General features: G+C 36.9%; 3 protein-coding genes and 1 pseudogene across 5 annotated transcripts in view; 1 reads left to right on the top strand and 3 right to left on the bottom strand.

Moving 5' to 3' along the window:
• The window catches only part of LOC113707686 (urease accessory protein G-like), a 7,790-nt gene extending 555 nt beyond the window's left edge, over nucleotides 1–7,235 (bottom strand). Inside the window, exons 1-6 of one of the 3 annotated variants that reach the window (XM_072064964.1) lie at nucleotides 7,066–7,235; nucleotides 6,779–6,967; nucleotides 5,756–5,816; nucleotides 4,342–4,543; nucleotides 3,914–4,035; nucleotides 3,691–3,767 (exon numbers count right to left, since the gene is read on the bottom strand). In XM_072064964.1, the coding sequence (XP_071921065.1) occupies nucleotides 3,691–3,767; nucleotides 3,914–4,035; nucleotides 4,342–4,543; nucleotides 5,756–5,816; nucleotides 6,779–6,967; nucleotides 7,066–7,148 (734 nt within the window). In that variant the 5' untranslated portion in view covers nucleotides 7,149–7,235. Of the gene's footprint in view, nucleotides 1–3,690; nucleotides 3,796–3,913; nucleotides 4,036–4,341; nucleotides 4,544–5,755; nucleotides 5,817–6,778; nucleotides 6,968–7,065 lie in introns of all 3 variants that reach the window. The other 2 variants (XM_072064965.1, XM_072064963.1) reach the window with 2 other exon arrangements.
• Nucleotides 7,236–36,226: 28,991 nt separating this feature from the next.
• Nucleotides 36,227–40,977, bottom strand: LOC140014106 (uncharacterized; annotated as a pseudogene).
• A 594-nt stretch (nucleotides 40,978–41,571) lies between these two features.
• LOC113720149 (probably inactive leucine-rich repeat receptor-like protein kinase At5g48380) lies at nucleotides 41,572–44,063 on the top strand. Its single transcript, XM_027245110.2, has 2 exons — nucleotides 41,572–41,642; nucleotides 43,133–44,063. The coding sequence occupies exons 1-2, from the start codon at nucleotides 41,572–41,574 to the stop codon at nucleotides 44,061–44,063; spliced, it is 1,002 nt and encodes a 333-aa protein (XP_027100911.2).
• A 522-nt stretch (nucleotides 44,064–44,585) lies between these two features.
• Nucleotides 44,586–46,947, bottom strand: LOC113720148 (cytochrome b561 domain-containing protein At4g18260). The gene is made up of 4 exons (XM_027245108.2): nucleotides 46,638–46,947; nucleotides 46,219–46,383; nucleotides 45,410–45,558; nucleotides 44,586–45,285 (listed from the first exon to the last, which is right to left on the bottom strand). Exons 1-4 carry the CDS (start codon nucleotides 46,761–46,763, stop codon nucleotides 44,901–44,903), a joined length of 825 nt encoding a protein of 274 aa, XP_027100909.1. The 5' UTR covers nucleotides 46,764–46,947; the 3' UTR covers nucleotides 44,586–44,900.
• Nucleotides 46,948–72,089: the final 25,142 nt, after the last annotated feature.

Raw genomic sequence — 72,089 nt, 5'->3', positions numbered from 1 at the left:
TTGCTAAGAAAAATCATAGATGAACGACATTCTCTAACGTGCCATAGGATACAGTAATAAGATACGTAGCTAACATACATCCCCACTAGTTGCATAGGGCAATCTGACATACAAACCATTGAACATGGCGTAAGCTTATACAAGATAACCAGACTAGCTTTGAAACAAAGACTGCACTGGACCTTAGTGCTATAAGTACGTTAAGTTGTTTACACACCAATTCAACATAAATTTAATGAACCCAAATGATTTCCAACTCCAGTGCATGTTGTGTAGTAAAAGAACTCCTCTTTAAATTATACAATGTCAAACAAATGAAAAGCTCACAGATGCAATGTAGGCAAGCTGCATTATTGCAAGTAAAAGTATCACTCATTTCATTGATTCCAATAAGATTCTGTTGGTCAACCAAAAGTAAGAAGTTTCAGATAGGTGAAAGTGAAGATGAGGATCAACCAAGACACAGTGAAGGGCAAGACACAGACCAAGGAGTGCTTGCACAAGGATAAAGGTGGCATTCCAAATTTGACAGACAAATGTCAAGGATAATTACCAGAGCCATTGATAATCCAGAAGGAAAAATTAGAATACCAAAACACACAGATATGGCAAATTGTCAAACATTGCCAAATACTTTTACAAGCAACAGTCTCGTTGAAAGAGGGAAAACATGGACAAGCTATTTTGGAAAAGAATAAAGCTATACTTAAAACGGGGAAAAAAAAACTAGTTACATCAACACGACACTAAATAAATTTTCTAATTTACCCCTAATTAATTTCTCCTCTTGCTCGCGATGTGCTGTGTGAATTCCCCAAATCCATGGCTGCGTTGTCCCTCTCTCCGGTCTCCTCCTGCCCTTGTTTTTAATTTCTCCTCGTAATCTTCCTTCTCCTCACTTTTTCTTTGCTTCCTGCCTATTTACACAACCCAATCTAAGTTATTTTCCCTCTTGGCCTGCTCCACTTCCTAATCTCTTCCCTTACCAACTAGTGGACTTGTGATAGTGTTTTGTGAAGCTTTGTGTTGTTGATGGTGGTGGTTGTGGCAGAGATGGTGGTGGAGTGATGGCGGTGGTGATGGTATCCCTGAGTTGCATAGTTAATGAAGTTGGTAGAAGTGAAGTGATAATGGTGGTAGTTGTAGTGGGATTGGGGGTGTTAGCGGTGAGTAATGATAGTGTTGGCACTAGTTGTTGATCATTGTGTCTAGTGTGGTGATTGATGGGTAGAAAGAAAATCAAACAATAGGGATATGGACATAAAAATAGAACCATGTAAGTGGCTTATGCATGTCTTCTATAAAAGTCACTCAGTGTAGGTGTACTGTTTAGAGAATTCTATCAAGGACTGTAGAGAAGCCCTATACACTAAGCTATGCAAATAACGACTAAGAGAACAACAGCTCTCAAAGCTTTCCAGTTCATTTAGTGAACCAACACAGTTGATTCATGTTAAGAATACAGGTACGGCCAACAAATCTGAATGTGACTCAGGGTTCCACCAATAACGCATTGACAGGTTGAGTGCAATTGTCCTGTTGCAGATGCATATAATTTACTAAATTAGATATGTAAGCAGTGGTTTCCGGGGCATTTAACTGCTACTCATGACCACAAATCTTATTAATCATTATTGTTGGGAGTTTCAGTAAATATACAAGTACCATTTTAAGGAGTCAGAGCTAAGGATTTCCTATTTTTAGAGTTTAAGGAAATATAGCAGCCCAGGGCATTGATATTTCACTCCGCTAGTTGTTACTGCACAACCCTCCACAGATTTTTTGGCCCTCTATCCAAGGGAGCTTAATGTCCCTCGTTTATCCCGTGACTTGCCTTGCTTTCCAATTTTTCAAAAGTATGCTTTTAGAATTAATAAATAAATCTCTGGGACTCTTTAATGCAATCAATTAATAGTTTCAACTCCTGCTTTTTGATTACAGTATACCTCCAAATTGTGCTTCCACGCAGATTAAACTTTTTTTCCTCCAAACTTAACTGTTGTTCGATAACTAAATCAGGCATTAAAGATGCAACAAAAGACAATTTATGCAAATGAGCATACATCTCACCATATCCCACAATACCAATGGTGCAAGAAGATCCAGCAAATATAAGATGGTGATTCATGAACATGTTTCCTTAAACCAAAGAGAATATGGAGAAGATCAAATTCCTTAGAATGTGACTTCCCAGAACAGTTTTAGCACAAAAGAGATCAATCAACAATAGATAAACAGACTGGCCCCATACAATAAACCAACAAGATTTGACATGAAGATTTATCGAGTTTGAAGGTCTTTGCCTACTTTTCATCACAGCAACAAAATTTCACAAAAATAAAGTAAATTCCAGCCCTATTGAGATCATTCCTCTCAAATTAAAAACGTTTGGTCTTACGTGCAGCAAAATAAGCATTTTCTCCACAAGCAAAAACACTTTTTTCATTTTTCTTGTTCGTTGAATCCATAAATGTGCTTCAACACATTATTGCTTGTCAAACCATATATTCCAGTAAAGAATGAACGAACTGATAAATAGAGGAATCAAAGTCCTAATGAATATCTATTGGTGAGCAAGAAGTGCAACAGGGTAGTTTTGAAATAAAAAACAGAGGCAAATCATGGGGACAAGGAGGAGTGGAATTACGGTGCAAAGGAAGACAAAAAGGGTCGAGGAGAGTTCCACTAAAAAATAGTCGAATGCCAAAGTTGGCTCCTGAGGGTTTATACTTTTTATAGACATATTTGAAACTTCCAGAGGAATCCTTTGGTGAACTTCACATTTCACAGTTTTTACTTTTCACAATAAAAATGCAACCATTGACTTCAGGATCATGCTTTCGACTTCAGAAACTAATAATGGTCATCAAACTCCATATGAATCTTAGTTAGGAAAACAACTTCTGGGCAAAATAATAACCCTGAGGTCCACGTTAATAGGCAATCTTGTTTCAGATTACAATAATTCCCCATTGTTAGATGTCATTTATGATACATTTAACCCCCTCTGCTATTTAAATCAAACAATAACCCCGTGAAAAGTACTGAAAATCATTGAAAGATGTTTGTGCTTAGATATGTGTACAGAAAGAGTAAATAGAGGACTTAAATAATGGAAAACCACAGTTGAGAACATACATAATGTCAGCAAGGAAAAATCAGTGAGAACTTAATGAAATGAACATTTGAGGGAAGAACTAAAGTTGACATGACAGACTTACATCCAGCCCCCTGATGGGTTTATACTAGTAAGAATTCTTTATAACACTTGTCAAAGATAAAATTTTTAGCTCTCTAAAATGTCATTACTATCCGTTTTAAAAATTAGGTACAGATTTACATGAATGTCAAAAAAACTCTAGTCTTAAACCATCTAGGTACAGAGAAGATGCAAATGAAATATCGACCGAGCATAATGTATGGATTAATATGCGACTGTCTATTTAAGATTTTGAATTTCTTATTGGTTATACTACTTACAAGAAAAAACAAGTTCAGCAGAGAGAATATTAATCTTATAACATTGCTTCCTCCTAGTATTGCAGAAACAAGAAAAAACAGAAAGCTTTTGTACCAAAAGGTCAGATACAGCACAAATATTTCTGCCTTGTGATTACAATTTTTTATTAAAGGAGAGTTACTAGACAGTAGGATGCACAAAGCATGCGACTGAAAGTATTGCAAACAAACCTGAGCAAAGACAAATGGCCCACCATCCCGCATCTGCAGCGCGTCACGTTCCATGACAGATAAATCAGCTCCAACTGCTGATGCAAGGTCAGTTTTGTTTATTACCTAATACCAGTGATAACAAAGTAAAAAGAATTTAAGGACTCTGTACAAGGAGTGACATACAAAATTACAACAACGTCAGCGAGAGAAAGCTGCTAATATAGCAACCTCAATTACGTACAAGAAGGTCGGCCTGTGTAATGCCTGGACCTCCTTTTCGAGGTATTTTATCACCACCAGATACATCAATAATATAAATAATATAGTCAGCCAGTTCTCTGCTGAAGTTGGCAGCCAGATTGTCTGCACCATAAAGATAAAAGAAAATTGGCAAAGCATGATTAATGCCGCTTCAAAAAAAAAATTAAAGCTGACAGTTTAAGATTACTGGATTCTATGGCAAGATGCTCTATATTTGACTTGTTGATAGAACTGTTATCTGTTGGTTACGCAACAGAGAAATAGCCAACCTACTAAACTCAGCAAAAATTGAATTAGAAAATTTCTTCCAACAGACTTTCTGGTCATTATGTTTCAAGTGACTTCCCAGATTATATGACATATATAAAATTAAAAACCTCTATCGTAGATATTTGGTATACCAATTACCTCCACCAGATTCACAAAGAAGAATGTCTGCTTTGAACAAGTTAGAAAGCTCCTCAAGAGGACCAAGATTAATGCTGATATCTTCCCGAATTGCAGCATGCGGGCAGCCTCCTGTTTCTACCGCACGAATCCTATCTTCAGGAAGTGCTCCATGCTTTATCAGAAACTCCCCATCCTCTTTCGTGAATATGTCATTAGTAACCTAAAAGTGTCATAGCCATATTTCATTTTTTTCCCAGTGCAGTTCAAGAAAGTGAGGATGAGAGAAGATCATTTGCATTAATTTTCACATACAGTTGAAAGGGTGCCACATTGCATCAAAGCAAAACAGGAAGCAGAAACTCTAATTGCCCAAGCAATAGGAGGGAGAAAAAAGCAAACTCGAGAAATAGCCTAAACAAATTGGTCATAAGCATCCTCACAAAAATAGAACCTGACAAAGGTTTTCAGCTTTTTGGAAACACCAAATCTGAGTCAAATACATAATATGAATCTTCTATAGTTTATTCTATGGAAGGTAGTTTCTGGCAAAGTAAATAGGATGGTTCATAAGGACACTTTACAGCACTAACAATATAACAGGAAATACATGCTAAGTTGCCATTTTAACTTTTTTGACTTCTAAATAGAAGAGGTTGAATAACGTTAGACAATATCATAGTTGAAAAAATAAATGAACTAATCAAATAACAAGCAGGGAAAAGTAGTTGCTCGTGCACCTTGAGTTTTAGTAACTGACTGCAGTATGTCAAGTCAAATATATACCATATGCAAGTTACAAAATCATTAACATGTATAAGCTTCAATGCTCAAACATAAATAGATTTGTAAGATTGAAACATTTTGCACAAAATTTGTCAGCTATCCACCATTCTAGGATTAGGTTTTTCCAGCATGTCTGTGCAGGACTAGAAATGAAACCCATAACGCATTATTTGCATGTCTCTGGATGTCTCACACTTGAAGACTTAATCCACATAAATTTTCCATCCTCCAACCGAAACAATTGGAAAAACCCGTAAACAAAAACTCAACACTTTTAAGACAAGATAATAGCAACATAGAACCAAGATGTTTTAATGCATACAGCCTTGTCAACATGTTATTTGTATATTTTCCAACAGTTCATGAATATCCTTGCCTAATTATTGCAAGACAAAACCAATAAATCTTCATTGCTGTTAATAAAAACAAGTGTGTTCTCTGAAAAAATTTACATTATCCGTGATATGATATTGAAGCAGAAGTTTCAAAAAGTTTTCCCGTACAGGAAGAATTATAATACTTGTGATATTCACAACAAACAAGCAAAAAAGTCATCAAAATGCTCCAAGGAAAGCTGAGGGGATCTTTATCATTCTCTATCATTTACATGTTAGTAAACTAAAATCCCAAAATTTGAATTGTTACTTACAGCAGCAAGACTGTACTTATCCCTCAAGAACTTACAGAGGGCCAGCATTAAAGCTGTTTTCCTGAAAGAGTAAGCAAAAATTCATCAAGACTGAAACTAAATCCAAAGAGCATAACAAGACATCACGGTCAAACTCACACAATACTCTCTATTTAGTACAGGCAAAAAACTGCAAGAAATAGAAATAGTCACGTCAGATATCAGAACCATCACTTGTTTCCTTTTCTTTGGATGATTGCACTGAAGGTTGGGAGATTCCAAGGTTCACATCCATCATGGACTCATAAGATGTCACAAAGCATGGAGAATACGAAAAAAGAAGATTGTATATACAAGAAAGTTCATCAATCCACAGCTTGAAAAGGATAGTCCAGCAACCACACGCAACTATGCAAATGTGATTAAGATACTTTTGCATTACTATCAGAGACGCAGAACAAGGAAGAACTTGAACACCAAATATTTGTGTGCCCATCTACTAGAGCTCCATACACTCACATAGACAGTTCATATGCAATCCACAACTGGTTAGATCCCTTTAGTTCTGTGGAACTGTTTGAGGACATGGACAATATATACTCCCTCTTTAATCTCTTAATAATCATAAAAAAATAACAAAAAATGTGACAGCATAACTCCTATAAGATATCCAGAAGAAATGGTGCTCCATAATTTTACCATCTGGCTGGCTTCTTAATCTACCAAATACCTTAATCTTTCCAAGCCATTTATCTTTGTAAACTGAATCAACAACAATATTTTTTAAATATCTTCTAAGTCCAATACTTCCCATATATCCCTACTATAAAAACATATATGAAGCTAATTAATCTGTTGAATATGCTGTTAACTCTAAACAAGTAGTAATGAAAAACACATAGTTGAATTGAACAAAAGAATCTCATAACACCCAAAAGAGAGCAGAGAGCGAAAGAATTGACCTCTAAGAGACACAACGAAGAAGTACCAATAGCTTGATAAAGAAGTGGAAATAAACTTGATGGAAAGTTAGAGGGTTCTCACCCAGTACCAACAGGGCCACCAATACCAACAGTGAAGGCTCTCTCATTGAAATCCCTGTTAGAAAGTGGGCGTGCCCTTCGGCTAAAGTAGCCAGGCGAGTAAATGGGTTCGTGGGAATGAGGTGCCAATCCGTCATGGCTATGGTACTTCCTCCCATCTGGGCCTATCCAAGATGTTGCTTCCGAATCCCTGTTGCATGTGTCAATCAAATTTTAGAAAGCAAAGAAATATTTAGACGAACTTTGAATTGAATATTGAGTTAAGTGAAAAAAATAGAAAGAAATTACTCATGGGGAGGGTTATGGTGGTGATGGTCATGGTGGTGGTGGTGGTGATGTCCCTGGTGGAAATTGTGGTCTTGAGAAGCCATTTTGAACGTGGAAGACTGGAAGTGTCTTCGGAAGGTTCAAATTGAAGTCCGGGAGACAGCAAATAGAGAGGACTGCTGTGACTGACAGACCGACTTGGTGGTTGAACAAGTCAACTGTCAGGATTTGGGGGCTTAATTGTAAATAGTAATAAATAATAACAGTTTCTGTTATAGGCTGTTATAGGTAGTTAAAGTGCTGAGTCAGATGACATCAGCATGTCAGTCAGTTAAGCCAGTTAGTGATCGTGTAGTTCATTTCTATATAATGTGCTCTCTGCAATTGCAGAGGTATCAAGAAAAATAACAGAATTGATTCTTCCTCCTCAAGTCATCACTCTCTCTCCTACCCTTCTCCCTCTTGTTCTTAGTTTCCACAGCTGCATCGCAGCTCTATCTCAGGAATTCTGCTTGAATTCCTGACAATTGGTACCAGAGCAACGATTCTCGGACTGATTGCAACTATTAACAATGGTGGAAGGCACACGATTCAAGAATATGGAAGATCAATTGAAGAAACAGGAAGTACGACTGCAGGAAGCTCTGCAAGCAATTTTCTCTCTCCAACAGAATCAACAAGAAGTCCAACAGCAATTACGGGGAGAGATGGAGAATTCGAACCAGGAAATGAGGGCATTGATCTCAGGCATGGACCAGAAGCTCAACGCATTGATCCAAATTATGGCCAGAGAGAAGCAATTGGAAAGAGATGAGGCAGTACAGTCAGAAAAAACTCCAATTCTACCAACGCCCCCAGCACACACGAAGCTCCAGTCTGAGCTTGGTGTTAATCAGTGCTCCAGAGCCAAGCCTTCCAAGGTATTCTTACCAAATCCCCCGAAAATTGAGTTACCCCTCTTCACTGGAGAAAATCCACGCATTTGGCTTCGTAAATGCCAGAAATATTTCCTCACCTACCAAATTCCTCCAGACCAGCAAATGGAAGTAGTTGAGATGTTTTTGGACAGTAAGGCGGATGTATGGTATCAAGGCATCAAGATGGAATTTCTAGAGTTATCTTGGCAACAATTCACTGAACTGCTCGATGAGAGATTCGCAGAAAAAGGAGCTCGGGATGTAGTTGAAGATTTCAACAAGCTGCAGCAAGTAGGAACAGTGGAGGACTACCAGGAAAGGTTTGAGGAATTAAAATCGTTGATGCTAGTAAAAAATCCTCACCTATCCGAATCATATTTCATTTCAAGTTTCATTAGTGGATTGCGAGATGAAATTAAGACTATGGTAAAAATGTTGAAGCCAAACAGAGTGTCAGATGCTATGGATTTAGCCAGACTGCAGGAAGAAGCCTGGAGGTTGCAGCAGAAATCTGCTAAACAATTAACAAAGTCACCTGTTGATCCAAAGTCTGGCTTATACAAAGGTACTACAGCTGTTCCAAATGCCTATAAAATTCCACCGACTAATGTAATCAAAGGGGAGACTAGTTCAGCTACACCAATCAGGAAAATATTGCCACAAGAAATACAATTTAGAAGGAATAATGGACTGTGCTTCAAGTGTGGTGAACGTTTTGGAGTAGGACACCAATGCAAGAATAGACAACTGAACATGATGATAGTCGACGAGGAAGATGAAGAAGAATTCTTGGATGCTGTAAGGGAGCAAGATGAAAAGACAGGCAACCCTGGAGAATTGATGGAGGTATCGCTCCATGCACTTTCTGAGGCACTGAAGAGGAAAACAATCACTCTCAGGGGAGAAATCAAGGGAGTTCCCATACACATTCTGATGGACACAGATAGTTCAGACACCTACATTAGCCACCATCTGGTTAAAGCTCTAGAATTACCATATTTGGTCACCACTCCTTTCACAGTAGTCATTAGGGATGGCTCAATGATATCAGGATGCACTAAGAGTTCTAAGGTGCTTTGGTCCACTAATAATCACAAGTTCTGTTTTGACAAGAGGATCATGGAGCTAGGAGGATCGGATTTGATTTTAGGAATGGATTGGATGGCTCATTATAGCCCCATCACATTTGACTTCCACAAGCTAAATATAGCTATTCATAGCGAAGCAGAAGAAATTATCCTGCAGGGATGTGTAGCAGAAGCTGAGCTCAATCTGTTGAGAAACAAGGACCTGAGGGACTTCATTAATTACAAACATAGCTATTACAGTATATTTCAGGGAATTCAAAGGAAAAATCCAGATGCTGAGACACCTATTGAAGTCAAGGAGTTGTTGGACAAGTACAAGGATGTGTTTGCAGCACCTACCGGCTTACCACCAGAGAGAAGTCTGGACCATGCCATACCCCTCAAGTCAGATGCTCAGGCCTTCAAAATCAAGCCTTACAGGTGCCCTCACTCACAAAAAACTGAGATAGAAAAGCAAGTTGTGGAAATGCTAGACAATGGAATCATTAAGCATAGTAATAGTCCCTATGCTTCACCTGTGTTGCTGGTCAAAAAGAAAGATGGTACTTGGCGTTTTGTGTTGATTATAGGCACCTGAATAAATTGACTGTTAAGGACAAGTATCCCATCCCTAATATTGAGGAGCTGATAGCTGAGTTATGTGGATCCAAATACCATTCCAAAATAGACCTGAGGCCAGGGTATCACCAGGTTAGAGTTAAAGTCCAAGATGTGCACAAGACTGCTTTTCAAACTCATGAAGGGCATTATGAATTTCTAGTTATGCCTTTTGGGCTGACAAATGCTCCAGCCACCTTCCAAGCATTAATGAATCAGGTTTTTCAACCTTATCTGCGCAAGTTTGTGTTAATATTTTTCGATGACATACTGGTCTACAGCAAAGATCTGGATCAGCATGTGAAACATTTGGAGGTGGTATTGGAGGTACTGAGAGAGAATCAGCTGTATGCTAAGCTGTCTAAATGCTCTTTTGCTCAGCAGAAGATTGAATATCTTGGGCATATGATTTCATCAGAAGGGGTGAGTATGGAAGAAGGAAAGATCAAATATGTTTTAGATTAGCCTACCCCCAACTCAGTTAAGGCATTAAGGGGCTTTCTAGGCCTTACGGGCTACTATAGGGGATTCATCAAACATTATGGTATCATCTGCAGGCCATTGACAGATCTACTCAAGAAGGATAGCTTCTGCTGGGATGAACAAGCAGATGCTGCCTTTAAGAAACTTAAGCAGATCATGCGTACTTCACTAGTTCTCAGGTTACCAGATTTTGAGAGACCATTTGTGATTGAGACAGATGCCAGTAATGGAGGCATAGGTGCAGTGTTGCAGCAGGACTCTCATCCTATAGCATACCTCAGTAGGGCTCTATCAACAAGGAATTTGGGTCTATCTATCTATGAGAATGAATTAATGGCCTTGGTGTTAGCTGTGACCAAATGGAGGCATTATTTAGTGGGACACCATTTCATCATTAAGACTGATCACCAGTCACTAAAGTATTTGTTAGAACAAAAGTTAACTACACCCCTGCAGCACAAGTCGTTGACTAAATTATTGGGCCTGGACTATGAGATATAGTATAAGAAGGGCAGTGACAACACTACTGTTGATGCTCTATCTAGGAAGGCATTCTGTGGCCAGGAAGACCAGCAAGAGAACTCCTTCCTAGCAATTTCTGCAGTCAAACCCAAGTGGATGGAGGAATTATGCAGGAGCTACGAGGGGGATGAGCACTGGCAATTTGTTATAGCTCAATGCCTGCTGGACTCACACACAGGGAGTGATTATTAGATCTTAGATGGCATCATTAAGTACAAGGGAAAACTGGTAGTAGGGTCAGCAAATGATATCAGGAGCTCCCTACTCAAGGCAGTACATGATATTGCTCAGGGAGGACATTCAGGCCAAAGAGGGACTTATCAGAAGTTGAAAGCCTTATTCTATTGGGAAGGAATGAAGCAAGATGTGATCAAGTTTGTCAGTACGTGTGACGTGTGCCAGAGGTGCAAGCATGAAAATGTGCCTTACCCGGGCCTGTTGCAGGCTCTGACTATCCTTGATAAGGCATGGTCCCACCTCACTATGGACTTCATTGAGAAGTTACCTATGTCACAGGGAATGGATACCATTATGGTGGTCATAGATCGCTTCACAAAATATGCACATTTTCTGGTGCTCAAACATCCTTTTACAGCTATACAGGTTGCACAACTCTTCCTGGACAATGTATACAAGCTACATGGACTGCCAGTGTCTATTGTCAGTGATAAAGATAAAATTTTCACTAGCAAATTTTGGCAGGAGTTATTCAGATTGATGGGAGCAGCACTACACCTAAGCTCTTCCTACCATCCCCAAATAGACGGTCACTCAGAAAGACTCAATCAATGTTTAGAAAATTTCCTGAGGTGTATGTCCAGTGAACACCCTACTCACTGGTACAAGTGGTTGCCTTTAGCAGAGCTATGGTACAATACTACATTCCATTCTGGACTGCAGATCACACCATTTGAAGTTTTCTATGGATATAAACCATCATGCTTACCATTGGGACCATATCAGGATACAATTATTCCAGGTGCTAAGGACCTGGTCCAGGAAAGAATTTGAATCTCTCAGTCCATTAAGGAGAAATTGGACAAGGCGCAGCAACGAATGACTTATTTTGCCAATCAGAACAGAATCGAAAGGACCCTAGCAGTTGGCGATTATGTTTTCCTTAAGTTGCAGCCTTATAGGCAACAGTCCTTAGCCATCAGAAGGAGCCTTAAACTAGCAGCTAAGTATTTTGGCCCTTTTGAGGTTTTGGAAAAGGTGGGTCAGGTTTCATACAGGCTTAAGTTACCTGAGGGGGCCAGGATACATCCTGTCTTTCACATATCCTTGCTCAAGAAAAGGATTGGCCCGGATCAGCACACCAACCCCACTATACCAGAGTTTGATATGCAGGATCACTGCATATTAGAACCTGAGGCAGTGCTACAGAGGAGGGTTGTCCTTAGGAAGGATCAACCTATGATCCAATATCTGATTAAGTGGTCTCACATGGACTCCTGTGAAGCTTCTTGGGAAGACGCCTCTGTTATCAATCACCAGTTTCCTTAATTCCAGCCTTGAGAACAAGGCTAGTCATAAGGAGAACGGATTGTCAGGATTTGGGGGCTTAATTGTAAATAGTAATAAATAATAACAGTTTCTGTTATAGGCTGTTATAGGTAGTTAAAGTGCTGAGTCAGATGATGTCAACATGTCAGTCAGTTAAGCCAGTTAGTGATCGTGTAGTTCATTTCTATATAATGAGCTCTCTGCAATTGCAGAGGCATCAAGAGAAATAACAGAATTGATTTTTCCTCCTCAAGTCATCACTCTCTCTCCTCTCCTTTCTCTCCTACCCTTCTCCCTCTTGTTCTTAGTTTCCACAGCTGCATCGCAGCTCTATCTCAGGAATTCTGCTTGAATTCCTGACATCAACCCGGTGCCTTGGACACGGATCGGGCTAGTTTACTAGTCTGACCAGTTGCAACCGGGGAAAAATGGCTATTGAACTTGCAGACCGAAAACTAGCAGGAAATCTAAAGAAACCCAAGGCTCTGTTTGTTTGATCACAAAGTCGTGCAAGAAAGTGCATCGTGAGAAAAGTGGAGTGAAACGAGATAAAGAAAAATGAAATTAAGAGTATCCTGCCCATGTTTGGTTGCAGAAAAATTTAAATTGTTGTGTTTGATTAATAGGAAAGTTGCAGAATAATAGGTTAGGATTTTAGCATGTGTGTGTATGTGTGTGTGTGTGTATATATATATATATATATATATCAAAAGTAAATATTGATTTCATCAAAATAAATGGAAACTAACAACATGAACTTTTATACTATTGCATCTAAGCATTTTATTCAGCATCATACAATGAAAACAAAGAAAACATAAAAATGCATTGTCATCGACAAACTAGAAATTCTTATTAACTATATATATATATATATAAATCAAAAGTAAAAATTGATTTCATCAAAATAAATGGAAACTAACAACATGAACTTTTATACTATTACATCTAAGCATTTTATTCAGCATCATACAATGAAAATAAAGAAAACATAAAAATGCATTGTCATCGACAAACTAGAAATTCTTATTAACTACTATTCTAATGAGACTCAAGTTTGCATAGGACATTTTAAAAAATCTTCAATATAGTCATCATCATCAACCCACTCGAGCCGCCAATGTTACAATGTTTTTAAATATATAATTTTCTTATCGGGTAAGGAAGTCAAAAATGCCACAAGACTCTCAAAAACATTGTAAATACAATTTTCTTTCAAACCTTCAACTGCTTTTATATTCTTAAGCAAAGTAGATGGATTGATAAATGTTAGTTCATTTTTTCTATCGATTGTTTCTACCATTTGCTTAACACTTAATGCAATACCCTCATGGTCTGAATATAGGTTTTGGCATTTTTCATACGACGAGTTTCATCCTTATCAGTTGTGTTTGAGGATGAAGCTCTTTGATCCTTATCACTTATTCTTACAGTTGTTTATAAAATCATATAAATAAAAAAATGAAACTATAACTTACCAAAATTTTTTATCGATATGAAGATGAAGAGAAGAAAAAGAAAGATATTTTTTTGAAAGGAGCAAAGAAGAAGGATTTTATTATGATGGTGTTTCCATGCCTTTTAATTAGTGTTATATATAGATGATTGAAATGGATAAAAAGATTTAAGGAGAGATTTTATTAACAGTTTTAAGTATAAAATTTTTTGACCATCTAACAAACAAAAAAGAGAGTTATGATAGGACACAATATTCAACGGTATTATCATAATTCAAAAAATATTGTTATCCAAAAAAATTTATCCATTAAAATTTTCCCATTGTAATTCAAAAAAGATTTTCCTAATTCAAAAAAATATTGTTAAGATTTTCCTCCACTTTTCTTACAACCAAACATTATCCAATGGATTCGAGAACTAAGTCCAAAATGACCATTTTAACTTAAACTAGTTTTTTTAGCCTCACGCGATGTGTGAGAATGCCTTGGGTCTGTGTTAAACAAGATCAAATGAAGGCAAGTGAATTAATATAAAATGGTTATATATTAAATACATGATGGGTACTAGTAACTGAGGGGAATTTGACTTTAGGTAAATTGGTTATTGTCATTATTCGTTTATTCATTTGGTTTGTATTTTTGTCTAGATAGTCAGTTATTGGCTTAAGATCTTTGCAAATTCTTAATACTATAAACAAATGGTGCATTCATTTGAAATGTGCAAGTACATACAAATATCACAAATATGGTGATACTAATCACTTTTAAAATTATGCTCACACTATTTCTATCTAGTTAAAAATGAAAATAAATTTAAACAAGTAAAAGTCTTCTTGAAACCTATTGTGAATAAATACAATGGTGGTGTCAATAATTTAAAAGAACAATCATCACATGTCTATAGAATAAAAAATGTCAAGAAATTGAGAATTATTCACAGTATAGTAAAACACATATGCTTCTAGCAATTGTAGTCAAAACTATCATATTGATAAGTGTTGTTTCTTTTAGTAATAGTTCCAATAGAACATGTCTTCTTAAACTTCTTGCACTCTTTGCAACATTTTTTGTGTGTAGCACATAGATCATGATCATCATATTTTTCTTTGTATCTCTGTTTTGGTGCAAAGACAAATGAAAAGTATAGACCATTAGTCGATGACAATGAACTTTTCCTACTCTTTTTTCAAGCATTCTCTGAAAAGGACTTGAACAAATTATAGTAAGCTCAAGACATACAATGTGTAGTATATTTTATCTTATAGCCTTAATAACTAGTTGGACCTTAACTACCATTTGAATCGCATGAGGATGTCCAAATTTCTTTTTGAGTTTGCTATGAAATGCCTGGATTTTTTCTTGAACTTGTTGCAAATTTCTTATACATTTGTGGGAATGCGTTAATAGGAGAATTACTTAGGAAGTACTAAACAATAGCTAGGGACAACCTGGAGAAATATATCATACCCAGATTCATTGCATTGTATTATCCCTATTCCCGCAAATGCAAAGAAATAGTATCCTTGCATTTACAGATTGATCTTAGTATGGACCATCCAATATTGATTTATAAATAACCAAATTGGGATTTATCTCTACCTTTCTCATATCATTGAAGATTCTAACAGTATTTTCCATGTTTCTTTGCTTGCAATACCCATCAATGCCTATCAGTGAAGATTCTAAGGGTCTTTTCCATGTTTCTTTACTTGCAATACCTATCAATCATGAATCATAACTAAGCAAACTGGAATTAGTCCATTGATAAACACGTTGCATTGTAAGTTGATTTATATATTCTTGGTTCTACAAAAAATAACTGACGAGTTTCATGGACGAACAAACATGTTCGGCAAAATTTTTCCAAACAACTTTCACAATTCAAATGCCCCTCCAAACACCGATTTTTAGAATATCAATGAATTAGTGCTGCATAGGTTCTTGACCAATTCATGAAGAAATTCCTCTGCTATAGCCACACACCTAACTTCCAAAATCAACTGGTGAGAGTAGTACAAGTAATTGGATCAACTCAACCCTCTAACATGGTTCCCTTTTTCCCTAACACAATTCTCATCAGTACAAGTAATTTGTGAATCTTAGTCCCAAGCTTTTAATGATTACAAAACAAATGGATGATACTAATATCTCTTCAAGGAATACTTTTAGCTATGAAGCAAATCAGATTCAAAGATCAAGTGCAAATTGAAAGAGTCAAAGGTTGCTGAAAGCTGTCGGACACTTGTAAGGACAGGACTGGACGTCTGATAAATATTGCACAATTTCGGATGCATGAAGAACTCCATCACCGAACGTCTGAAGGAATTAAGTCATTTCTTCCAGCTCACTGACTTCGTCGGACGCAAAACATTAGAGCACCAGACGTCCAATAATCAATGCGGCACTTTGGATGCAAAGCATTGGAGGTACCGGACGTCCGAAAGAACTGAAGAAAATTTCTCATATTTATCATTTGGTTTCGAACGCATGCATCAGAGACACCGGATGTCCGAAAGAATTATAGAAATTTCCTCAAACTCACTGCCCACTGTCAGACGCGAAAATTTGCTGTATTGGACGTCCGACACCCCCAACGTCTAGTTGACTATTCAGCTACTTTCTATCTGTTGGAAGTTATAATGAGAACTTTTCTGAACTCATATAAATAGCACATTGTTAGAAACTTAAAAATAACTTTTGCACATTGAGACTACAAAACCTGTCTGAGTAGTAAAAATAACTTTTGCACATTGAGACTACACGATCCATCCTGGTAGTAATAAGATGTACCAAGACCTGCGACGGTTGTACTGGTGGGATAAGATGAAAAGAGAGATTGCTCAATATGTCCAAACCTGTCTGAGTTGCCAGCAAGTCAAGACTGAACACCAAAAACCCTCCGGACTGTTACAACCTCTTGAGATACCTGAATGGAAGTGAGAAAATATCACGATGGACTTTGTTTCTGGACTGCCAAGAACTCAAAAAGGACATGATGCCGTTTGGGTGATCGTTGATCGGTTGATCAAATCAGCCCATTTCTTACCTGTGAATGTGAAGGATTCCATGGATAAACTAGCTCGGTTGTACCTGAATGAAATTGTGAGGTTACATGGGGTTCCAGTGAGTATAGTTTCAGACCGAGATCCTCGTTTTGTATCGAGGTTTTGGCAAAAATTTCAAGAGCACTTAGGGACCAAACTTAACCTTAGTACCACTTATCACCCCCAGACGGATGGCCAGTCGGAGCGAACGATTCAAACCCTCGAGGATATGTTACGAACTTGTATTCTAGATTTTGGGGGTAATTGGGGCCAACACATGACTTTGGTAGAGTTCGCCTACAATAATAGTTTCCATTCGTCCATTCAAATGGCACCATATGAAGCTCTCTACGGACGGAAGTGTCGTTCACCCATTTACTGGGATGAAGTAGGGGAAAAGAAAGTTCTAGATCCAACAACCATTCCTTGGATGGAGGATGCGCAAGAAAAGGTTAAATTGATCCGTCAAAAACTCCAAACAGCTCAAAGCCGACAAAAGAGCTACGCCGATAACCGAAGGAAAGATTTGGAGTTCGAAGTTGGAGACCGTGTCTTCCTTAAGATCACGCCACTACGAAGCGTCATTGCGGGTAGAGGAAAGAAACTTCAACCACGGTTCGTGGGGCCTTACAAAATTCTTCAGCGAGTTGGGAAAGTAGCGTATCGACTCGAGTTGCCGCCAAGTTTAGCTCGGATTCATGACGTTTTCCATGTCTCGATGTTGAAAAAGTACTACCCTGATCCAACCCACATTGTGCGACCAGAGGAGATTGAGTTAGATAAGGCACTCACTTACGAAGAGAGACCTGTACAAGTACTCGATCGAAGGATTAAAGAACTGAGGAATAAACAAATTCCATTAGTGAAGGTTTTATGGAGGAATCATGGAATAGAAGAGGCAACCTGGGAGATGGAGGAAGAGATGCAAAAGAAATACCCTGAGCTGTTTAGTAACCCAGGTGAGCAATTTCGAGGGCGAAATTTCTTAAGGGGGAGAGGATGTGACAACCCAGAATGGAAAAAAAAAAGATTTTAGGGTTTTATTCCTGTGCACCCGTTTTCTTTTATTTTCTTTATTATATTACTTTTATCCACATTTTATCAGTAAATATAGTTTTTAAATCATTTTTCTAGTATAAGGTAGTTCGTGAGAAATTAGAAATATATTTTGGACGTGGGACCTGCTAGTGTATTAAGTGAGAGAAATTCGGCCAATTCGGTTCAATTTTTCATAAAGGGATTTAATTACTAGGTGTTAGTAGATGATTAGAGGTTATCTAGATGGTTTAATTATGGAGGGACAAGAAGATAACTCTAAACAAAACAAAGTGCCAAGTGTCCAATTCTTGTTGGCTTAAACTTGCCTAACTTTCTTTATCTTTACTTAAAAGTCCAAATTTGACCAAGTTGTCTTCACTCCTTCATCTCTCTTGGCCGAATCTCCCTTGGAAGCAAAGGGAAGAAACCTTCAACCTTTCATCTTCAAATCTTGCTTCAATCTTGAAAATCAACCGATTATTTCTTGAATTAGTCCACAAAATCAACTTGCTAAGGGTGTTTGAAGAACTTGGTGGTGTTGTTTTGGAAGAAAACCTCCTAAGCTACAACCTTTCTTGAAGATCTAAGGTATCTTGCTTGGAACTCATCTTTTGTTCCTAATTTTGGCCAATTGGTGCCTTATAGTAGCTATATACGTGATTTTCGGAAGATTTGGTGGATTGGAGTGAAGCTAGCTAATTTTCTGATTTTTGTGGATTTATTTCTGTTTTCCTATGATGGATATGTTTGGGATTGAATTGATGGTTCTCAATGGTGTTAAATAGCTCTCTTGTACGTTAATTGTGGTTATTTGCGGAAAATTTCCGCTTGTGCGGAAAATTTCAGATTTTAGGGTTTCAAATTGGGGGTTTTCTATGGATGATTGTTGAGCTTCTAATTGGCAGAAATTGAGGGGTATTGTGACCCTAATGCAGTATATTGAATGGCTTATGAATTGTTTGGGTGCTTGTGGTTGTGTTGGATGGCTTTTAATGCTTGTTTTGTATGTTGGAAAAGCTGAAATTGTAGGGGAAATGCTGTCCAAGTGTCTAGGATATTAGGTTCTTGTGAGTTAAGTTGAGCTTTGATAGAAATGAACGGTCATAGGGTTAGTTTCTACTTTTAACCCTAAATGTTATGTATTTTTCATTTCCAAGCTGTATTTAGATCTTGCCTTAATAGTTCCTATTAAAAAGGTGTTCGACTCGTGGTTGAGTCTTAATTGTACTTTCTTGATTATTATAGGGCGTGCCGGTGATCCAAGGCTCACGTCGGGCGAAAACTTGTGAAATTTCTTTGTCGAACTTGGTGAGTGTACTACTCACATATTTGTTATTCCGAGGCTTTCTTGTACTTGAATTCTGTGATTTGGACTAGTTGTGATGATTGTTTGGACTAGGTGAGGCCGGGGTGTACTTTACCACTCTCGTACTCTCCAGCCTCCTTGACTGATTATTATATTAGACCTACTTGTTTGTTTATTATATCACTTGAATACTCTTAACTGGACTTGATTTGGTGTCGATTGGATACCAACCTTTACTGTAACTCTGAACCTTTACTGTTTACTCTGAGCTCTACCTCATTGGAGGTCAATGGACTCGAGCCAGTAAGGACTTGGTCGGGGACATTTGACAAACCATGGGGACTGTATTTGGGAATCTTTGGGTATGAGACCCTTGATTCCGGTATACTCGAGTAATACCAATTTTGTAATGTTTGGTGTTCGGGCCCGGTAAGGGGAAAGTGAGGTGGACGGATAATTGGAGTAAAGAGGAGTCTACTGTCGTGATTACCTAGTATACATTGACGGAGGGTCAATGAGATGAGATCAAGTATGGCAAAAGAGGAAAAGGGCTCTTGAGAGCCATCCGTATCCTTTTACTCCGTATGCTTGGGTGTTATTGCTTTTGCTTACTTGATGTACGTATTTGGATTGAATATTCTTGTGTTTTTGTGCTCTTGGTGTATTTACGTGATAGTACCTCATTGGGCGAAAGCTCACTCCGTTAATTTTGTTTTCCTTATAGGGAATTATCTTTTGGACTTTTGACTGTGAAGAGTGAGTTGAGTAGAGCTAGTTGAGAGATTTTGTATAGCTCCTCAATAGTTGGAACCTTTGTTTGTACTTGGATTTAAATGTTTTCTTTTGGCTTGTAACCATACAAATGTGGTTTGTAATAGGGTGTATTCCTATCCAATGGATTGTACTTGGCTTGTATATACTCTTTTCAGTGATTGTTGGAAATTTCTTGTAATCAATGGGATCTTGGTGGATTGTGACGTGGCAGTCACTATTCGCTTTACGCTTTGACTTTTGTTTTTTCCGTTTCTCATTTTTTTTGGGATGATTAAGCGCGCTAATATTTTCCCGAACGACTTGAGTTAGTGTTTGACCGTTTTAGTAGTCCTAGCGAGAGTTGGGCAGGCAGTCCGCTAACTCCTTTGGTACGTCTTAGGGAAAGGTGGGGCTGTCACAGGTGGTATCAGAGCCTAGGTTTGAAATAACCTGGGCAAACCTGAGACCTGATTCTTAGCATTTTGAGGCTTGTGTTTAGACGCCATTAAGTGTGAATATATTGTCTAAGCTATAAACCTTTGCTATCTTTGTAGGTTATGGCCGGTGAAGAGGTGATTTTTGGTTGGTACCTAGACCGACCTGGATCAGTCCTCTCTGAGATGAAGTGAGGTGAACTCCTGTGTCCGAAGTGAACCTCGGTGTCCGAAGTGAGTGGCGGGGCTTCTCCCCTGGGATCACTCCGACGATCAAGTTAGTATGAGAACGAGAATAATAAGAGTATAAGCAAATGAACAATGTGCTTACTTGTTGGGAGTGTGTCTGGGGTATTTATAGAGGGAGAGTAGAGGACAGAGCGGAGGGCTTATGCTGGTGGGACCCACCCTCTGGTCATTACGGCTCTGTCCCGTGTCAGGAGGTCTGACTCTGACACTGTAGCTGCCTGGGCATGATGACGGGGAGGATTGTGCAGGTGCCATTAAGTGCCTCCAGTGCTTTTCAGATAAAGCACTGGTCCTGGGCGATGTCAGATGGTTTGACATCATCAGCGTGCACCTGAGGTGGGGGTGCCGAGGTCGGCTACACAGTAGGCTAGGGAAACGGCCGAGGCCGAGCTCAGGGATGATGCCCGGGACACGGATGAGCTCTGATGAGGGACGAGGTGAGTTCACCTCGGCCACTCGGGATGGCCGAGGTGAGCATCCTCAGCCGGCACTAGTGGAGCGGGCGGAGGCGAGCCACCTCAGAGGCGCCCTCGGGTTATCGATTACCAGGAGAGACCAGGAGGTCCGATTCGGCTGTGGTATACCGCTAGCCGGACCCGCCGCTGTATGCGTTGCCATTTTTACTCCTAGGCGGACCACGTGGTTGAGGCGGTCCTTGCTGAGCGACGGAGGCTTAGATGTGACGTCGCCAGGGAGCGCACTAAGACCCTTAGGCTTAGGGGCATCATGCGGATGCAGGCCGATAGGATTGGAGAGCTCCAGGGGGACGTGGCCATGGAGCAGGAGAGGACGGACGCTCTGCGAGAGCAGTTGCAAGTGGTTAACGACCGCCTTACTCGCGTAGTCCGGGAGGTGAGAGACCGGTCCGGTGCTATTATCGATGAGTGTGGGGCACTCATCCAGGGAGTGATTGGCGCCAATGCGCTAGGGGGAGTTCCAGGTGGTGGAGCTCCAGGTCAGGGAGGCGCCCCTAGCTCTAGATCTAGGGGGGAGTCGGTTGGCTCCGTCGAGGACTAGATTAGGATTTTTGAGCCTTGTTTTGATCCCGTGTGAGGGATACCTACGAAAAGTTTTTGGTTAGTTGTTTTGCACCTTTTGGGACCTAGGTTGTACAGTGTATTTTGGTAGACCCTCTTTTGACTTCACGGGAGTACCTTTGTATATATCTGCCTGACTGCTTATGTATGACTGTTTGACACAGTTATGTGTTCCATGTATAAATGTGCTATGTGAATATATGCCTTAAGTGGTGTTTATTTTTGATTCTTTGTTCATGCTTATGTGACTATAATTATATGCACTTTTAATATTCTTTTGTGCCTCGACTTTAGATTGACTTAGAGCAATGGAAGGCACTCGTAGTGGGCGAGGCCGCGGGCGCGGGGTTAGGCAACCCACAACTGATGAGGGTACTAGGGATACCACGACTGAACCAAATCCTGAACCTAGGGTTGACCCTAGTGCCCAGATAGCTGCTGCTATGCAGCAAATGACTGACCTGTTGGCCCACGTAGTGCAACAGCAGGGCCAACCTCCTATCCAGTAGCCTGGGAACCCTGGCCACGTAGTAGAGAGTGAAGATCGGGCCCTAGAGAGATTCCAGAAGTTCTCTCCACCAAAATTTCTGGGCGGGCCAGATCCAGACGTGCCCGAAAAGTGGTTAGAGAAAATGATAGATATTTTTGCCGCCCTACACTATTTAGAGGAGAGACAGGTTACTTTCGCTGTCTTCCAACTAGAAGGGTCCATGCGTTCTTGGTGGAACGTGATACGAATGAAGTGGGACCGGGAACAAACACCAAGAACATGGGTAAACTTTATGAGAGACTTTAATGTGAAATACTTTCCTCCTTTGGTCCAGGAAAAGAAGGAAGACGAGTTTATTAGGCTCCGTCAGGGGACTCAATCAGTGGCTGAGTACGAGAGCCAGTTTACTCGTTTATCTAAGTTTGCCCCTGAACTCATTCTAACGGAGCAAAGGAGAGTTCGGCGTTTTACTCAGGGGCTCAATGTGGAAATTCAAAAGGATCTGGCGGTAGCCCAGATCAATACCTTTAGTGACGCTGTGGAGAAAGCTTTGCGAGTTGAAAATGCAAGGTTTCAAGTAAGGAACTTTCAGGTGAAAAAACGGGGGTTCTCTGCGAGTAGTTCGACCCAAGGTGATAAAGGGACTCCTCCCAAGATTGGACGAGGAGCCGGTGGAGGAAGGCAACCGAGGATGACGCGAGGGACTCCGCCGAGGGGTGGTCACAATGGACGGGGCCCGCAGAAAAGCACCTCACAAGGAAGTTCGGCCTCAGTTGCACGCGGACCCTGTGGATATTGTGAAAAACCAAACCACACTGAGGAAAACTGTTGGAGGAAGGAGAGAAGATGCTTGCGCTGCGGGAGTGCAGAGCATCAAATAGCTAACTGCCCAGTGTTACCTCGAGAGGCGAGAGCAACCACCCAATCGTCAAAGGCCAACTCGGGACAGTCCAAGGTAGAAGGGACAAAGCCAAAGGTGCCAACTCGGGTTTACTCCCTTGAGCAACAACAAGTCCCTGATCCCTCTGGGGTTGTAGAAGGTACGATCCCTGTTTTCCATCGTCTAACTAGGATTTTGATAGACCCTGGTGCTACCCATTCCTTTGTTAACCCCAATTTTATGTGCGGCATTGATATAACCCCTGTTAACTTGCCTTATGACTTAGAAGTTAGTACTCCTACGGGGAACCAACGTTTGATTACTGGTTTGATGTATGCGAATTGCGAAATTTGGGTAGGAGAGATGAAGCTTTTAGGGAATCTTGTAAGTTTAGCTATTAAGGGGTACGACGTTATATTGGGTATGGACTGGCTAGCAAGGTACGATGCACAACTTGATTGTAAGAGGAAAATAGTGGAATTTCGTATACCGGGGGAAGCAACCGTAAGGCTAGATGTAAGAGGTAATTTAGCCTCGTCTGCATTGATCTCAGGTATTAGGGTTAGGAAATTTCTGTATAGAGGGGCTCAAGGGTTTCTAGCTTTTCTGATAAACACTCCCACTGATAAGTTGAGGGTGGAAGATGTGCCTATTGTAAGTGAATATCCGGATATGTTTCCTGATGAATTAGTAACTTTACCTCCGGAGAGAGAGATAGAGTTTAAGATTGACCTATTGCCAGGAGCGTCACCTATCTCTAAGACCCCTTATCGCATGGCACCTGCTGAACTCAAGAAGTTGAAATTGCAGTTGCAAGATCTGTTGGAGCGTGGGTTTATTCATGAGAGTGGATCTCCTTGGGGGGCTCCGGTATTATTTGTTAAGAAGAAGGATGGAACTTTAAAATTGTGTATCGACTATCGGGGATTAAACAATATGACCATTAAGAACAAATACCCACTTCCCCATATCGATGAATTGTTTGACCAGTTGCAAGGCGCATTGGTCTTTTCAAAGTTAGATCTCCGACAGGGTTACTATCAGTTGCTAATCAAGAAAGAAGATGTACCCAAAACTGTTTTCAATTCTAGATATGTGCATTTTGAGTTTGCGGTCATGCCCTTTGGGTTGACCAATGCCCATGCCGCCTTTATGGATTTGATGCATCGTATTTTCAAACCCTACCTGGACCGATTTGTTGCTGTGTTTATTGACGACATTTTGGTTTATTCTAAAACCCGTGAGGAACATGAGCAGCATTTGAAGTTAGTGTTGCAAACCCTAAGAGATCATCAACTATACGCCAAATTTAGTAAGTGTGAATTTTGGCTGGAGAAAATTTCTTTCTTGGGACATGTGATTTCAAAAGAAGGTATCACAGTAGACCCCGCGAAAGTAGAGGCAGTAGCTGAATGGAAGAGACCAGAAAATCCCACCGAGATCCGCAGTTTCTTAGGGTTCGTTGGGTACTATCGACGCTTTATTAAAGACTTTTTCAAACTAGCTGGCCCTTTAACCGACCTGACGAAGAAAAACGGTCGTTTTGTGTGGGATACTAGGTGTGAAACCAGTTTTCAGGAGTTGAAACGAAAGTTAACCATGGCTCCTGTTTTAGCCTTATCTAATGGGAATGACAGTTTCACTGTTTATACCGATGCTTCGAGGGAAGGCTTGGGGTGCGTGTTAATGCAAAACCAGAACGTGATTGCCTTTGCCTCTAGGAAATTAAAAACCCATGAACAAAACTACCCTACCCATGACTTGGAGCTAGCTGCTGTGGTCTTTGCTCTGAAAAAGTGGAGACACTACCTTTACGGGGTTACCTTTGAGGTTTATTCAGACCATAAGAGTCTCAAGTACCTGTTCTCCCAAAAAGAGTTGAATATGAGGCAACGCCGGTGGATGGAACTCTTAGAAGATTATGACTGCACGATCAACTACCATCCCGGTAAGGCTAACGTAGTAGCGGACGCCCTAAATCGGAAGGCTCAAGTAGCAGGGTTGATGGTCAAGGAGTGGGAGATGTTAGGAGCAGCTAGTGAGTGGAACCCTAGATTGGGAGATAAGAAAATAACTTTTGGAAATATTCGGGTAACATCTGCTATTCTTGATCGAATTAAAGAAGCCCAAAAAAAGGATCCGATGGTACAAAAGTGGAAGGAAAAAGTAGAAAAGGAAGCATTACCTGATTTCAACTTGGGTCCTGAAGGAATTCTAAGGTATAGGAACCGGGTAGTGGTGGCCAATGATGAAAACCTAAAAAGGGAAATTTTAGAGGAAGCCCATCGATCGAAATACACGATCCATCCTGGTAGTAATAAGATGTACCAAGACCTGCGACGGTTGTACTGGTGGGATAAGATGAAAAAAGAGATTGCTCAATATGTCCAAACCTGTCTGAGTTGCCAGCAAGTCAAGACTGAACACCAAAAACCCTCCGGATTGTTACAACCTCTTGAGATACCTGAATGGAAGTGAGAAAATATCACGATGGACTTTGTTTCTGGACTGCCAAGAACTCAAAAAGGACATGATGCCGTTTGGGTGATCGTTGATCGGTTGCCCAAATCAGCCCATTTCTTACCTGTGAATGTGAAGGATTCCATGGATAAACTAGCTCGGTTGTACCTGAATGAAATTGTGAGGTTACATGGGGTTCCAGTGAGTATAGTTTCAGACCGAGATCCTCGTTTTGTATCGAGGTTTTGGCAAAAATTTCAGGAGCACTTAGGGACCAAACTTAACCTTAGTATCACTTATCACCCCCAGACGGATGGCCAGTCGGAGCGAACGATTCAAACTCTCGAGGATATGTTACGAACTTGTATTCTGGATTTTGGGGGTAATTGGGGCCAACACATGACTTTGATAGAGTTCGCCTACAATAATAGTTTCCATTCGTCCATTCAAATGGCACCATATGAAGCTCTCTACGGACGGAAGTGTCGTTCACCCATTTACTGGGATGAAGTAGGGGAAAAGAAAGTTCTAGATCCAACAACCATTCCCTGGATGGAGGATGCGCAAGAAAAGGTTAAATTGATCCGTCAAAAACTCCAAACAGCTCAAAGCCGACAAAAGAGCTACGCCGATAACCGAAGGAAAGATTTGGAGTTCGAAGTTGGAGACCGTGTCTTCCTTAAGATCACGCCACTACGAAGCGTCATTGCGGGTAGAGGAAAGAAACTTCAACCACGGTTCGTGGGGCCTTACAAAATTCTTCAGCGAGTTGGGAAAGTAGCGTATCGACTCGAGTTGCCGCCAAGTTTAGCTCGGATTCATGACGTTTTCCATGTCTCGATGTTGAAAAAGTACTACCCTGATCCAACCCACATTGTGCGACCAGAGGAGATTGAGTTAGATAAGGCACTCACTTACGAAGAGAGACCTGTACAAGTACTCGATCGAAGGATTAAAGAACTGAGGAATAAACAAATTCCATTAGTGAAGGTTTTATGGAGGAATCATGGAATAGAAGAGGCAACCTGGGAGATGGAGGAAGAGATGCAAAAGAAATACCCTGAGCTGTTTAGTAACCCAGGTGAGCAATTTCGAGGGCGAAATTTCTTAAGGGGGAGAGGATGTGACAACCTAGAATGGAAAAAAAAAAAAGATTTTAGGGTTTTATTCCTGTGCACCCGTTTTCTTTTATTTTCTTTATTATATTACTTTTATCCACATTTTATCAGTAAATATAGTTTTTAAATCATTTTTCTAGTATAAGGTAGTTCGTGAGAAATTAGAAATATATTTTGGACGTGGGACCTGCTAGTGTATTAAGTGAGAGAAATTCGGCCAATTCGGTTCAATTTTTCATAAAGGGATTTAATTACTAGGTGTTAGTAGATGATTAGAGGTTATCTAGATGGTTTAATTATGGAGGGACAAGAAGATAACTCTAAACAAAACAAAGTGCCAAGTGTCCAATTCTTGTTGGCTTAAACTTGCCTAACTTTCTTTATCTTTACTTAAAAGTCCAAATTTGACCAAGTTGTCTTCACTCCTTCATCTCTCTTGGCCGAATCTCCCTTGGAAGTAAAGGGAAGAAACCTTCAACCTTTCATCTTCAAATCTTGCTTCAATCTTGAAAATCAACCGATTATTTCTTGAATTAGTCCACAAAATCAACTTGCTAAGGGTGTTTGAAGAACTTGGTGGTGTTGTTTTGGAAGAAAACCTCCTAAGCTACAACCTTTCTTGAAAATCTAAGGTATCTTGCTTGGAACTCATCTTTTGTTCCTAATTTTGGCCAATTGGTGCCTTATAGTAGCTATATACGTGATTTTTCGGAAGATTTGGTGGATTGGAGTGAAGCTAGCTAATTTTCTGATTTTTGTGGATTTATTTCTGTTTTCCTATGATGGATATGTTTGGGCTTGAATTGATGGTTCTCAATGGTGTTAACTAGCTCTCTTGTACGTTAATTGTGGTTATTTGCGGAAAATTTCCGCTTGTGCGGAAAATTTCAGATTTTAGGGTTTCAAATTGGGGGTTTTCTATGGATTATTGTTGAGCTTCTAATTGGCAGAAATTGAGGGGTATTGTGACCCTAATGCAGTATATTGAATGGCTTATGAATTGTTTGGGTGCTTGTGATTGTGTTGGATGGCTTTTAATGCTTGTTTTGTATGTTGGAAAAGCTGAAATTGTAGGGGAAATGCTGTCCAAGTGTCTAGGATATTAGGTTCTTGTGAGTTAAGTTGAGCTTTGATAGAAATGAACGGTCATAGGGTTAGTTTCTACTTTTAACCCTAAATGTTATGTATTTTTCATTTCCAAGCTGTATTTAGATCTTGCCTTAATAGTTCCTATTAAAAAGGTGTTCGACTCGTGGTTGAGTCTTAATTGTACTTTCTTGATTATTATAGGGCGTGCCGGTGATCCAAGGCTCACGTCGGGCGAAAACTTGTGAAATTTCTTTGTCGAACTTGGTGAGTGTACTACTCACATATTTGTTATTCCGAGGCTTTCTTGTACTTGAATTCTGTGATTTGGACTAGTTGTGATGATTGTTTGGACTAGGTGAGGCGGGGGTGTACTTTACCACTCTCGTACTCTCCAACCTCCTTGACTGGTTATTATATTAGACATACTTGTTTGTTTATTATATCACTTGAATACTCTTGACTGGACTTGATTTGGTGTCGATTGGATACCAATCTTTACTGTAACTCTGAACCTTTACTGTTTACTCTGAGCTCTACCTCATTGGAGGTCAATGGACTCGAGCCAGTAAGGACTTGGTCGGGGACATTTGACAAACCATGGGGACTGTATTTGGGAATCTTTGGGTATGAGACCCTTGATTCCGGTATATTCGAGTAATACCAATTTTGTAATGTTTGGTGTTCGGGCCCGATAAGGGGAAAGTGAGGTGGACGGATAATTGGAGTAAAGAGGAGTCTACTGTCGTGATTACCTAGTATACATTGACGGAGGGTCAATGAGATGAGATCAAGTATGGCAAAAGAGGAAAAGGGCTCTTGAGAGCCATCCGTATCCTTTTACTCCGTATGCTTGGGTGTTATTGCTTTTGCTTACTTGATGTACGTATTTGGATTGAATATTCTTGTGTTTATGTGCTCTTGGTGTATTTACGTGATAGTACCTCATTGGGCGAAAGCTCACTCCGTTAATTTTGTTTTCCTTACAGGGAATTATCTTTTGGACTTTTGACTGTGAAGAGTGAGTTGAGTAGAGCTAGTTGAGAGATTTTGTATAGCTCCTCAATAGTTGGAACCTTTGTTTGTACTTGGATTTAAATGTTTTCTTTTGGCTTGTAACCATACAAATGTGGTTTGTAATAGGGTGTATTCCTATCCAATGGATTGTACTTGGCTTGTATATACTCTTTTCAGTGATTGTTGGAAATTTCTTGTAATTAATGGGATCTTGGCGGATTGTGACGTGGCAGTCACTATTCGCTTAACGCTTTGACTTTTGTTTTTTCCGTTTCTCATTTTTTTTGGGATGATTAAGCGCGCTAATATTTTCCCGAACGACTTGAGTTAGTGTTTGACCGTTTTAGTAGTCCTAGCGAGAGTTGGGCAGACAGTCCGCTAACTCCTTTGGTACGCCTTAGGGGAAGGTGGGGCTGTCACAAAATCATATAAATATATACATGAGTTTCAAACAAAATTATTAGTTTTAAACCTCTATATATATCTATTGAATAACATGTGTATAACTACAATTAGCATGTTTAAATGAAATTCAATAGAGATAAAGTACATGTTATTCGTACTGTTTAAGTAAAATCAAATAAACATACACGTGAGTTAATAGAAAAAAGGCTATTCATACGCGTGATGAATGAGGGATGAAAAAATTAATTTTGAAACAAGTGAGGGATGGAAAAATTCATTTTTTAAAATGTGAAGAACGAAACAATTCATTTTATAAAATGTTATGGACGAAAAAATTCATTTTGTGAAATATGAGGGAATATGAATCAGATAATGTAAAAATTTGATTTGACACTTTTTCCTTTAAAAAATGATCACATGCAAGTCATGTGGTGGATTCCAGTCAAAAACTTAGATAGGGACCAAATTTGGTCAATGTGAATTTATAAGAGACGTAAAATTATACTTTTAAAATTGAAGGACGAAAAAAATCATCTTGTAAAATGTGAGGAACGTTTTGAATAATTTTTCCAATTGAGATTATGGGTTAGGACTAAGGATTATAAACCTTTTTTTTTTGCATTTCATGTTTGTTTGAATTAAGTTGATTGAATTTTATTGAAAAAATATATGGGATATTATTTTGTTATAATAAATTTTTTTGAGAAAATTAAAATATTTTAACTCATTATTGACATTTCAAATTTCAGATATTGGCGAATTACCTATTCTCTGATCCAATTTACCAAATTAAAGTAAATTGATCTTAAACAATCGATTCCCGAATTACCCAATTAAAAAAGCCCACGTAATATACTTACATGGAAGTCCTCAACCGGCCCAAGCTGCACAATTGCACAAAAGTTCTCTTTACGCATGGGAACAAGGGACAAAAGGGCTAGCCTTTTAATTGCATGGTACCGGACGAAAAGAAGATACTCCCTCCGTCCCGTTTTGTTAGTCTTGGTTTTTTTTTCACACAGATTAAGAAAGTGTAATTAATTTGGTTGGAAACATAAATTTAGATTAATAATTTCCTAAAATACCCTTATGCTAATCAATGTAGTCAATGTATTCAATGTATTGGAAAAACTCAATGTATTCAATGTAGTGGGTTAGTATTTAATAACAATGTATTAATAACAAGATATTTAATAAGGGTATTTTAGACAATTTGAAAGATTACTACATTTCTTAATGGGAAAGTGGACTACAATTTGGGACGGACGAAAAATGAAAACAAGACTAACAAAGTGGGACGGAGGGAGTACGTCTTACACTTACATGGAAGTCCTCCACAGCCCCAGCGCGGAATGACATGTAGAACAGGAAGTAATCAATAAAGATGCCGTCATTTCTCAACCGGCCACAATGCAATCCTTTTTTAATGTCGGTGCACTCGAGCAATGTAAATGCCATTAACATTCATCGTAATTATGCTATAACCTGTCACTTATGGCACTATTCATTTATGGCAAGCTTGGGAGTTTACAATAGAAAAGAAAAGAAGAGAAAGGGGAAGTTAGAAAGAGGGGATGGGAAATGATCTAATGGATGCTTGTTTTATATATTGAAATCGGAAATGGAAATGAAATCATAAATTCTGGTTTTGAAATTAAACTTTCATTCTAATATCTAGTTTGGTTCACACATTGGAATAAAAAAGAAATTAAATAGTTTTCTTTTATTTGGGAGATGGAGACAAATAAAAAAAAAAGATACTCAAACAAATTATTTTGCAAATTTGTCACTTCTGTAAATAAATGTGAATTATGTAAGTTGAGCGATTCATCGAGAAATAAAATTGTTTATATCACAATTTTAAGAGCAATATTTTCATATAAAAAAATTCACTTAAAGCTCCGTGTCTTTCTTCCTTTTTCGCCCAATTTTGGGCGGAAAGTTTTTTAAGACATAGAAGGAAGTGAAATTTTTTCAAATCTTTTCTTTTTCTTCTCATTTTTGCTCTCAAAAGATGGAAAAAGTTTATTATCCTTTCAAAATCTTTCTTTTCTATTCATTTCCTTCCTCTTAAACTGGCTATTAGCGCTGCGCTTTTATACATGAATGATTAGGTCATATACTATTCCATTGTGCCAATATGCAATTTTGTAAAGTTTGGGGCCCTTGCTCCTATATTATACAATTTTGCTAAAAATATAAAATCTCCTAACGTTTCAGAAAAAAAAAGGGATAATTTCAGAAACCTCCCCTGAGGTTTCTGACATTTACACTTACCTCCCCTGTGGTTTGAACAATTACACTGACCTCCCCTGAGGTTACTAATCCTTTACAAATTCAGTCCAAATGATTAAAATATTATTTTAGAGAATGAAATTAGAATTTTGTACCTGATTTATCCTTTGTGCCACATGTCCAATGAATGGCAAAGTATTACAAATTAATTAACAATTAATAAACTTTAACGAGCGTAGTTTATAGGCAAATACGTATTGCCTATTTAAAGTACCAACTCTTTACATGAATTTTATTTTCAAACATTTACTTTATCACAAATATTTATTCTCAAATACAGATTTGTATTTACTCTCAAATATTTAATTTTTGTTAAACACAAAACCTACCAGTTTTTCTTCCGTAGAAATATTAATATAACACTTTTTCAATTTTAGTTATAAATATTTTTGTATTTAACATAAATTAAATGATTCAAGATAAAATATCCATAAAGAACCAATACTTTACTCAGTATAACCATGTATGTAGTTTATAGGCAAATACGCATATCCTATTTAAAGTATCGGCTCTTTACAGATATTTTATCTTGAATCATTTAATTTATGTTAAATACAAAAATATTTATAACTAAAATTGAAAAAATGTTATATTAATATTTCTACGGAAGAAAAACTGGTAGGTTTTGTGTTTAACAAAAATTAAATATTTGAGAGTAAATACAAATCTGTATTTGAGAATAAATATTTGTGATAAAGTAAATGTTTGAAAATAAAATTCATGTAAAGAGTTGGTACTTTAAATAGGCAATACGTATTTGCCTATAAACTACGCTCGTTAAAGTTTATTAATTGTTAATTAATTTGTAATACTTTGCCATTCATTGGACATGTGGCACAAAGGATAAATCAGGTACAAAATTCTAATTTCATTCTCTAAAATAATATTTTAATCATTTGGACTGAATTTGTAAAGGATTAGTAACCTCAGGGGAGGTCAGTGTAATTGTTCAAACCATAGGGGAGGTAAGTGTAAATGTCAGAAACCTCAGGGGAGGTTTCTGAAATTATCCCAAAAAAAAAAGGTTAGGCCTGACTTGGATATACGTAGGCCCATTTGCATTACATATTAAATGACCCTTTTATCCTCCGCACTCCTTTCATTGCCATTTATCATTGAAATCTATTCCAATACAAGCATATGATTGAGTACGGTTCAAACTTTTTAGCTTAATTTCTACTTTGAGTTGTCTTACAATTATTGTCACTGCTAATAATCTTATTGCATCGAATACGGTTCAAACTTTTTAGCTTAATTTCTATTTTGAGTTGTCTTACAATTATCGTCACTTCTAAAATCTTATTGCACAGAATATTTCAGTCATATATTGGTGTTACAATTTCCGGGAAGTAGCAAGGCAATCATCTCAAGACAGTTTTGCCCAATTCAACAAAATAGAAGTTCATTTGTTTAAACTATGAATCATCTTGAGCAAATAATGTAAATTACTTTGAACACAAAATAAATTTAGATCAATTTTTTTTGAACCCCATACAAGCATTAAAAATGATGTACAACAAGTGATTGAGTCTTAAATTTTTTTTGGGCACCATCAACCTTTATAAACGGTTGGATACTGCAATTCATCGTTCATAGCCCTAATTTTTCAATTTCTGTCATTTAGCATAATTCATAAAGCAACCCCAATTGGTTATTTGTAAATCAACCACAAAATCATGACCTTCGCCAACTAATAACTTAATCATCTATGCACTAAATCAGTACCCTACCCATTATAACTAATAAACCTATTACAAATTTATGAGATGCACCCATTGGTATGCAGTCTCGCCCACTTTTTCAAATTACTTTAAACTCTTATACTATGTTACTAACTCTGAATAAGGATAAGGATTATAAGTTACTATCAATGTCTATTCATCAACATACTTTTATTAGTAAAACTCTTTGTACATTGAGTGTCAAAGTGTAAAATCCTTTTTGTGAGAATAATATTTACAAATACTACTTATATTAGTTGCATATGCATAAATGTGCGTTGAAAACAAGTAACCAAGAAATTCTTTCTTGACCCTTGTATGTAATAAATATTATTGTTATCTCTCAAACTGTGGACTCCAAATAGTCTTTCTAGTTGGATTAATTGGAGTTAGGCTGTGTTATGGTTACTAGGAGAACCGTCCCGTGCTATGGTCGATCCAAAATTGGGCTAACTAGGTCTGGCTCGATCTCGATCATTTATTTTAAAATCAACTAATTTTGAAATGAAAGGCAGAGATCAAACCGGACCTTATTGGTCCGATTTTGAACTATTCACAACACGACTGATTCTCTTTGAAACCGCTGTAGAAAAAACGGACTCTGATTGATTGTGTTAGAGTCAACCCTTTCTTAGCTAATGTGTTACTAATTAATTGGAGGTGGACTTAGACTTGGAAGGACTTCCTTATTGAGTTATCCAATTTGTCAAGCAATTGGCCCTTTCAAACAATGATTGATGAAATCGTCAAACCATTCAACCTTTTGAACAAGGATGGTTACCTCTCACTACTCTAAAGACTAGCTTTTCAATTCTTTTCCACTGATCATTGATCGAGGAAATGGCTGTGAATGCAAGTGTAGTACATTTTGCGATTGTTACAAGCTCTCTGATCAGTTTGTTATCATTGCCAGGAGGTTTTCCTTATATCAGTGCTGTTGAGAATGATGTCTACTGCCTGAAATCAATTAAGGATAGCCTACAACATCCTTATAATTACTTGTCATTGACTTGGAACTTCGACAATGCTACTGAAGGAGGATTCATCTGTGACTTTACTGGCATTGATTGCTGGCATGCCAATGAGAACAAGGTGTTAAATATTAGGCTGAGCGATATGGGACAGAAGGGCCAGTTTCCTGGAGGACTGGAAAACTGCACTAGTTTGGTGGATCTGGACCTTTCTAACAATCAGCTCTCGGGCCCCATCCCATCTGATATTGGCCAAGTTCTCAAGTTCATCACAACTCTTGATCTTTCAAATAATCAGTTCTCTGGCTTAATCCCACCATCGATTGCAAGTTGCAAATACATTTCTGTCTTAAAACTAGATGACAACAGTCTACGGGGTCCAATTCCACAAGAACTAGGCATGTTGAAACGCATCACGATTTTCACAGTGGCCAATAACATGTTAACAGGGCCGGTGCCGAATTTCATCAAAGCAACTCCTCCTGAAGTGAGGTATGAAAATAATCTGGGACTTTGTGGGGCAGCCTTGGAAGTCTGCAAGGACGATTCAGATTCCGGTTTGAGCAATCGAGTTCTATTCTTAAGTGGATTCATGACTGGTTGGGCCATCACAATGAGTCTGGTTCTCTTTATATGTTTATCTGGTATGCCAGTGCTGAGTTTGAAGAAGCTGATTACTAAGATGAAAGAGAAGATAAACGCCCTTGCTGATGTACAGAGCCTAGGGCCAAAAGCATTGGAAATAGATTACAATAACAAGGTACTAAATATCTACATTTATTTTATTCTTTATTCATTTATACATGTTAGGTTGTTACTTTGACTTCTCATGAATTAGATACCTAGTTTACATGGCATTTGGATTTAAGGAACCAATAATCGACCCGCTTATCAAAAATCTGTAGACTGCCTTGCTTTTAGGGTCCAAAAATTTCAGTTTTGTATTTTATTTTAATCAATTAACATCCCAAATAAACTTCAGTTTCCAGGTGGTGTAGATTTTTTTTTATTGGTTTCTAGCCCTTCAAAAGTTATGACCTTGTTGCTAACCTGAAAATGTGACTAGAACAGGGCTGCCTTTACATTGTCGATTTTGTTTTCCAGGAAGAATAGAGCAGCGCAACGAATCTTCTGTCCCACATCCTGTGCTACTCTCTGTCCCATTTTTTATTATATTGCTATTTCTCCTACATAAATATCATGTTTTAGTTTTTTTTTGTTTTCTTAATATTTAATAACTATTAATTGAGTAAAAAATAAATACAGAGATTCAAAAAAGCAATATATAATAGAAAATTAAAAAATATAGCAAAAAATTCATTAAAAAATCTCATTTTTTATGCATTTTAATTTTTTAAATTTGTTAAATTTTGTGTATTACTCAATTAATAGTTATTTGATTTTAAGGAAACAAAAAAGAACTAAAACATGATGTTTATGTAGGAGAAATAGTAATATAATAAAAAATGGGACAGAGAGTGACACAGGGTGTGGGACAGAAGATCCGTTGCATTTTTGTCTCATACTCTGTGCCACTCTCTGTCCCATTTTTTATTATATTGCTATTTCTCTTACATAAATATCATGTTTTAGTTCTTTTTTGTTTTCTTAAAATCTAATAACTATTAAGTCACACAACAGACATTGAAGAAGATGGTACAAATGTTGTACATCATGCATAACGGTCTTTATTTATTGATTTATTATTTAGGTTTTTTTTTTGACACATCATTCTCAAATTATATTACTCTATAAGCTTTCAAGATAAATTAATATGGTATGTGTTATTCTCTTCCAGAGTAATTAAGAACTGAACAAATGATATGAATGCGCGGATCTAGACGAACAATCAAGTTGGAACGGCGGCACGTATGACCCCTCTAAACCCCGAATTGATGAACTAAGATGAATCTCAACCCAACAACTAACGATTTAGTGAACCAACGATCTGGATAGAAGAACGCCACAATCAAGGTGTATACTTGGTTGATAAGTTCAAGTTGAATAACTCAAGAAAAACTCTCAAGTATTCAAGCAAAACTCTCTTGGAAGAGAAAAGTGAATAAACTCACAAATATAATGTAAATTCTGGATCCCTTAACAAGGAGGAAGTAAGGCTATTTATAGCCTTTACAAGCATTAACCCTAATCCCAAAATTGACTAAACTAACCCTACTAATTAATGACAAGGATTCGGCCAGCCCTAAGAGTTTAATGGACTGACTTTAACTAATATTTAACTATAAAAAGATAAATAATAGAACTAGCTTAACTCTTCCTTAAGCGTGACCACTAGGTGAGGACACGCCTAACTAGCAACAGGCGCTGGAGGGTCTTCTACTTGGAGCAATGTGTAAAGTTTTGAATCTTCATTCTCCAAGCCTTCAATAATCTTTAAATCATCTCCAATGCGGCCTTGGATTGTACTCACAAGGGCTTGTAAAGATTCACGCATTTTCTTGGCACGAGCTCTTGTGACTGGACCACTTGGTACTTGAATGACTTGGGCAACTTGTGTTTGACCAGCCTTGAGCCCCTCATCAATCCCCTCCTCTTGTAGGCGATTTGTCCCCAAATCAAGCTCGTCATCTGCATGAAAAGGACTCAAGTCAGCCACATTGAATGTAGCATGTACTCCATACTCACCTGGAAGGGCAAGTTTGTAGGCATTGTCATTGATGCGCTCCACAACTTGAAATGGTCCATCACCCCGTGGAAGTAGTTTGTTGCGCCTTTGGTTTGGAAAACGCTCCTTTCTCATGTGTATCCAAACCCAATCACCTGGTTCAAACACCATCTGGCGACGTCCCTTGTTGGCACTTTGAATGTATTGAAGGGTACGTTTCTCAATATTAGCTCTAGCTTTGGTATGCAAATCCCGCACAATCTCAGCCTTTTTCTTACCATCTAGGTTAACTCTCTCAGAAATAGGTAAAGGAGACAAGTCTAAAGGTGTGAGAGGGTTAAATCCATAAACAATTTCAAAAGGTGAAAATTGAGTAGAAGTATGCACAGTGCGATTATATGCAAATTCAACATGAGGCAAGCAATCTTCCCAAGATTTAATGTTCTTTTTAATAATTGCTCGCAACAATGTAGATAAAGTCCGATTAACCACTTCACTTTGTCTATCAGTTTGTGGGTGACTAGAAGTAGAAAAAAGCAATTTAGTCCCTAGTTTACACCACAAAGTTTTCTAAAAGTAGCTAAGGAACCTTACATCCCTATCAGAAACAATGGTACGAGATACCCCATGTAAACGCACTATGTCTCTAAAGAATAAATCAGCCACATGTTTAGCATCATCAGTTTTATGGCAAGGAATGAAGTGAGCCATCTTTGAGAAATGATCAACTACCACATAAATGGAATCATGCCCTTGTCTAGTTCTAGGTAATCCAAGTACAAAGTCCATAGACAAATCTACCCAAGGTTCATGTGGGATGGGTAACGGAGTGTAGAGTCCATAAGGATGTACCTTTGATTTTGCTTGGTGACAAGTGACACACCTTTGTGTATGCCTCTCGACGTCCCTCTTCATGCGAGGCCAGTAGAAATGCTCTTGGAGAATTGACAAGGTCTTCGCCACTCCAAAATGTCCCATGAGGCCTCCACCATGAGCCTCTCTAACCAGCAAAAGTCGCATGGAGCACAGGGGAATACATAGTTTGCCTTTGTAGTACAAGAACCCCTGCGACATAGAATAATGCTCACGAGTAACTCGTGGCAAGGTTGTGAAATCTCACCAAAGTCTAGGTCAGCTGCATATAAATCCTTAATGAATTCAAAGCCAAGCAACTTAGTGTCTAGTGTAGTGATTAGTGTATACCTTCTAGAAAGTGCATCAGCCACTACATTAGTCTTCCCAACCTTATATTGGATGACAAACACAAAACTATCAATGAAAGCCACCTACCTCGCATGCCTTTTGCTCAATTTGGTTTGTGATTTGATGTGTTTGAGCGATTCATGATCAGTGTGGAGTACGAATTCCCGAGGTCTGAGGTAGTGTTGCCAAGTTTGGAGAGCGCGCACCAAGGCCATCAATTCCTTGTCATAAGTTGAGTAGTTCAACGAGGCACCAGTCAACTTCTCACTAAAGTAGGCCACTGGTTTCCCCTCTTGAATGAGCACAGCTCCAATACCTATACCAGAAGCATCACACTCTACTTCAAAAGCCTTGTCAAAATTAGGTAAACTTAATACAGGTGCATGTGTGAGCTTGTGTTTAAGTAATTGGAAAGACTTAGCTTGTTCTTCTTCCCATTGGAATGGCACATTTTTCTTGATAATGGCTATAAGTGGGGCAGCAATGGTGCTGAAATCCTTGACAAAGCGTCTATAGAAGCTTGCCAAGCCATGGAAACTCCTTACCTCACTTACACTGGTTGGTATTGGCCATTCATTTATAGCCTTCACCTTCTCTTGGTCAACTCGTATTCCCTGGTCACTCACAACATAACCTAGGAAGACAAGTTGATTAGTGCAAAAAGTACACTTCTTAAGGTTAGCATAGAGGCTCGCCTTTCGAAGTGCATCTAAGACCATTCGGACATGCACAACATGCTCTTCTGTACTCTTACTATAGATCAATATGTCATCAAAGTAGACTACCACAAATTTACCAATAAAAGAACGCAAAACATGGTTCATTAACCTCATGAAGGTACTAGGTGCATTAGTTAAGCCAAAAGGCATGACCAACCACTCATACAGACCATGGTTTGTTTTAAATGCTGTTTTCCACTCATCCCCTTCTTTCATGCGTATTTGGTGATAACCACTTTTCAAGTCAATCTTAGTAAATATAATAGCACCATGTAACTCATCAAGCATGTCATCTAATCGAGGTATGGGATGGCGATACTTTACCGTTATGGCATTTATGGCTCTACAATCGGTGCACATCCTCCATCCTCCATCTTTCTTTGGCACAAGTAGGACAGGTACAGCACAAGGACTTAGACTCTCTTGAATCCAACCCTTACCAAGCAAGTCCTCTACTTGCCTTTGTTGCTCCTTAGTTTCCTCCGGATTAGTCCTATATGGTGCCTTATTAGGAAGGGAAGAGCCAGGAATGAAATCAATTTGATGTTCTATTCCCCTCAAAGGTGGCAACCCATTAGGTATATCCTCAGGAAATACGTCTTGGTACTCCTGTAAAAGGTTAGCAATAGCACTAGGCAAAGAAGCACCAAGTTCATTAGTGAGCAAAGACTCTTTACAAAACAAGATAAGCAAAATCTGGTTAGAGTGCAAAGCCTTTCGCACATCTCTAGTTCTAGCAAGCATGATGGATTTTCTCTCCTTTTTCCCTTCAATGGCCGAATGTGAAGTGTCAATTTTATGAGAAGATGGTTCGGCCATTTTGCTCTTTGTATCATGCAAATTTTTCTTTTTATTGTCACAATGCATGTCATATTCCTTTTGCAACCCAAGTTGGTCCTCATGCACTTGTTGAGGTGTAAGAGGTGCAAGTGTGATCTTTTTAGTATTATGCACAAAGGAATACTTATTCAAGAATCCATAAAAAATGACCCTTTTATCAAACTGCCATGGGCGACCCAAAATAATATGAGTAGCTTGCATAGGCACAACATCACATAAAACATCATCTTTATATCTACCAATGGCAAAATTAATTAAAACTTGCTTATGAACACGTACCTCACCACTATTATTCAGCCATTGTAGTTTGTAAGGTCGGGGGTGATCACTAGTTGGCAAGGTCAATCGTTCCACCATGAGTGCACTAGCAACATTGGTACAGCTCCCTGGGTCAATTACCAAGCTACAAAGCTTGTCCATCACATGGCACCTTGAGTAAAATATGTTCTCTCGTTGAAGGTCATCTCTACTAGCTTGAGTAGTTAGAGCTCGCCTTGCAACCATACCAACTTTACCATGAGCTGGTATCTCCTCAAATTCCTCTTCATCCTCAACCAAGGGAGGCATTTCCTCACACTCATCCTCCTCATCCGTTTGTACTTCCCCATTTGGTAGTATAAGCATAACCCTTTGATTTGGGCATTGGGAAGCAATATGTCCGAATCCTTGACACTTAAAACACTTAGTATCTCGGTATCGAACTTTGCTTACCTCATGAGTAGGCCTACCATCGCCCCTCGAGGGTGTTTTTGAGGAAGGTGCATTCGGCCTTAGAGACTCCTTGGTTGTCCCACCTTGTTTGGCCAAGGGGAATGCACTAGAGGGGCTGACTTCCCTCTTGAAGGGTTGGTTCCTCCAATTTCCAACTTGAAAGTTGGAATTTTGTCGAATTGGACCCCTCCTCTTGAGCCTCCTTTCAATCTTAATAGCCTTGTCTAGCATATCATGGAGGTCCACATAATGGTGCATCTCCACTTGATCCGCTATTTCAGGCCTCAATCCACTTAAAAATCGTGCCATAGTAGCTTCCCGGTCCTCGACAATGTCGGCCCTTAACATGGCTATCTCCATCTCCTTATGGTAGTCCTCCACGCTTTTGGCTCCTTGTGTCAAATTTTGAAGTTTGAGGTACAAGTCACGGTGGTAGTGACTAGGAACAAAGCGTTTTTTCATGACACCCTTCAATTCGGTCCATGTAGTGATGGGGTATTCCCCACTTCGTCTTCTACCAGTAGTGATTTGATCCCACCACACTATGGCATAGTCGGTGAATTGCATGACTGCAAGTCTCATTTGCTGCTCTTCGGTGTAATCATTGCAATCAAAGATCAACTCCACTCGTTTCTCCCATTCTAAATAGACATCGGGGTCGGATTTGCCTTGGAAAGTAGGCAATTGCATTTTAACGCCTTTGATTGGATCCACACCAGCTTTACGGTGTTTATTCTTCCATGTCCTCGACCCATATTCCTCCTCGGAGTTGAAACTTTCATAGTCACGGGTTGGTGCTTTGTGTCTCCGGGACTTAGAATTGGTTTGGGAGTGTTCGAGACTATCCATCCTCTCATGCAATGGTTCTAATTCCTGTTTCATTAGCTTGAGCAATTTATCAGTCATAGCTTCCATCACAAGTTTAATATCAAAAGGAGTAGTTTCCTTCCCTTCGGACATGTTGAGGTATTCCTGCAAAAATAGGGTTAGTGGAAATAACACCTCACTCACTCCCTTAGTATATCACTCACACTCGTGTTTCACTCAAGTGTATGAAAACACTCTAATGATCTCACCAATCACTTCTCAAGTCACTAGATTGCTTTTCTTGAAGAAATTCAATCAAACTTGAACCAAATTATACCCAAGTGTGGCGGCTGAAGGCTGTGATTTTTTGAAGGTTGTTTGACTAATTCTAAGACACAAAAGGAAATGTATAATATGCTGGAAAAAAAAACTCTAAGCTGTCCGCCTAAAAGAAAAGAAACCACAAAAACAAGAAAAAAAGAAAGTTTGGTTGTGACTAGTAGCTAAATTGAGGAGTTAACTACCAAGTGGAATCCAAAACTGATTAGGACTCTTGGGCCTCGTAAACCACGTTTTTATTGGCTGGAAATGCTATAAAATAGGCACCAAAGGTCGGCTGGGTAGTTGGCACAAACCACAATCAAGAAACAAAAGCAAGAGACGGCTACAAAGTAGGAAACCCTATCTTATCTTCCCACCTTTTGTGGCTATTTAATAGCAAGGTTTCTTGGTTGTTTTTGGGTGTTAATGGCTGCTGGTTTTCTGGTATTTCGTGGACAAAGAGATGCGGCCAATAGTGCAAGATTGAAGGCAACAAGGTTTGTTCTTTCAACCCAAGTTCGGCTAGGCTACCCAAGCAAACTATTTCTTGTTCTTGAAATCCGATTTGGGGTTTTTTTTTTTCTTTCTTTCTTTCTTGCGTCGTTTGTTTTTTTTTTTTTTTTTTTTTTCTGTTGCAAGATGGATCTGTCTTTCCTTTTCAATTCGGATCAAGATGCACACAAGAAACAAGATTTGTTTTTTTTTTTTTTTGTTTCAAATTTGAGCAAGGCAGCCGCAAGTTTGAGCCAAGAACTTTGGTTTTGTTGTGAAGGTTCAAGATTTGGAAAAGGTTGAGAACAAGATTTTCAAGAACCCTTGTTTTCCCACCCAAGAACTTCAAGATTCAATCAAAATTTCCAGATTTCAGGAGGTTGAACAACAATATCCAACAAAAACTTGATGGCAGCCCACGAAAATTCAAGAAACTACAAAACCCTAACTTCAAGAAATTCAAGATATCAATTTTGCAGCCCAAGAACTTCAAGACTCAATCCCCACAATATCAAGGACGCTAGGAAATTTCAAGGTCAGCCATGGTTTCATCAAGACACAACCAGAAAATAGGTTTTTCCCTCTCTTTTTCGGATGAACAGTGTTTTCGGGGTGAATAGTACCCGATGAACAGTAACCTTTTTTTTTTTTTTTTTTTTAAGGAAAACTTACAAGATGCAATGGGATATACTTGATGTCGTCGACTAGCTCTGATACCAACTGATATGAATGCGCGGATCTAGACGAACAATCAAGTTGGAACGGCGGCACGTATGACCCCTCTAAACCCCGAATTGATGAACTAAGATGAATCTCAACCCAACAACTAACGATTTAGTGAACCAACGATCTGGATAGAAGAACGCCACAATCAAGGTGTATACTTGGTTGATAAATTCAAGTTGAATAACTCAAGAAAAACTCTCAAGTATTCAAGCAAAGCTCTCTTGGAAGAGAAAAGTGAATAAACTCACAAATATAATGTAAATTCTGGATCCCTTAACAAGGAGGAAGTAAGGCTATTTATAGCCTTTACAAGCATTAACCCTAATCCCAAAATTGACTAAACTAACCCTACTAATTAATGACAAGGATTCGGCCAGCCCTAAGAGTTTAATGGACTGACTTTAACTAATATTTAACTATAAAAAGATAAATAATAGAACTAGCTTAACTCTTCCTTAAGCGTGACCACTAGGTGAGGACACGCCTAACTAGCAACAGGCGCTGGAGGGTCTTCTACTTGGAGCAATGTGTAAAGTTTTGAATCTTCATTCTCCAAGCCTTCAATAATCTTTAAATCATCTCCAATGCGGCCTTGGATTGTACTCACAAGGGCTTGTAAAGATTCACGCATCTTCTTGGCACGAGCTCTTGTGACTGGACCACTTGGTACTTGAATGACTTGGGCAACTTGTGTTTGACCAGCCTGGAGCCCCTCATCAACAAAATTTCCTCTTAATTTCTGTTAGAATTCTTAACATTGAAATCTCAGAATAGCATATACAATCTTTATTCTCCAGATTGCGCGGCTGGAAAAATACGTTACAAGAATTTCTTTTGCAGAATTGCGCAGTGCAAGACTATGTACAAGGCAGAATAGCATCATTGGAATTGGAAAGATGGGAACTATGTACAAGGCAAGACTCCCAAACGGATGGTTTCTTGCCATCAAGGGTCTCTTCAACTCAGAGCAGTTGCATCAAAAAATTGCATCTGAGACCATAACTCTAGGCAAATTAAGGCACCGGAGGCTGGTGCCTCTAATCGGATTCTGCCCTGAAAAGGAGGACTTGTTTCTAGTATATAAGTACATGTCAAATGGCAATCTTTACAACTGGTTACATGGAAGAAAAGATGAGGTGGATATTATGGCACATTGGGCTTTGAGGGTTAAGGTTGCTGCTGGCATAGCAGAAGGGTTAGCATGGCTTCATCACAAATGTAGTTTAAGGGTGGTCCATGGGACCATAAGCTCAAAAGATATCCTGCTTGATAAGAATTTTGATCCCAAAATAACAAATTTCTGGGAAGCAAAATTCATTAAGTTAGAAGATCAAAGTTCAAATTGGAGTTTTTTCCAGTCAAGTGATTCTCTGGATTTGGGTTCTTTCAAAAAAGATGTCTACTGTTTTGGGATTATGGTTCTAGAGCTTATAACGCGGAAGCAACCTCAGCAAGTCAAAAGCTTGACTGAAAATCTCTGTGGTACCTCTGTTTCTCATAAATTTTCTACTCTGGCTGAGGTTGATCAAAGTCTGATTGGTCATGGATTTGATGATGAAATCATCCAATTCCTTCAAGTAGCTGAGAACTGTGTGTTGCCTAATCCAGATCACAGACCATCGATGCTTCAAGTACATGAAACCCTGGCAGCATTTGCAGAAATCTATAACTACACAGCTGATTGTGAGATGTCCTATTGAGAGGATTGTTTGTCTTTCAATGACAATGCTGGTCAAAAAATTCTTACCTAATTACCTTCAATGAGTAGTCGGGAACCAAATTAATCATTTTGGGCATCTAATTATCAAACGATTACGAGCATAAGAAGAATTAGTTTACAGAGTTAGTATCATATATGCTCTGAATAGTAGCCTTAAATTCATTCAAAAAATTGTGCACCATTGAAACAGAAGAAAGTTTCTGTACACATAATAACTGTCAAATACTGTACTTGCAACATGTATTAAATTTACATATTTGCTGCTTTGTCATTTGGTTTCAGTTCAAGCAGTCATGGTAGAAAAGCAGTACCTCCCCTTGCTTCAGGTCAATTATTCTATTTAGTGAAATGGATATATAGGATTGTCTCCAAAATTTGTCAACAAAGATGTAAGACCATATAGAGTTACCTTGATAACATGATGGTAAATGAAAATGTAATTTGAATGAGCACAAGACACGGTTAAATATTCCATCAAAATTTTGATCATGCTTGTTCAAAATTTGACATAAAAACAACCAAATGGTCATGTTTATTTAGTTACCATCTGATCTTAACAAGCATGTGATTGATTGCTCTGTACAAGTAGTGCATCATCTGCTAACAATCTCATTCCCTATAACTCATCCATTCTATGATTTGTGTAACTAATCAAGCTATTAGTCCTGCACAAAGGAAACAAATCATAGTAGAAATTTATGGATGCTCCTCATTTTGATGCTTGCACTCTAGTTTAGCAGTATACTTTTGAGTTCAAAATCAATTCATTAGCATAACACCATAAGAGAGTGCAAGAATCAAAATGTGAAGCAATGACTTATGTTAGCTGAAACAGCTTATTTAGAGCATTGCTTCTTGAAAAATAAGTCCCAAGCGAATTGCTTTTCCTACATGGCTCTGTTGTTGAGCTGTCCTTGTCATTTCCCCCCTGAGTAATTATTTGAACCGAGGAGGTTGTAATAGGTTCATTGCCAAGTATAACACCTTGCTTTTTCATATAATCCCATTTGTCTTGAAAGAGGTAAAAGAATGCCATGACAAGGACCTGAGCCGTGAAAAGTGCAGTCCAAAGGCTTGTACTCTTTGATGTTTTCGAATGATACGCTTTTAAGCCAGTGTAGGTATTAAAAACCCCAACGAAAGATATTGCAGTTCCCATTATCCAATGGAAAAGATACCAAACGCTTCTAGATTTCCTTCCCCTGCATACAGAAAGAGGAGGAAAAAGGGAAACTCAGAAATTCTGTCCTCCTATCCTAATTGACCTGCAAGATCTGTCAAGGAACGTAAGTACTAATTATAGTAGAAAATAAGATGATTAATCACCTCCTTGGTCTGCGAAATCCAGTTAAGATTTGCACATAAATAGCACCATAAAGTCCTAATCCTAGTCTTTGGTGGCAGTTGTTGAACGAATTCTCAAAGCTTCTGATTGAAATAACTGCTCCAGCAGTAGCAAGTAGTACCGAAAGCACCTTATCAACACGATAGAGAAAAAGCATCTGTTAATTCTACAAGCTTATGAATCAAATATCGATTGAAACCTGCAAATGCTTTCTCTATGAACATAATCTTATATCCCTTATTTTCAGTATATAGACATTTTAGACCAAAAGTATGTGTGCACAAATACATACTAGAAGTCTAAAACACAACGGAGTTCTAATGAGTCCAAGATTATGAAGAGACTAGGACGTGCAAAAGTTAACAAACATCATTGATCAGTGTATGCTTTTATCAGTTAGACTACGCAGTGTAATCAAGTTATTCTTCATGCTACTAGCACAACGTTCACAGTTAGCATGATCTCAAAAGTCTGGTTCTACCAAACTGTGGGCTCACATTGTTGTTGCCATGTCCCAAGTGCTTTTCTCTTTTAAAAGACCTTTATCCCCCCGTTATAATTAAAGTGTATTTCATGATTGCTTGACAGAAAAAGGAAAAAGAAGTGTGTTTAATCATAACATCTTGTGGCTCTAAAGGGGCTTTGGATCGTCTAATCACGTGATAAATAGAGGGGGGGGGGGGGGGGATTAATAATCACCATTCTAATTCTCTACTTAATGTAGTTATACTTCCTAACCTCGTAAAGCCATATCCAGAAAGAAATTTCAAAATCATGAACTCTAATTTACCTGGGCAATTGCATGAAGACAGAAGAAGACTCTAAGTGTAGTTCTATGAAATTCTTGTGCACTGGCCATTCTGATAACAAGTATTCCAACAGGCATTAGAAAACCCATTGAAACCCATAAAAGAATTCCATGAACTGCAATATAAAATGTCTTCTGAGAATCCTGCTGCAGAAATTACCAAAACTAATTTAAACTCCACATGTATGTATTTAACATCCATACATCAAGGGCAATAGCCAGCACCGCTAGTATATGCTGCTATTTCCCATCAAAAGGTGGTTTCATTTCTCATCACCCCTTTATGATTTGTATGAATGTGTTGAATTAAAACACTCAAAATTGAACTGGCCATACATATATGTCCCAAGTTGTTTCCATATATTGATACAGAGAAGCAGACCAAAGAAGATGCTACTTACATGATGTTTGATGCTATTATCGCTGGCCGGCTTGAGTTCGATGGATGAGCATTTAACACAAGGTAGAAGATGAAGAGCAAAACTTGCACAAATGCAGCAATAAAAGATCATAGCATGCCTGTGCATCCTTCACTTCAGGATAAAACAAGACAAGAATGCCAAGAATTTTCGACCTTTTACCCAATACAAGGATAGTTCTATGTCAATTTGATCTTCCTAGGTCGATGTTTCATCAAAAGTAGAGAAATTCAACCACAAGATTTTCTATAGCAAATGAACCTGACTCCACAATGAACTCCAGTCTCTTTCTAAAAATATTTTCTACTTTTATGACTTTCTTTGCTTTATAATGGCATTGTCAGACATGCACAATCAATTGACCATTTTTAATCTAGGTAGTAATGATGAACTTTGATGTTTGTTGGACAAAAGTCGGATGCATGATCTCTTGCCAGATATCTTTCTATGTTCACCTTTTGTATGGACAAGGGGCTTTGAAAGTTACGCATAGTAATAGTATAGTTTAATGCTTGTAGTACACAGTTTAATCCTACATGCATGAAAGATTTGACATCATTTTTTTTCACTCTGATTTTACCAAATAGAAGTGTGCAATGATTCCACTGAGCATGGTATTTAACCCGGCCCACCTAATAGTTCAACTGATCAACCCTAGTAACCGACCACTTAATCAAGTTGAGTTAGTAGTTGGACTGAACGGGGGAGGAAACTATAAAATTTCTCTGTTCAATTTGTAGAACTCAAATAAGCGGCCGATTGAACCACGGTTCAATAACCAATTCAATAATTAATATTTTCTTAATAAATCACATTTATTATTTTACCATATTATATAATCACCGATTCAACCGTCAAACTAGCACTTGAACCACTAACGCCCTTGAAACAATAGCCTTACTAAGTTGATGTCTAGATCGGGTTTAATAACTATTCCATTGAGCATTTGTTCAAAAACTTTTGGATCTTTTTTTTTTTTTTTTTTTTTTTTTTTTGGAGCAGTAGTCCAAAAACTTTAGGATCTTGATTGAATAGCCTTTAATATTTGAGAAAATTCTATGTAGTGTAAATAACATGCTCTTACAAGTTTGACATGCCAAATATCTATGAGGCAATTTTTAGACGGTAAAGTTTGAAGAGGCTTATGATATACTTGCAGCCATATATATTGTGAGAGAAGAAATTTTCCAACTTTTTAGAGTACATAATAAAGTTGAAACTAATAGTTAACAGAATATAGAACTTGACGCCTAGAAACATAGATTTTCCTTCTTAGGGAATAATATATAGACAAATAATTAGGTAGATCCAATTTACAAATTCGCTTGTACAATATGTTATATTCTTTTTAGCCACATGAAAGTTCGCACTCTATTATACATTATAGCTATTATCACTTTTTTTAACGCCATATGATCCACTATTGAGTCCATAGATCAGGTCCTTCAAGTATTTTCAGTATACAAACAATCCCGACTCACTATGGAGTATGGTCAAGTCTGTCTCCCACACAAAGGCTCTTTGTGAACATTTTTTTCTCTTTGTGAACATAGTATAGCAGGAAAGCTGCAACTGAGCATTCATGTGGACATTAAAGGATCTGGAGTCGGCCCCCGGTATTTGAAAGCCACATTACTGTGGATCCTAGAAGACTAGAGGTGCCCCCAAAATTTAAAATGTTCATCTTTGGCCCCTAAATTTCTGGGAAATTTTGGAACCGTGTAGTACATTTTGTGAGTGATGTAATGTGAGACAATGAGGTGGTTTAAAACATAAAAAAGTGATTCAAAAATATATTTGTGATACAATTATTTTTTCATTTTTTTTTGACAAATAATAGCATATCCAAACAAACGATTCGGGGTAGTTTTACTTTTTTTTTTTTTTGTCGAAACGTTAGATGATTTTATAGATAATAAACCTATACAGATTCAAGTAAAGACTTGAAAGAACATTACAATCAGTGTATCCTAACACTGAGGAATCCAAAATTCCTGATCCTCTATCAATTCAAGCGCTTGCACGCTAATCCAGTGACTAATATGGTTACTATTCCAATTTACTAAACAAAAAGAGCACATGTGGAACAAGGACTGAATGCTGTATATATCCTCCATCAGAGTGACCATGCGCATATCCTGAGATTTCCTTTGCTGAATGAGATTGTACGTTCGCTTGTTCTCGATTTGCACTTCAATCCTTTCCATTTTTTGGCCAGCTAGGTAGTTTTACTTGGGACCATGGTTGTTAAAATCGCGATCCGGATCGTAGGATCGTACGATCCTACGATCCGGAAAGGTAAAATCGATCCGGATCGCACTCAAAATCGCAAATTCCTTGAATCTATATAGGATCGAGGTAGGATCGGTAGGATCGTATAGAATCGTACGATCCTACGATCCTACTTCGATCCTACAAATTTTGCTAATTTGTGGAATACAAGGTTCATTTTGCAAGTAAAAGTCAACATTTGGGGTAGGCTTGTAAGTTCACACTCAATTGCAGGCCTTAGTTGCAATGTTTTAACAAAATTTGCCTCAAAATCAAAAGATTCCGTCAAAAAGCTTCGGGCCTACTTCATCTTCTCCTCAAGCAGAGCTTTGACGTTTCTCTTCTCCTCTCCGCTGCCCAAATCAAATCCCTAATTTTAACCATCAAACCACCTCAAGCTTCGGCTACAGCTCTTGCCAAGAACCCACAAGACAAATCGCTGCGGCTTCTACCAGGAACCCACAAGCTACAGCTGACAGCTATTGCAGAAAAAGTTCATCTTCTGCATTGGGTGAAAAGCTTAGCAGCAAAATCATCATCTTCCTCTCTCATACTCATACTACTTTGAAAGTGTTTAAACATGAGTGCAATGGTGACTAATTAATGGCGTGTGAAATTAGGATGGAAATGTACAAATTTTACTTTTTCTCAAGCTTTTTTCGTTTACATTGTAGGAAATCATATGATACCAGGAATTCTATTCTGTTGGATGGTGCTCTTTTTTTTTTCTCAATAATTGAAATTTGTATTTGGCAACTTTAATTAGTGAAACCACAGGAAGTATTAAATACTTGAATTAAATGATGAAATGAAATCTAATGCCAGAACTTTTTCTGCCCGTTTAATATTTGAGCTTTATATATATATATATATATATATATATGTGTGTGTGTGTATATATATTATTAAGTTTTTGTAATGAATGTTCAATATTTGATGGTTAACACATTCAATTCACACCTATTATGTATATGCACTTCTAACACGCATAACCTTTTTTTATATTCATATATATACCTTTTTTGATTAATATTACTTTTCTAAAAATTTCATTCTTCAACTACGTACCTATTTTTCATTAATTCGAAATTGTAAACATATTATTGATCTTTTGTGATTGGCAATTGGCAATCAAAACATTCTTGAAATGCTGTCGGCTGTAACTTCTTCATCTTTTTATTACTTGTCAGATAGTAAGTAAAAAATGCTATATATTGATGAGTAACTTATTTATTTAATATTTTTTAGGATGTACAAAATGGTATATGAATTTCAATTTCATTAATTTAGTAAATTTAGGAGCTTTTGGTGGGATCTTACGATCCTACGATCCGATCCTACGATCTGATTCTGTGAAACTAAAATCGATTCTAGGTGGAATCCCGATTTTACAAACCTTGCTTGGGACTTTCTCATTAGTGGTATTGTAAGCTGGGTCCTTGAAGCTAAAGGTGCCACATGTAGATATACCTTTAGGCTATAGGTTGAACAGATCAGACAAGAATAAATAATAGGACTAATTCCATTTTGCATCTCCGAACCACTTTTTTACTTTACACCCTAAACTTTCAATTTTAGATACTTTTCACCTTAAATTCTCAAGTTTATCCCATTTGAATACAATCAATAATAACATTAGCAAAATTAATAAAATAGAGGACCATCCAAAGCAATGACTCTATGTTGAAAGTGGTGAAAAGGAGCCAAGAGATCAAAATTAGAAGGCGTTTGGTAAAAGGGTTTCGGAATGGGGAATTAGAATAAACCCCATGATTCATGTTTGGTTCACCACTATCGAAATTAAAATTTTGGAATGATGTCTAAAAATTTAGCATTCCACCATTCCTTAATAAGTTGGTGGGTTTTCTCCAAAACCCAAGTGTGATTCCCAAATCTTATAATTGCATAATATTTAGTATAATTAATATATTATATATTTATATTTATTAATTATAATATTTTATTATAATTATATATTTTATTATAATATTATAATTATTTAGTTAAATTTAATTATATTTATATAATATATATTATAAATTTATTAATATTATATAATAATATATTTATAATATATGTGTATATTTATAAGTATATATTATATGTGCATATAATTATAATATATACATGTATATAATATTAATAAATTATATAATTATATTTATATTGATTATTTTAAATATAATAATATATAATAATAACTATATGTAATATGTAATATACATTATATTTATATAAAATATTAGTATAATTAATATTTATATGTTATATAATTATAATTATATATTTATATTATAACATTTATATAATTATAATTAATTATAAATATAATATTTAATTTAATTAGTTACAAACTTATAATAATGATATTATTATATTATATAATTATTTAGTTAAATATAGTTATATTTATATAATATATATTATAAATTTATTAATATTATATAATAATATATTTATAATATATATGTATATTTATAAATGTATATTATATGTGCATATAATTATAATATATACATGAATATAATATTAATAAATTATTTAATTATAATTATAATTATAATTATTGTTTAAATATAATAATATATAATAATAAGTATATTTAATATGTAATATATATTATATTTATATAAATATTAGCATAATTAATATTTGTATATATTATATGATTATAATTATATATTTATATTATAATATTTGTATATTTATATTTAATTATATATAATATTTAATTTAATCTATGTAATATAATTGATACTATTAATTATACTAATAATTATACATGTTTACTAATAGAAATTATTAATTAGTTATACTAAATTTACTAATACATTTATACTAATATATTTAATTAGTGAAAATTTCTTGTATCTCATTTATAAAGAGCCAACGAACCAAACATCAACTATAGTAACGATATACATTTCTGGCACTGAACCAAACAAATGTATTGTAATGATTGATTTCATTCCAAATCCAGAATAAATGATTCCGAATCCGAATCCGATTCCAACATGTGAACCAAACGCCATATTGTCATTAATTTTTGTCATCCTTTGTCCCATTAATTTTGTCAACAATATTAGTAATGAGAACCATACAAAACAATGATAGTGTGCTTGAAAGTGATAATAAAGAAGTCAAAGAACAGCTACGATACATAGTCATTAATTTGTACTATCATTTATTTCATTAATTTTGCTAACATTGTCGTTCATTAGATGTAATTATGTAAATGGTACAAATTTGAGTGTTCAGTGCTCAAAAGTGTTCAAAATTGAGGGTTTATAATGTAAAATGGAAATGTGGTACAAGTCTCTGGGCATAAAGTAAAATTAGTCCAAAGTAATATGGTGAACTAAACCTGTAGTGGCGATGAATAATTCTTCTTCTATGCATTGAAAGAACATTCTAAAAAATCCAAAAGTGGGATGAAGTAGAATCAATACGTTGAATTCATTACATTTATGACAAAGACAAGTTGTAGGACTGACATAAGGTTTCACTTTCTTTGGATTTGAACATGAGGGTGGAATGATGAAACACTCACTTTCACCCGTAGTTTATGAATATAATAGCCTTTCTTTATTTTTTTTTAATTGGCCTTTCTTTATGATTCTTTTAATTACTATCAATCAAAGTCACCGAATTTGTAAAACAAAAAAATATGTTTGCATTTCAAGTTTTTCCGAAGTTTGTCAGTAATTATAACAAGCTAAATATATAGGCTTGTAAGTATTTTCCCAAGGTATGTACCATAAGTATCTATTGGCTGCGAAAAAAGAAGAAAAAAAAAATTATGTTCCACGTTCAGATGATCCCGTGGAAATCTTACTAGCTTTGGGCAACAAAAATTAATATTGATTGCCTTCTCGTAATGAACATTCAATTAAAATTGTCTTGAAGCGAAACTCTAATAGTTTTAAGAGAGCTAATGGAGCTTAATGAAGTAGGATAAACAAAATGGCTATTCCATCCATTTGTGGTTAACACGTGAATTCCTTACAACATGGAGGGCAATTAGCACGGGGCATGGCGAACCATGCTGCCGCCCGACAATTACAAATGACCACTATGATCACCTTTATGAAATCCAAGGAAAACAAGCATAAAGTGCTGGTGAATATATTGTACAAAAATAGAGGCGCAAACTTGTTTAATGAAATTAATGATATAGGTCTTTTTTTTTTTTTTTTTTAAGAGTAGGGGACGAGTTGGTTTTAAGAAGAGGAGAGAGGGAAGAAAAAAATTTGAACCTAAAACCTTTAATTCTTGATTTCAATTTTAATGACTAGATCAAAACTTTTCTAATCTTTTTCTTTTCTTTTTTGATAATAAGCAAATCTCATTAACAAAATTGATGAAAATTGTCCAGCCCGATTTAATTTACATAATAGAAATATGCACTAATGACAAAATAAGCATGCACAAGAAATAACGAATTTGCAGTTTGACAAATACAAAAATCTAAAAAATTATGAACAGATTTCATAAATACTTTTCCAATAAAGTAAATCACTGCTGTCGCTTCCGTGCATGTTGCAATCATCAAATTTATTAAGCAACTATTTCGTACTCTAATAATGAAAATGAAATATGTCGAAATAGATCCAAGATCTAAAAAAATTTCATATCTAATAACTAGAACTAACTACAAAAATCTCACTAGTTTTTCTCAAGAGAATAGAGAATTCTCACAAGGAACCTTTAGCAGAAATAGATAACTCTCACTAAAAAAAATTTAGAAGAGATTTTATTTAAAAAAAAAAGAAAGTAAAAACGGAATCTATGGGAGAAAAACCACCTTGGCCTTCCTCTTGAAAACAATGGTCTTTTGAGAAGAGAAGAAAAAATAGAGAAAAATTGGAGAAGAGAAGAGATAGATAGAACCTACAACTTTCTTGCCTTTTAAATTGTTATTTATTTTAACAAATTCAAAAATGTATGCAAATTTGGGTTATTTATTTCTTATAGCCAATTAGCCAAATTCAAACAACCTATTATCAAGTCAAATTTGAGCAATCTGGATTTTGTCTGTGTAGACCAAATTTTGTACTAATTGAATCAAACTTGAGTCAAAGTCAAAGTTTCAATGAATACTAATGTGAATACAAGCTTACTGGCTTGATTCAAAATAGAGTAACTTGATTCGTATTTTAACCCTAATCAAGTGATAGAATATTAGCAGGATTAATTGCAATACGTGCCATTGAAATATCATCAATTGCCACAATCCCTTAAATTCACAATTTGAAAAGTCTGGAATCTTACATCATCAGCATGTTATACATCACTTGTAATTGAGAAAAATATAATATGCGAATTTTACTCTAAATAAACTATATTCCCCAATTAGCCCACCTTGGTTCATATTCCCTTTGTAATACAAGATCCTTTCTCCTGCCGACTCTAACCAATCAGGTTCTTCTATCTCAATGATGCTTGAAATGTTTGCATAATTATAGGGTATTTTGGGTCAGAAACAAGAAAGTTTTATCACGATTTATTAAATGTTTAAAAAATTAGTAATAACGTTGTAAAGTGATAAAAAGGGATACTTGAAGGGAGCGATGGAGAAAGAATTATAGGTCAAGGGGGCACTTTGCAATCAGGCTCTATTTTCAGTTCTCAATTACTTTCTGTGCTTCCCCCTAACAAATTTATTTAAACAGAAAAAAAATGCAAATTTCAATTATTGTTAGTCAATAAGCATTAACTCTAGAAGAGAAGCACAGTTTGAGAGTTCTATGGACTTACAAGTTGCAACATGATATGCTTGCAGAAAATAACTTAACAGGTCTAGTAAACACAAGTAATGGTCTTCTTTTTTTCCTGCTGAAAATTGTAGTAAATAAAAAGTGTAAAACAATAAAATTAAAGTTTACTTATCAAAATTATTACTAAGATCTTTACAGCAATCTTCTTTGATTATGGTTAAATTAAACATCATCATAACAATTTGTCATACAACACTTTACAATGAATATATAAAGTCTTTTTTTAATGCAAAGTGAATTACTCAATGTGAGACAAATAAAGTCTGTCTTTTTATCATTTCAATGGATAGATCAATGGAAGCCTTCTTCTTTTTTATTTTTTTTCTTCCGAGTATTCACATTTGAGGAGATTCAAAGTGTGACACTATCAAACTAGTATTGTCCGAAATGTGTCAACCATTGCAATCATATGCTAAACAATTCGTTTTGTACATACAAATCTCACTCAAGCTGTAGTTTATTCTGGTTAATGCTTTAGTAAAATGACAACTTTCTTTGCATTCATCATGACAACTTTTTTATTTCGAAAAGCATAAGGGACATATGAGAAAGTCATTTCGTGATTACTTTTGTTCGTATTACCAGGTTTTAAAAAAAAAAATCGTAAATTGCAATTTACACACCGACATTAGCAACTTTTTTCAAAGAAATTAATCCATCTTATTATCTATGGAACAAATAAAAGCCACATATTAGTGTCAATATCGTCCTGTGCTGGTACATGGGTTCTTGTCAAACCGCCTTCAACCCATGTTTTGCTCAAATCCAAGTTCCTGATGCTAAAATTTGTTCAATTTTGCAATGTGCACGTAACACTCGAACTAGAGAGGTCCACTACTCATTGGAATCAATCAATAGCTCTAATTGAAATATTTCTTTAAATTCGCCCTAAAACTTGAAGTATTCAAGCCTTAGTATAGTTAGGGCTTTATCCTTGGGGGACTCTTCCACACTTAAAAGAGAGAGAATAGTCTAAAACTCGGGATACTATTACATTACAAAAGTGTAGAGTGATTGAGCTAAACTTGTCATTAACCGTTTTAAACTGTCAAAGAATTGAGAATTTCATCTCAAAGCCAATTAATAGTGAGTAGTGATATCTGAAATCTCTATTAATCTTTTTTATAAAAGCAAATTTCGTTAACAAATTGCTGAAAATTGTCCAGCAAATTTAATCTACGTCACTACTCTAATGGTAGGTTAAATATGTATTAGAAATTACAAATCTGCAACTTAACAGATACGATAGAATCAAAAAATTATGAACAAATCTAAAAAATACAAAAAACTTTAAAGTTATCTTCTAATAGATAGATCGCTGCAACTCTTTCTGTGCATGTTGTAATTACCAGATCTATTGACTAATGGTTTTAAACTCCAACAGTGATGATGATAAAATCTGTTGAAATAAATCCAAGATCCAAAAAAATTTCAGATCGGACAACTAAATCTGAAATAAATTCAAATTTAACAACAAAAAAATGAAAAAAAGAAACACAAAATCTCCATAGGAATTCCTAAGAGCATAGAAAATTCTCACTAGAAATGTCTAAAAGAAACAGAAAACTTTCGCTAAGAAGACTTATGAGAGACTGTATTAGAAAATAAAGGAAAATGAGATTCATGGAGTGGTCTCCCTCCCAAAAGGAAGGCTTTTGAAAAGAGGAAAAGTAGAGAGAAGTTGGAGAAGATGATTAATTAGTTTAGTTGGTCTAGACCGCTGTGGGATTAGCTTGTTTAATGTCCTCATCGCACGTCACTCAGACTGAAAAGATCGCATGGACTAGATTTGGAAGATAGAGTCCAACAGTCAAGAATAGAGCCAATATTATGCCAAGGAATTAAAGAATTATCATGGTAGATATCTGTGAAGGCAAACTCAACGAACAGAAGAGTCCTCGTCATTTGTGCATGAGCGATGCACAAAGCTTTATACCATGTTGAAAAACCTACACTCCCATTTAAAGCTTCTTGATTGTAGTTTAGAATGGGATAGAGGTTAATTCTTTCACCTGTATGGTCATTTGATCACGTTCCCGTCATGGCAAATTTCAAAATCAGAAGAGTTTTCACCGGACAAGGGTTTTTTTGAATGGCACACACCACACATGAAAAAGAACTTGAAAACTGAATGTCCAAATTACAAACAGAAGGACAAAAGTAACTTTTTAAGAAAAAAAGGAGGGGTTTTGTTCAAGTTCTATCTTTTGAATCAAACTATTACTTGCAATTTGTAAGTAGGATTAAGTGTTGTAGCTTAGTATGCCATGATCTGACCTTAGAATGTCTCTTCATTGTCGTTGTGCTTGTGTAACCTTTTATTCGTCTATGAATTATTCTAGCTATTGTAAATTGCCAACAAAACGAAAAACTAAACAACAAAAATATTGAATAACAAAGTACGAATATGGTAGCACATGGTAAGGCCATGTCTGGATTCAGTATTCAGTCTTGCGAGTTGTATGTATCCAAAACCAATTGACAAAATGTATCGTCTCTCTGTACGTTTCTTGTTCTAAGCAAATATTATCAATTTTAGTAATTTTCTTTCACCTTTCCACAATTTCCTCGCAAGCAAACATTCTTTTAGGGGTTACTAGTGGCCACCTAGCTAATCCCAGTAGGTGCATCAAACATTTTATCCTAACCGTTTAACATTTTTTTTTCAGCCAACGTACAATATGTTTGTCCCAATAATTCTCGCAAAGACCCAATCCATGGCATCACTGGTGAAGCACATGGCCAAACAACCAACAACAATGATTAATGATACTCATAAGGCCTCTTGTGCGACCAGGGGTCCAGATGAGTTAATAGATGTTTCTTAATTGTGGTTTGTTAGGACCAGGCCAGGAAATAGACAAATTCAAGTTAGCACAAAGTAGGCGGTATAACCGACCATATAATAGATAGGCGGTAGATACCAGCCATATAATAATTAGGCGGTAAAACCGACCATATAAAGACGGATAACAAAGCAAATAAAAGACACAGAAGATTTACGTGGTTCGGTCAAATTGACCTACGTCCACGGGCGAGGGAGGAGCAATATTTCTACTATGAAGAAGAAATACAAAAGCCGTAGGAAAGTGGTTCCTAGGCCAATAGGCACTTACTAAAGAGTTTAGAAAATATTTCTAAACTCAAAACAAGAGAGCCTAAAATATTTAACTGAATGGGTTAAATGACTCAAGAAGCTAATAGCCCATATAACTCTCTTGAGTGGTGCGATTGAAACCTTCATATGAGCTCCCTATTTATAGTTGTATTTGGGAGGCTTTCCTTCTGCTTCAGGCGATGTGGGATGAGGAAATTCTGCCACAGTCAAGGATTGCGGCTCAACAAATCTCCACCTTGGCATAATTTTGAGTCCCACCATCGTCAATAGTAAAATCGCTCCACCTTCTCCACATAAGACCCAATGGTCTAAATCACAAACAACGAACACCAACCAAGTCCAAGCACTGCTTGAACTTGTAATTTGGAAGAGGTTTCGTAAACATATCGGCTGGATTATCCTTAGTATTGATTTTCTGAATAAGAACTTTTCCCTCAGCAATGATATCCCGAATGAAGTGATACTTCACATCAATGTGTTTCGTCCTCTCATGATACATCTGATCTTTAGTCAAGTGTATGGCACTTTGACTATCACAGTGAATATCAGTAACACCTTGATATAGACTTAACTCGCTAAATAAACTCTTCAACCACAAGGCTTCTTTGATTGCCTCGGTCACAGCCATATATTCTGCTTCTGTAGTAGACAAAGCTACGACAGGTTGTAGAGTAGCTTTCCAACTAACAGCACAACCGCCAATGCAAAATACATAGCCTGAAAGTGATCTTCTCCTGTCAAGATCTCCAGCGTAGTCTGAGTCTACAAAACCAACCAAAGTATTATTATTTCTTCCAAACTCCAAACATGCATTTGAAGTACCTCGCAAGTATCTGAGAATCCACTTCACAGCCTGCCAATGTGTTTTACCAGGGCAAGACATATATCTGCTAACAACACTGACTGCTTGTGCAATATCTGGACGAGTACAAACCATTGCATACATAATACTGCCGACTGCACTGGAATAAGGAACCCGTGCCATATAATCTTCCTCTTCATCTGATTTTGGTGATTGAGCAGCAGATAGCCGAAAATGGCTAGCAAGAGGAATAGATACTGATTTAGCATCTTTCATGCCAAAACGCTCCAAGACTTTCTCAAGATAATTTTTCTGGGTCAAAAACAACTTTCCTACTCCTCGATCTCGCTTAATATCCATACCAAGAATTTTCTTAGCTGCTCCCAAATCTTTCATTTCAAATTCACTATTTAACTGCAGTTTCAAAGTGTGAATTTCTGACAAATTCTTGGCAGCAATGAGCATGTCATCAACATAAAGCAGCAAATAAATGAAAGAGCCATCATTTAACTTCCGGAAATAAACACAACTATCATACATGCTCCTCAAATAACCATGACCCAACATAAAGGAATCAAACCTCTTATACCATTGTCTTGGAGACTGCTTCAATCCATATAAGGATTTCTTCAATAAGCAAACATGATCTTCCTTACCTTCAATTTCAAAACCCTGGGGTTGTCTCATATAAATTTGTTCTTCAAGTTCGTCATGCAAGAAAGCTGTCTTAACATCAAGCTGCTCTAACTCCAAATCATACATGGCAACTAAAGCAAGCAAAACACGAATAGAGCTATGTTTAACAACAGGTGAGAATATATCATTAAAATCAACACCTTGTACCTGACTATAGCCCTTTGCAACCAATCGTGCTTTATATCTTGCATCTTCAACCCCTGGAATACCTTCCTTTTTCTTGAAAACCCACTTGCAACCAACAATTTTCTTAGCTGACGGCGGCTTTACAAGAACCCAAGTTTCATTCTGATGAAGAGATTCAATTTCTTCATTCATCGCAATCAACCACTTTACAGAATCATCACAAGAAACTGCTTCTGAATAGGTGGAAGGCTCACCAACTGCATCAGTTTCTTCTGCAACAGACAAAGCATATGCAACTAAATTTGCATATCTTTGTGGTGGTCGAATATCTCTCCTTTGTCTATCTCTGGCTATGGAATACTCCTCTTCTTCTGAACTATCTTCAATAGTAGATTCAAGTGCATCTACTGGCACTTGCTGAATAGAAGATTTGGATTGAGAAGGACCAGAACTGCCAATATCAAGTTCCACCTGCTTCTGTGTACTATCAGTAGTACAAGGACTAGAAGACTCCTTCTTGGAAGATAACATAGACAATTCATCAAAAGTAACATCTCTACTGATTACAAATTTTGGGGATTTGGGATCAGGACACCATAATCTGTATCCTTTCACCCCAGAAGCATACCCAAGAAAAATGCACTTTTTAGCCCTAAGCTCCAATTTTCCATCATTCACGTGCATGTATGCTGGACACCCAAAAACTTTTAAATTGGAGTAATCAGCAGGAGTACCTGACCAAACTTTCTCAGGAGTTTTGAAATCAAGAGATGCAGAAGGAGAACGGTTGACAATATAACAGGCCATATTGATCGCCTCTGCCCAAAAGTCGTTTGTTAACCCTGCATTGGAGATCATACATCTTGCTCTTTCCAAAAGCGTTCTGTTCATACGTTCGGCCACACCATTTTGTTGAGGCGTCATCCTGACGGTGTGATGCCGAACAATTCCTTCATTTTTGCAAAATTCATTAAATTCACCTCCACAAAATTCCATGCCATTATCTGTTCTCAACCGCTTAACATGTTTTCCTGTTTGTTTCTCAATCAAAACTTTCCATTGCTTGAAAGTTAGGAAAACATCATTTTTGTGCTTAAGAAAATAGATCCAAACTTTCCTTGAATAATCATCAATGAAAGTCAACATGTACCTGGCACCACCTTTAGAAGGAGCACGAGAAGGACCCCATAGATCTGAATGAATGTAATCAAGAGTACCTTTTGTCTTGTGAATTGCTGGTGAACTGAAGCTGACTCTTTTCTGCTTCCCAAAAATACAATGTTCACAGAATTCCAATGGACCGGTACTTTGTCCACACAGAAGTCCTCTTTTGCTCAGTATGCCCAAGCCTTTTTCGCTCATATGCCCCAAACGCATATGCCATAATTTGGTGATGTCTGTATCTGACAAAGATGATGTTGAAACAGCAGCAGCACCTGTCACAGTAGATCCCTGCAAAATATACAAAGTACCAGATCTGTGTGCCTTCATAACAACAAGAGCTCCTCGAGTGATTTTGAGAACTCCGTCTCCACCTGAATACCTGCACCCAATAGATTCAAGAGTGCCCAAAGAGATGAGATTTTTCTTCAAATCTGGAACATGTCTAACATTTGTGAGCGTCCTCACAATACCATCGTACATTTTAATCCGGATTGTGCTTTTGCCAACAACTTTACAAACAGCGTTGTTGCCCATTAAGACAACTCCACCTTCAGTTGATTCATATGTTGAAAACCAGTCCTTATTGGGACACATATGATATGAACAACCCAAATCTAAAATCCACTCATTGTTAGACCTAAAATTATTTTCCGTTGCACAGAAAATGGTTCCATCATTCTCATCAGCTGCTATACTAGCTTCAGCGGATTCAGTATTTCTCTCAACAAATTTCCCCTTTTACTTTTCTTTATTTTTCAATTTAAAGCAATCAGAGATAACATGGCCCTTTTTTTTACAATAATTGCACACCACATTTTTATGTCTGGACTTGGATCTACTTCTATTTTCTGTGTTTCTCTTTTCAGATCTACCCCGAACAAACAAGCCATCGGCTTGACTCCCACTAGTTTCCCCAGTAATATCCCTATCTATCTGCTCTTTAGATTTTAATGCAGATTTAATTTTCCGATACGAAATTGTTTCCTTTCCATATATCATAGTATCACGGAAATGTGTAAAGGACTGAGGAAGGGAACATAAAAGTAATAGGGCCTGATCTTCATCATCAATTTTCGAATCTATATTCTCCAAATCCATAATAATGGAATCAAATTTATCAAGATGGGAGAGTATAGATGTACCTTCAGACATCCGAAGCATGTACAAACTCTTCTTCAAATATAGCCGATTCTCGACTGTCTTCTTCATATACAAGGCTTTCAATTTATCCCACATAGCCTTGGCCGAAGTCTCCGTTGCTACCTCACGCAATACCTCGTCGGAGAGATTTAGGATAATATTGGATCTTGCCTTCTTATCCATCTCAGTAAAATTTGCATCTGTCACATCTTCTGGCTTTTTCTCAATTCCTTGAATTGCCAAATCAACTCCGTCTTGAACAAGAATGGCCTCCATCTTGAGCTGCCACATGCCGAAGTTGACATTCCTGTCGAATTTCTCGACAACCGTCTTTGTTATCGTCATTGTTGCCACAAAATCTATAACCTGAAGTTTGTCTCAAAAAACTGGCCAAACAAATATGCAAGTCTCGTGAGCGGACCCCACAGGATGAGCGGACCCCACGAGATAAGCGGGCCCCACAGGAATGAACGGACCCCACAAGGTGAGCGGGCCCCACGGATAAACGGACCCCACAGGATGAGTGGGCCCCGCAGGATGGACGGACCCCACCAGATGAACGGGCCCCACCAGATGAACCTGTCTTGCAAAATATAACAACCAACTCTGATACCAGTTTGTTAGGACCGGGCCAGGAAATAGACAAATTCAAGTTAGCACAAAGTAGGCGGTATAACCGACCATATAATAGATAGGCGGTAGATACCAGCCATATAATAATTAGACGGTAAAACCGACCATATAAAGACGGATAACAAAGCAAATAAAAGACACAGAAGATTTACGTGGTTCGGTCAAATTGACCTACGTCCACGGGCGAGGGAGGAGCAATATTTCTACTATGAAGAAGAAATACAAAAGCCGTAGGAAAGTGGTTCCTAGGCCAATAGGCACTTACTAAAGAGTTTAGAAAATATTCCTAAACTCAAAACAAGAGAGCCTAAAATATTTAACTGAATGGGCTAAATGACTCAAGAAACTAATAGCCCATATCACTCTCTTGAGTGGTGCGATTGAAACCTTCATATGAGCCCCCTATTTATAGTTGTATTTGGGAGGCTTTCCTTCTGCTTCAGGCGATGTGGGATGAGGAAATTCTGCCACAGTCAAGGATTGCGGCTCAACATGGTTGTACACCGTCTAGGTATTGTTTTAAAGTCATTAAAATTCAAAATGAATTTTAAAGGATGCTATATAAGAAAGAAACTCAAAATTTTGGGTACAGAGTTTCCTTTGTTGCTTTTGATGCAATAAAAAAAATGCTTAAGCATGAAATTCTGGGATTTACCAATAGATTATGCTATAAGTATAACTTTGTATAACAAGACCCCAAATAAAAAATTGATTTAAAGGGAAATCACAAATGTTTATATGTGATATAATTGTGATTCAAACGATTTTGAATGTTGGAATTTGTTCAAGAATTGTATGGTTGCTCTTTTTGGAGTAAAAATGAGATAACAAAATAAGTTCTCTTATTTTGGTAGAATCATGAAAAATTTTGAATCCCATCATGTCCCTGGAGTACATGACTTGATCATTTTCATATATAAACTAATTTATTTATTGGAGATTTGGAGAAAAAAATTGGAGGCAATATGTCGTTGCAATGTCCCTCAAGTATAATAAAAGAGAGTATTTTCACTGTAGCAAGCCCTTCTTTTGATAAGTGGCTTGCTGTTTGTTTGACACTTGGCACAAGAAATTTTATTCTATTTTAGTGGACTTCATGTTTTTCTTATCTAAGAGGCCCAATTGAAATCAGCATTGTTTATGTCTTGTGTGGCCCATTAGATGGCAAGGAGTTAAGATAGAGCAAGGAACCAACAGGTTTGAAAAAAAAAAGAAAAGGAACCAACGAAGTCGTATCTCTTCTTCTTCTTCTTCTTTTATAGCTAGTTTGGGAGTTTAGAATAGAAAAGAAAAGAAGGGAAAGGATAAGTTAGGAAAGAAAAAAAGGATCAAAGTTTTTATCTAAGTTGTTTGAGAGTTTTAAGAAAGAAAAGAAAATAAGTAGTTTTTTTTTTGTTTGAGAGTTGAATACAAATGAAAAGAAAAGATACTCAAACAAATTACTTTACAAATATGCCCTTTCTATGAAGAAATGTGAATTAAGCAAATTAATGTAGATTTGGTCATATGCTACAATCTATTGAAAACTATAGAGTAAAAGATGTAAATTACTTATGTCAAGAACTTTAGATCATGTAGGTCCAATTGATACAAGTTAACAATTACTACAACCACACAACAAAATATTAACATTCATATGGTTCCATTTCATCATCACAACTGGTAAGGCCAATAGAGTTATGTTTACAACTTCCATATCAGTACATCCTAATACAAAAAAGTAGAATCCAAGTTCCATATCCCAAAGGCAAAAATAAAGGGATCTACATAATTACAAAAGATATTTTGCATGCTTTTACATCTTGATACCAAAAACTAAAAAGGCTTTTCTGCATGCCTTTATATCCTGATGCAAAAAATATAGCTAAAGCATGTTCTATTTCCAAAAGACCAAAACAGAGAGGATGTACAGGTGTCAACACAGCTCATTTTATATGTTCAAATGTGTTTCTATTTTCATCCAAATGGACTGAATGACGAAGACCATCCATTATTTTCCCAATATGCTGTTGCATCATTTTTCCCAATATGCTCTTGCGCCTTTCTGCTGGACAACCAAAAAATGCTCTTGATTTAGCATGGTTTTGAGTCAAAAAGAGATAGCAGTCATCAATAGAGTCCGCTTCAACTCCAATACTAGTTAGCTTCTTGTAAATCTCATTTTTAGTGTACAAGCGTTCTCTAGAATTTTGAAAAATAAAATTTCCCTCCCTTATTGCATCAACAATATTATCAAGTGCACATTTTATAATTTCAAGTTCTTCATCAACAACAGATAGCTTTATTTTTTTTTCCTTGAGCAGATGACGTACCTTATACTAATTTTTTGTTGCAAGCTTTGGAAACTTTCATACCAGTATCTTTAGTTGTGTTGTCAAAACTCTCTATAGTAATCTCATTTTGAGAGTGAAGACGGTCGATGTCAATAAAACTTTCCAACTCAGTACCATTTGGTTCATTGGCCCATCTATTGTGTGTTTCTTTTGTTATTTCAGCACCTTGTCCAATAGCTTGATCCTTAGCAAATAACTCTTCTAATTTGTCATAGTTATGGATTTGTTTTGTCCTCCATTTTTCAGCATCCGGTTTTCCTAAATAAATAGGAGTGTTGTTACAATAGGAATTGAAAATAAGAAAAAAAAAAAGTAACTAAATTTAACGAGCGCATACCTTTTAAAGTTGCTCCTAAACTTCAGGTTCAGTATTCCAAGTTTTTGTCACAGGGCTCCAAGAAAAGCCACTAAATTTTCCATTTCTAAACAAGTCATAACACTCATTGAAATGCAATTTAAGTGTCTTCATTTGATTCATCAAATGACCTTTGGTCAAATCCTTGCTAAGTTTATCCTTCAATTCCTTGACAATGTTGTTGTATGCCATTGTCGTGAAAGTTCCATCAACTTGATACCCTTCATAGTGCTGATTCAATAATGCTTGGATATAAGCATCATCCATAGTTTGTGTCCATTTCAAGTGCTCTTTCTTCACTTCCTGATCTTTCTTCAAATTTTCACCCATTTCAAATGCTAAATGGTAATGATAAGATAGTAAGCACAATTAGCAACAAATAAATATTTTAAACCATTGCAACATCTTGATAACATTGTGCATGCACCAAAACAAGACCAAAATATATCATTTAGCAATTGTTAGGAAGTTTATAGCTAAAAAAATAATCAAAAAGTTTACAACACCAGATTCAAGAATTTTAAACTACATAATCATTCCACATTTGCATGGCTATTTGGTTTCTCAAAGATTTGCCTTGTGATGAATCATCTTTAGTACTAGTAGATGCAATATTTTCATCCTCGACAGGAGATTGGTGTGCCAATTCTGCATCTATTTCGTCAATATATTCCAAATATGGATCTACTTCCATCAAAAAGTTGTGCAAAATACAACAAGCAAGAACAATTTTTGATCGCGTATTGACATCATATGTTGGCTAGTTATCACCTATGATTGGGAAGTATTTTTTCAAGACTCCAAATGCTCTCTCAATTGCATTACACAATGATGCATGTCGAAGATTGAAAAGTTCTCGATAATCTCTGGGCCCTGATTTTGAGTACTCTTTTAAATGGTAGGCAACGCCTCTATAAGGCGTAAATAATCCACTTTTTAACATAAAGCCACCATCAACAAGGTAAAATTTACCTATAAAGACTTCAGCAAGTTACTAATATATGCAATTATACATATAAAAAATTTAAAATTTAAAATTACCATTAAGAATAATTAATTTGTCTTCTCTATTAAGTGCATTTTTTATGATTCTCGAGTCTGATGCAATTCCTTTCCATCTAGGTAGAACATATGTGAATTGTAAATGTGACAACCCCACCTTCCCCTAGGGCGTATCCAAAGGTTTGGCGGACCATCTGCTCAACTCTCGCCAGGATTCACTCATTCACTTCAATCAATTCTCAAGATTAACCGTTCAAGCCTCCAAAAATAACATTTTAGTTCTACAATTCAACCAAAATTCAAACTTATTTACAACCCAAAAACCAAATGTAAGATACAATATCTAATGTCAAAATACATTCATCTACCAAAAGTATAAGTGCAAGAGAGTTGTACACACTAGTTCATACTTAATTGCTCCAGACCTCCACTCCTGTAGGGAAAATAAAACTAAAGGAATGAGTTAAAAACTCAGTGAGGTTCCCGAACAAGCAATCAGGTAAATAAAATATGGAAGTATTACATTTAACAAGTTGCACACTTTGCACAGTAATAAACAGTCATTCAAGAAACAAATATTCAATCATTAGAAGGATATATGCTCACTTGGAGCCATTCATTCAGTCATTCAGTCATTCAGTCGCTGACCATTTCTCCCTTATTCATCCAATATGTGAAAACATTTGAAAATAAAACTCCAACAGTAATCATTTCATTCATTGCATTTCATTCACTGGCCAGTACTCCACCAGACTTCGTGATCATATTCGAGTATACCAAAGCAGTGGCCCAGGGTCACCAACCTGCTCGAACGAGTCCACTTCTGGCTCGAATAGGCTAGCGACGAAAGGCAAGGGCCCAGTTCAGCTAAAGGCTTACATTCATGCACAAGTAATATTCAATCATTTGATCATCGAAAATTCACATTCACTTAGGTTGAGTACGATAAATCACACACTCGCCTATTGAGCATCCATTTAACAATAATTGAAAAGCGTTTAACAGTTAAGCAAACATTCACAACATTCCACATAGTCATTAGAAGAACTGTGACGATCCCACTTCCCCCTAGGGCGTACCCCAGGGTTTAGTGGACTGCCTGCCCAACATTCGTAGGACTCGTTCACTCACTTCAATAAAACGGGTTACAACTTCAAAAGTAAATGAAATAGCAGTTCCCAAATATAGGATGTACATTTATATCCAGTTCTATGTCAAACATTCATACATTTCCCAATATAACAAAAGATTTAAATTCTAGATAACTTTCAACCCTAATTGAGCACTAGCGCAAGTACAATCACAAAAGTCAAAACTAGATGACACCAGCCTATACTAGCCTCACGTCTATACTCGTATCACCTGTAAGAAAAACAAAACTAATAGAATGAGCCAAAGTTTAGTGAGGTTCCAAAACATCATGCAAACCCAAGTAGTGCGTTGACCATTGTATAAAACTTGAAATATCAAAGTAGCGAGCATAAGAGTTCATAAAAATGAGCAATAACACTTTAAATAGCAAATTATTAGATATCCAACATTTTCAGGTAAAATGATGCAGTCTGCTCTCGGGGAGCAGGTTCCGTGGCCACTTGTTCAAAATCTATTGATATTCCGTCAACCATGGAATTATAACAAGTCCAGTAGAGCACCACTTAACTCCAATCTTCGTCCACCATTCAAATCCCCTACCGGGCTCGAACTCCAAGATGAACACTGGTGGTAATACTCGAGCATACCAATTAGTCGAGGAGATAACACTTCACTTAATAGAACAGGAGACCCATGGTTCGTTATCTAATCGACCATACCCTTGCGAGCTCAACTCAATTAACTGGCCAGTGGGGTTTAGGATCCCAAACAGTCAGTATAGTCGAAGAGATAACATCTCCAATCGACTTAATCAAGATAAAAGTACGAATATGGAATGAGAGGCACCTCCCACTTGGATTGAGTGTAATACATGCTGTTATTCAGCACTTACAAGTCAAGCACAAGTACAAACACAAGTACAGATCAATCGAGTTCAAGCAAGTACAAGATCATTCAAGAAGGGGAGGACGAGTGCGAATAAGGGCACACTCGCCTAGTCCTGACCAAGTCACAAATAATGCCTAGCATGTCACATTTCCATGCATTTCAAGTATTTCAAGTCAATATACAGGTAACATGCAAATCAAGTTATTTGTACATGCATGAATGAGATATCAAGTGTTTAGTTGAGTTAGGTCAAGTGCGATAAAGTACACACTCGCCTATGTATGTCAAATCAGGTGTTTAGTAAATTTCTAGCAACAATGAGTATGGAATATGCAGTTGGAACACTCACCAATGATTTACTGCTTTCTAAAACCAAGTTCAGGTTCAACTCCCTGGTTAGAGTCAAAATTTGCGATAAAATATCGTATAGCAACTTAAAATCAATTAGGGTTTCAAAATATAAAAGTTTCGCTTAAAGAAAACCAAGTAAACAGAACTCATTTAAGTAGTACTTATTTTACTTATCAAACCCTAGAAAATTCATGCTCGCTCTTTTAATTTCGATAAAGAATCGTTTAAAACTTTAAGTTCGCAATTTGGTATAAGAAACGAGAAAATCTTGTTTAAAGCAGTCACTACTTTCTCTTTATAAAATATATAAGTTTTGGCAAAAATTTTAGCTTATACATCCCTACTAAGGGGAACTCAAATACCCTAAACAATTTAGGTTCAATTCAATCAAGAATCACCACTCAAGTTCCAATTTCACTTGCTTGAACTTCATGAAATAAAACGAATAGCATTTCCTTTGTATTTTCCTAATTTTCCAGCCATTTCAAGGCTTTATTTTCTTCTCAAATCAGTCCCAAATCAACACACAAGTAACAAGATAAAACAACTCTTAATCTAGGCCATAAAACCATCTAATTGTAGCTCATTTCTAACATACATCATCACAATATCAAAGCTGAAAATTTCTCTATTAAAGCTGAAATTGTGGAACTAAAGCTGGAAATTCCTAGTTGAAAGCTAAAAAGTCATAATAAAGCTATAAATCTTCACACAAGTCCATGACAAAGCTAAATACCGTCATATCATAGCTGAAAAACACAAATCAAGGCTGGAAAATGTAACCCTAAGCTGAAAAATTCCACCAACTTCGCAAATCCATGATATCTTCCATATAACACCCATATTCAAGTCATCTATCCAATAAAATGCAAGATAAGAGAGATAAGAAGAGTTTCTTAGCTTAATACCTTCAAACCTCAAGGAAAAATACAAAACCAAGGCTACCTATGCAAGATCATTGCACCCCAAGCTTCCTTGTCACCTTGTTGCAAGTTTGTTCGGTTTATTTTTGTGATTTCAACTCAAACAAGGCAAGAATCAAGATGAAAATTGAAGCTTTCTCCTCTCTCTTTTCTCTCCAAACTCACGGCCAAACCAAGCAAGAAATGAAGAAAAATTAGTCCAAGAGAAGGATAAGAAGAAAGGAAATGGTCTTGATCAAACATCTCTTGGATTGCCAACACTTGTCATTTTCCTCTTGTTTTTAGGCCAAGAATTTCGGCTGGTCTAAGGGTCAAATTAGGGAGAATTAAATGAAATAAAATCAAGAACATTAAGGTAAGAAAATATTGTTCAAGCGGTGTACTCAATCAGTACCAAACGGTGCACGTCGGTTCAAGCCTATTTTCCTTAATTCTCTCGTACTTTTGTTTTAACTTATGATTCACTAACTTATTATTAGCAATTCTAATCACATACTTCCTCTTAATTAATCCCCGCTCTTATCCATCAAATTTAGTACACACACCTCACCAAGTGATCACATTACCAAAATGCACCAAAAACACACCAAAAACCCTAGTATGCACCATTCCTTTAGAAAACTCAAAACTTGAGTTATAATTATCAAAAATTCATACAACTTGGCCTATTAAAAGTAGATTTCAAATACTAATAATCTTTAGAAGACACCTCAAAGAGATTCAGTTCATAAGTTGGTCCAAATTGAGCCGTAAGTTACTATAACATTCCTAATTTTACTTGTGCAGGGTAGAATTTTCAGTCAACTTTGCCAATTTTCTGAAATTTATAGAGATTGAATCAAACTTTGAATTTTCTACCGTAGGAAGCCCTACGAGTCTAGTTTCAAACGCAACAAACGAAACTCAATTCCGATTTTCCTATACGAAGTTATAGCCAATTTCCCAAAGTTACGCAGAGTCTCTTGCGAAAATTTTCAGATTTTCTAACAACTTGAGATTTTGAAACTTTTCTTCACAAAATTCACTCCCTTGGCTCAAATTCACCCATTAAAACAACCAAGAATCTAAGACAAGTAAGTTCAAATAAGAGCTATAAAGACAAATAAAATTTCGGGGCCTCACAAGAACAACATGCAAGGAACACTCATTGATATCAGTAGATTAAATGTCAACTCTCTGGATGATAACCTTGATCGCTACCAAGCCCTGAGGCAAGATTCACAATCACAGTAGATTTAAACTTAGTAGATTCAACTAGCCAAAACATACACGTCTAGTATTGAAAGATATTCCATATACTTCTCACTTTGAACTTAAGACTTTAAGATAAAATCCAACACAAGTATTCTAAAGGTGAGAAGAGCAATTTAAGCTTCCAAAACCACACCAAATTAAGGTTTTAGACCTAGAAAAGTTTTCCCAAAATTTTCCAAATCCCATTCAATTCATTTGACAAAATTTCCAACTTTGGTGACATTCTTTGAAAAAGCATAACTTGAGTTTCGTAGGTTGAAAAATTACACAACTTACATCATTATAAAATAGACTCGAAGTACTAATAGCTATAGAAGATATCTTCATGAAATTCAGCTAATAGGTTAGTCAAATTTCAGTTCAAACTCACTGCTGTCTCATGTGCAAAAAAAAAACAGTCATGGTTTTCAAGAAACTTTGCAGATTTGCTGGTATTTATAGGAGTTGAACCAAACCCTGAATTTTATACCATTGAAAGCCTATAAGTCTAGTTTCAAACTCAATAAACGGAACTCAATTCCGACTTTCCTACACGAAGTTTTAGTCAATTTCCTAAACCTGCGCAAGGCTTCCAGCAAAAATTTTCCAACAAGCTATTAGTTTGGAAAACTAAGATTTTCCCTTCTTAAACCTCTTTGTTTTGGCTTAAAACTAACACACATGCAAAGAAATAGCTTGTAACAAGTGTTTTGAGTAAAATCATATGCAAGAGGAAGATAAAATGCCCTAAGTTCACACCTCAACCCTCACTTGACTAACAAAGAGAAAATCCAGAGATATGTTTCCATTTTTTTTCAAGTTAACTATCCAATTCACATCTTAGTTTCATAGTAAGTGAACCTCAATCAAGGCCACAAACTATCAACTTTGAACATATATAACAAGCACCAAATCACTTACACCAATGACGGGTTTTTGATGTAAGTTCAAGTTTAATTCCGATTTTATACCCGTTTGTCTGCAAGTATACAGGTCAATCAAGTAGTATAGGGCATGTATCGGATCAATCCCACAAGGAACAAGTTAAACAAGTACTAGGTCCTTATTTACTCTATTATTTAGACTAAAAATAAATTGGAGTAGAAATATTATAAATGCTACTTTCTACAATCTGATTAGATCAATGCAAGTTACAAATGAAAAAATTTCACTAAAGACTTGAATCTAGGGATGTAGATTCCATTATGGTACAAAAGATCCAAATGAATGACACTTGTTACTCCTCTTGTTCAACCATGGATTCATTTTCAAAATTGCCAAAATTTCATTCTCATGATAATATGGTCTAGAACAGTCTAATTTTCCTTAATCTCTTGGTGAAAAACTAAAACTGCTCTTATTTCATTTATGAAATGCAAATTTAATCCACTTGAGTGTATTTCTATTCTCATGAACCTACAACTCAAGCTCTACTCATATTATTCCATTATTATTATTAATTCACATTGAGTAATAACAATTAAAAACCTGCTATTGGTGATCAAACAACAACAAGTAATCAACATGCAC

Source organism: Coffea arabica, chromosome 9c, assembly GCF_036785885.1.
Source record: "Coffea arabica cultivar ET-39 chromosome 9c, Coffea Arabica ET-39 HiFi, whole genome shotgun sequence".
Lineage (NCBI taxonomy): Eukaryota > Viridiplantae > Streptophyta > Magnoliopsida > Gentianales > Rubiaceae > Coffea > Coffea arabica.
The sequence above is the reverse complement of the archived record's forward strand: the minus strand, read 5'-3'. Positions and strand labels throughout refer to the sequence as shown.

What these genes read in the sequence shown, in the direction of transcription:
- LOC113720149 (XM_027245110.2), top strand. Translation starts at nt 41,572, where the DNA reads ATGGCTGCTGGTTTTCTGGTATTTCGTGGACAAAGAGATGCGGCCAAT. An exon ending in GCAAGATTGAAGGCAACAAG is followed by an intron (nt 41,643 to 43,132) that starts GTTTGTTCTTTC and finishes TTGAAATCTCAG; the next exon opens with AATAGCATATACAATCTTTA.
- LOC113720148 (XM_027245108.2), bottom strand. Translation starts at nt 46,763, where the DNA reads ATGCACAGGCATGCTATGATCTTTTATTGCTGCATTTGTGCAAGTTTT. An exon ending in ATAATAGCATCAAACATCAT is followed by an intron (nt 46,384 to 46,637) that starts GTAAGTAGCATC and finishes TAATTTCTGCAG; the next exon opens with CAGGATTCTCAGAAGACATT. An exon ending in GGATTTCGCAGACCAAGGAG is followed by an intron (nt 45,286 to 45,409) that starts GTGATTAATCAT and finishes TTCTGTATGCAG; the next exon opens with GGGAAGGAAATCTAGAAGCG.